We start from the raw sequence: 71477 nt of genomic DNA on the forward strand, positions 1-71477 counted from the left end.
TTATAATCTATATAATAGAAAGTGACAGCCCCAATGGGGTCACACATGCCGACAAAAATTTGGGGTCATGCCATTCAACAAAAAATATTAGGACAGAATTGCCCCTCAACCAAAAAAATCCAAAAGCATCCCAATATAACATATCAAATAATGTAGTGGTAATTTGGTCATCTTAAAATATAATATAAATATGGATAAATTACATTTTCATACCTCAGGTTTGGAACCTATTTCAATTCCTTACAACATCTTCAAAACATTTCACTTTCATACCTTAAATACTATTTTATTTCAAAATAATACCTCCGTTACATTTTCCATCCATTGATCCGTTAAGTGCTGACGTGGCTGCCACATATATGCCACGTGGCACAACCCCCAACCCAACTTGCAGATAAATTTTTAGGAGTGCCAGGTACACCAAAATTTTGGTGTACCCTCACTCATTAGAATTTGATTTTATTTATTTATTGAAAAATAAGTGAGGGTAGGATCCACCATTATGAGTGAGGGTACACCAAAATTGTTTGGTGTACCCGGCACTCCTAAAAATTTCTCCAACTTGCAACCCAGAAGAAGAAAAGGATAGGAAGAAAAGGAGAGGGGAAAGAAAAAAAAAAAAAACCATCTTTCATCTTCCTCCCCCTCCCATCTTCCTCGGGTCGGGGATCTCTCATCTTCCCTGCTTATTTCGCCCTGTGTTTTATGTCTTCTCCAATCTTCCTCAGTTTTCTTTTCCGTTAAACCGAATAAAAGTCTCCAATCCCAAACCCTACCAAATCCCTTTAACTCCCTCCACACTCCCCCCTCCCCAAACGACGCCGTCTTTCCTTATCCCATTACAGTGGGACCCATGAATCCCTCCACTCTCACTTCCCAGCGCTCCGCTCGCCGTTCCTCAACCCCATCTCTCTCCCCGCTGCAACCTCCGTACAATCCCGAAGACGCTGTTTCAGGGTCTCATTTCCCAGGAACTCTGCCGCCCCCTCGGAACAATCAGCAGACGCCGCCTCACGATTTCTTCGACGGAAAAAGATAGCTCACCGGCGTACAGCCCGTTGTCGAGAAGCTGTCGCCGCCTCTCCGGATAGTGACCTCGGCAATTGTGTTCCCCGGAGCTGTGGCTGCTGGGTACGGGTTGGGTCTCCAGTTGGGGAAATCCCAAAACGCAGCGTATGTGGTGCAGCGGTGCTCAAAGCCGCCGGTGGGGCAGTAGTCTACGCTTTAAACTCTTGCACTCCCGAGGTCACCGTCGTCGACTTGCACATTTACGTTGCTGGGTTGGATGACCCAAAGTTGTTAAGAAGGAGGACATCGAAGGCATTGGGGGAAAGTGAGAATCAATTAGTGAAATTTTCCGCAGCGGAGGTGGAGGATGGGTGTGAAGGTGGAGGTGGAGGATGATGAGGCTCTGACACCGCGCCGGAGGGGGGGAGGGTTGGGGTTTGACAAGATCTGGAGAGAAGGGTGTGCGAGATCTGGGTTTTCTTTTTTCTTTTTTTTTTTTCCAGTTGAAGGTGTGTGCGAGATCTGGGTTTTCTTTTTTCTTTTTTTTTTTTTCCAGTTGAAGGTTTACGTATGGGGGTGTTTCGGCAGGGGGGAGGGGGTGGGGCGATGGGATCTAGTTTTCTAACTTCTTCTCTTTTCTTTCTTTTTTTTTTTTTTTTTTTTTTCTGGGTTGTAGGGAAGAAGATAAAGATGGGGAGATGGGTTTGGGGGTTGCGGGGGGAAGGGATGAGGATGAGGATGAGGGGATAAGGTTTCAGTTTTTTTTTTTTTGTTTTTTTAATATATAGAAGATTTAGGTTTATTAAAAAAAATTAAAAATTTTTTTTTTTTTTTGCCACGTGGTAGACATTTGGCAGCCACGTCAGCACTTAACGGATCAATGGATGGAAAATGTAACGGATATATTATTTTGAAATAAAATAGTACTTAAGGTATGAAAGTGAAATGTTTTGAAGATGTTGTAAGGAATTGAAATAGGCCTCAAACCTGAGGTATGAAAATGTAATTTACCCTATAAATATAAGTAGGAAGAGAGAAGAATAAAAAAGATGAAAGGATAAGGGAAAGTTGATGGTGCCCAAGTGAAGGGGAAGAAAAATATAATAAAAAATAAGGAAAACGATGAACATTGTGTTCAAAACACCTTAAGAGGTGCATAGTGCTGATGATAAATTAGTAAAGTTTTTTTAAAAAAAAAATAAAATAAAATAGTACTTTACAATAAGTTAGCAATAATTTAATTCAATCAATTGTTTATTAAATATTATTTTCTTTATAAAAAAATGTCTTTTGCACGCAGATAATAATATGATTAAATTAATTGTCAAATGATTTTTTTTTTTTAACAAACAATATTATCTACACAGAGGAGGAGGTGGTGGGCTTAGCCTCACAATGGGCTAGCAATAATGTGATTCAATCAATTGTTTATTAAATATTATTTTCTCTATTCTTAATGTAAATTTTATTGAAACCGATTTTATTATGTGAATTCAACTGCTTTAATTGGTTTATAAGAGGTTTCTTCTAGCATAATCTAAAATTATTCATTTACTTCAAATAATTAACTTTCCTTTTGTCAATTTACGCATATAAATACATTTAAAACGTGTAAGTCGCATGAGCGCGTGTGTGAAGGCTAGTTACCTATAAGCACATAGGTCTCTTTCCTCAACTTTCAATTGATTTTGTATTATGAGACATTCTATTACAATCACATTTAAATGGGGGGCAACAAAAGAAGCGCCTGCTCCATACAATTACATTGAAATCGTGTGTTCGACATGCAGACCGATCGACCAGATTGTAACATGGGGTTTCGACTTTAAAGGTTCTTCAGCACTAAAGCAAAGTGGATGAGAGGCAGCAGGGATCTCACAAAGAGGCTCGCACTTAAACACATGTTTGGAATAGGTCCTTAAAGCAGTTCCGCTGTTGTTAGGCTCCCTGGACAATAGGCAACTCAAACCCTTTAAATGAACAACAACTGTCTGCAGTGAATAATAACTGTCCAAGTGCATCTTCACCTCTAAACTGAATAGCCCAAGCAAATGAAACCAACTGTAGCCTGCCAAATGAATCAGCCATTACTACGCAATGCTTCTCTTGATCATCGGTCACTCAAACTACATCCATAAACTTCAATGACCCAATAGACAGGTTTGCATGAAAAGGCTTTTGGACAATGGTAAGAGGATGGGAGTCGGATCACATTCGAAACGCTGTCGTTTGCGAGTGGTGGCTCGTGGCTGAGTAGGCCGAGCAGGGAGAGTTCTCAGAAGAGTGCGACTCACTCTGGTCATCGATGAGCTTCTCTCAGACTCCAGACCCTCACGTAGAAGAAAACGGCATGTTTATTTATCATTTTAGAGAATTTATTTGGAAGATTGGGTGAAAATCGAGATGAATTTACAAATCTCAATTGATGAACGGATTAAAATTAAAGTACAAAAGACATCGATCAAATGCTGACATATTGCTCACTCCAACATTGACGACATATTTGATCGAATGCTAAAAATGATCGTTTCCGCAATTGAGGTGGTAAGTTCATCATGTCATCCCATCTCAAAGCTGAGTGAAAGCCACCAAGTAAAAGAATAATCAACCTTAAATTTTTGTAACTACTGAAACATGAATTAGAATTTGGGTGCAAAAGAGGACGACAAAGTTCAGCTCGAGTAAAAAAATTCCTATGCGGCTACGATCATTCGTGTCAATTGCAGCACTTGCCGACGACCGCCAAAAGAGCGGGCATGCGCAACTGAACTTGGCACTCCTCAGTTTTGGAAAAGTTCAATGACTATTACAATCATAACCAATCAGGATTCTTACTCAGCAAATCACAACTCAGAACGTTTACATATAAATTATCATGGAAAATTATAACTACTGCAGTCAGAAGCTGCATGCTTAAATTTACAAGCCGACCCCCCCAATTGTCCAATTCTTCTTTTTCCGGTCGAAGTTTGCCCAATTCAGCGGACCTGAATATCACCTAATTGACCGGAACATAGTCCTAAATTAACTTTACCGGTTGACCACTGAACACAAAATTGACCTACTACCTTATATACAGCAGCCTACAAGAACTCCCTGGCAGAGCACATATGCCTTCGACTCAAAGATCGATTTACTGAGGATGACTATTTTTTGTTTGAGGAACCTGAGTGCTCACGTTGGCAATCAATGACTGTTGAGCGGCAACAAGATGTGGTGGAGCAGACAGATTTGACGGGGGTCTTGAAGCAGCAGGAGTTGGTTGGGTTGGCTGAATGATGAACTGGTTGAGAGCAGCAGAGTAAGCCCGACCTGACAGGCTTCCACGCATCCGACCTGTTGGTCGCCAGTTCTCTCCGGATGACAAGTCTGGTGATCCATCTGCCCCTGATACTGCTTGCATGGTTTCTACTACGTTTCTGCTCTGCTCCAGTGCAGCTGTCCTGAAACCTTCAGCATTTGCTGGCAAAATTGCCCTGTTTCTTGGAGATTGATTTTGAACTGGCGTCGATGGAGACTGCCTGGCCATCATAGCAACTCGCTGCTGCTGACCAATCACAAACCTTTGTTGGTTGTCTAAAGAACTAGACGTTTGACCAGTCTCAACTCGTACACTTCCTTGCTGAATATGGGCCCGCGAGAGATGTGAAGATGATCGATTGGCGCTTGAAAGCTGACCTACAGTCTGGGGACTCCGTGGATTAAAAGCTTGCTGCAGATGTGCATTTTGGAACTCCATAAGCCCAAGAGATGTTCGGTTAGCACTCTGCAGTTGACTCGGAGCTGGAAGGCCAACAACCTGTTGGGCAGATTGGCCATGACGATCCCAGTTCTGCAAGATTAATGAAATGCAACTCATTAGCATGACAAAATGGACACCAAGAAAATTTCATTTAGATTGGAATTCCGTAAATTAGCAATGAAAAAGTCTCTACAATGCTTTGGCCAACAACCAATCAAACTGAAAAGTGCTGATTAAAAGTGAAGAATTTGAGGAACCAATCAAACTGAAAATTGTTGATTAAAAATGAAGAATTTGAGGAGCCAATCAAACTGAAAAGTGTTGATTAAAAATCAAGAATTTGAGGCCCAGGGTTCCCAACTTGTATTTATAATGGTCACCACCAGCAAACAAAATGAACTTCAAGAAAAGAAGGGAGCATTAACCTGTGTTGTTTGTGAGGGCGGTTGCATTGACGATGGAGCAATATTTGACACTTGAGGCGGATTCATTCGGGGCCTAGAAAAGTGTTGCTGTCTTTCCACATCACTACATACTGCAGGGACACCATTTGCTGTGGGTGTGATAGACTGGCCAACCTGAGAACTAAGAGAGGCACTAGGGGGAGTATTGAAACTAGTTCTAGATCTTTGCTGCAATCCTGACGTCTGGGCAGGAAGGGCCTGAACTGCTGTTGGTGTCCTAGGTAATACTGTGTTAGCAAGTCTCCCATACTCATTGCTAACAGTAGCATTTGAACTTGCAAACTGCGGCTGTTGTAACTGCAAATTATTGGAAGAATATTGAGTATGCATTGCAGATGCCACAAGATCAGTGTTCACACGACTCTCAGTTCCTCGATCAAGCGCAGGAGAAACGGCATCAGTCAACACAGGCAGGTGTAAATAATTTGCAGGACCAGAGTGAGAGATACCACCATCCATCTGGGTGTCTGACCTTATACCAGAAGTCAACGAGCCATTAGGTAAGAAAATGCCCGACCAAAAGTCGTCCTCTAGATGAGCAGGAACAGTTTGATTAACCCTGTTTGTGTTGCAAAGAGGTTTTACGTCTTCGGTTTCGCAAGCACTCAAAGTGTCCATCTCAGTATCATCCTCAGTAAGATCCAAAACAATAGGAAGTGCAGATGAGACACGGGTAGATTCTTCCTGTTCAGAAATTTCATTTTGAAAGGCCTTATCATGTGCTTGACCTAGATCATCATCATTCTCCAGTCCAGCTTTCCATGATCCATCCATAGAGATTATTACTTCAGCAACATTCTCTCCTACCTCTCTCAGGACCTAGGGGAGAAAAGCAACTGATTTTATAATATTGGGTAAAAAATAACACAAACAGACAGGAAGAATGCAAATAAATAGCCACTTGCCTTAACCATATTTTGATCAACGCGGAGGTCCAAATAGCAGACATACTGATTACAGTGGGGGCAGCGCCACGAAGGTCGTCTTAAATTTATATTGACGTAATTACTGAAGTCGAAACACTATAGCTCATATAAGCGACAGAAAATTATATTAGAAGACAGTATTGACTATATTTACAAGAAAATATATTACCATGTACAACTACAATCACAGAATAACTTCAAATTTCACCAATTACCCAAAGCTCGAAACCGAAAAAATCAACGCAGGACATAAAGAACAACAAATCCAATTCCAAATTCTCAACTTCCCCTCCAAACCTCAACAACTAACAAGAGAACATTTTGGTGGGACAAAGCAAAAACTTTCATCCAGCCTTTTCTATCCTCCTTACAACCCCTATAGCACAAACAAAGAAAATTTTACTTTTTGTCTTCTTTCTGCTCCCAAAGAATGCAAAAAAAAATCATAAAATATTTTTAAGATACTAAATCTGAACCCGAACTCATAAGAAATATCTCCAACGTATAAATTGGAAACCATGTGACCTCGAAGCAGCACATTAAATCACTTGCACATATAATGGAGGTGGAAAGCATCAATGTAATTAGAATACACCTCTAGTACATAATTTAAAAAACAAAAAACTCTGGGGTCCAGTAGAATCAATCATGCAAGCAAGATGCATACAAATCGAGGAACAATGTTACAAGTCTCAAAAGCTTGTTACATAATGATTACAAAGGAAGTTGCAAACAAAAATTTAAAACCAAAGGCATCAATAGGAGAAAAGGATGCATGGAGCACTCACCTGAAGATGTTTGCACAAATGACCTTTGACAGGAGTTTTTATACGTGTATAACTGTTTTACAGATAAAAAGTAAAATGTAATAATCAGCATCATAGCAATGAAGTTTAATCATGGAAGGATTACCAAGCTACACATTTTTCATCTATTTTAACGTAGAGAAATAGACAACAAAAAAGTAGATAAGATACGAAACACACTTCAAACCTAACAAATTTATTCACTGAAACCAGGACACATGAACAAAATGCTATTTTGATTGTTGAACTCAACACTTGACAATATAGAAGCAGCCGGCGTAACTGATGAAAAACACACGCAAAAAAAAAAAAAAAAAATGATGTTCCAATATTTCAGCGAAAAACATAAATGTTTCTTCAATGAGAGATTCAGAAGTTCAGAATATATGGGATGAGAAGGATCACATTAATAGGCATCAACATTTAACCTATGATATCTTCATATGAAGCAACTCAACCTCTCCCGATCAGAATCGATTGAAAATTAGCAGATATCCCATAAAGTTTCTAGCATTAACATTTCTACTTTAAGTAAATCCTGATAATACGTTTCAAATCAAATGTCCCAGGAATACATATCTCTGACGTAAAAGGTTATAAATAAACGAATAAAATTCAAAAACAAATGTAGTAAGAAAATTATAGCAACATTAAAGCTACAAGCAATAAATATCAAGGCATACCTTATGGGACAATTGAGAGAAATTCTTGATGGCCCCTCAATTAAATCAGGATCTAATGATTAAAAGAAGACAATTAAACAAACTACACCATTGTAAAAAGCCTAATGCTTTGCAAATTCCTGATACTACAAGATAAAATAAAGTGTCTTTTGACGTTTCCTATGGAGAATACCTGAATCTGACGGAGACACAGTGAACTGCGAATAATCTTTCAGTACTGGAGTGTCAGGTGATGGTGTGATACTCATAAAGGCAACCACTATGGTATAATGACCTAAAAATAGTTCAATGTGTCAGAGCTGGATGAATATAGTACGAGAAAACTACAATAATTAGAACGTAACTCACCATTGAATTGGCCCACAGCTTGCAGAAGATTTGATCCAAACTTGAGCATTCCAGTCACAACTGAAGGCAACTGGGGTCCAGTATCCTGTTAAAGAAAATGAAAGGCACAGGGTGTTACAAAATGAATACTATGTTACAATCCAAATTCTGTCAAATTTAGTTATCCAGTAAGCGGAACCACACATACCATTGTAACATTGATCCTTTTATCTACTCCCTTTCCATTTAGCAGAAAGCTACAGAATTGAAAAAAAAAATGTTGTTAGAATAAATAGGAAACACCTCTAACTAAACTAAAAGGTTGAGAGGAAAATCAGCCGTACTTCACTTGTGGTGGACTTATAATACATGCAGATGTCTCTATATTATCTGTTTGTGCTACAAGTAATCGCTTGAGGCAAACAGAAAGGGTGAGGTCCAGAATAAGTTCTACAAATCATAATTCCAATTTCATGTATAAAAGGAAAACAGTATAACGTAAACAATTAGAACAAAGAGAGATACCACCACGAGTTTATAACCGAATAATAAAGTTATGATGACACAAATTATATGTATAGTTATTCTCTAATAAGATAAATATAGACATACTTCTTTGTTGTTAGATAGACATGGACAGCTAGGATGCACAGAGGATAAGAACTCAGCCATCCATATCAAATCTAACAACTGCTAAAGACCTAAATGAAGGACTTGCACCCTAAATGTTAGATTAGATATGGAAGATTAAGATGCATCTCACTCATGTTGGGTTTTGTCTAGCCCATGATAAGTTGTCCTAAGTCTATAAGGAATTATAGTCTTAGAGGATTAAATTGTTTTCCCAATTGGAGTTGTTTTCCCAATTGGAGTTAGTTTCTCAATTAAAGAAGGATTCCTAACTAGATTCCAATTAGGATTAGTAATCCTTATTGAAGAAGACCTTTATTATGTCTATATAAAGGAGCTATTGTACTAGTTTTGAGGAGGGAGCAAAACAATAAATTGTATACCACTCTAGGGATTAGAGTGAGAGAATATTGTAAAGTGTGTGCGAGAGAAAAGAAAAGAGATAGGGTATTTCTTGTTCTTGTTCTTTTAGGTTTTTCGTCAAGTCCTAGTTCTAGAGATTTGGCAAGATTATTGGTTGTACTCATTATTGATATAGTGAAAGATTGTTGTTGATGTCCCGTGGACGTAAGCACATACTGCCGAACCACGTAAATTCTTGGTGTTATTTATCTTGGTTATTTGTTTTTCGATTTCCGGAGTTTGTTCTTGTTTTTCCCATTCTTAAAACGTGATATTCTCAACAAGTGGTATCAGAGCCTGGTTTGGCTGATATCCGTTTAGAATGGAGGGTGCAATTATGATGAAACTCACTCGTTCCAACTGGGTTACGTGGAAATCAAGAATGGAGGACATGCTTTATTGTAAAGATCTCCATGAGCCAATTGAAGGTATTAATAGCAAGCCAGAAAATATGTCTGCTGCCAATTGGACCAAGATGAATCGTAAAACTATTGGTACGATTAGACAATGGGTGGATGAGAGCATCTATCACCATGTGTCTAAAGAAACTGATGCGCAAGCTCTTTGGAAGAAGTTAGAATCCCTCTTCGAGAAGAAGACCGCTGCCAAGAAAGCATTCCTTATCAAAGAGCTTGTCAACATGAAGTATGCGGAAGACGTTAGTGTAACCGAGCACTTGAACAACTTTCAGAACATGATCAATCAGGTAGCCACTATAGGTTTGAATATTGAAGAAGAGCTGCTAGCACTTTTATTGCTAGGATCCTTGCCAGATAGTTGGGAAACTTTCATCGTAACTATAAGCAATTCGGCTTCTAATGGCGTATTGTCTATGGATGCTGTTAAGGATAGCATGTTTAATGAAGAAACAAGGAGAAAAGCTTCAGGTGCAGGCGCTGGAGCTGGACAACTCTTTGTCATAGAGAAAAGAGGCAACAATTCTGGTGAGACAAGATTCAATGGCAACTGCCACTATTGTGGGAAAAAGGGTCACATGAAGAAGCATTGTCGTAAATGGAAAAAGGAACAAAAGGATGGGAACAATACTGCAGGTGTTGTGACTTACGATGAAGAGCTTCTTTAATGTAGATGATTGATGGTTTTCTGGCAAAGAAGTCTATAATTGCCTTTGCCAATGACGATGGGTATTGCGATCAGGGGGAGCCTGGTTAAGAGAAGTCTAATCAAGAGGATCTTGGTTAATGAGTAGTTCGATCAAGGGGAGCTTGATTATGGGTAGTTCGATCAGGGGGAGTCTGGTCATGAAAAGTTCGATCAATGGGAGTTTGGTCAAGAGGAGCAATCCTATTTCGGTATACCTTCCTCATGGTCTGGAGGGGGAGATTGTTGGGTTTTGTCTAGCCCATGATAAGTTGTCCTAAGTCTATAAGGAATTATAGTCTTAGAGGATTAAATTGTTTTCCCAATTGGAGTTGTTTTCCCAATTGGAGTTAGTTTCTCAATTAAAGAAGGATTCCTAACTAGATTCCAATTAGGATTAGTAATCCTTATTGAAGAAGACCTTTATTATGTCTATATAAAGGAGCTATTGTACTAGTTTTGAGGAGGGAGCAAAACAATAAATTGTATACCACTCTAGGGATTAGAGTGAGAGAATATTGTAAAGTGTGTGCGAGAGAAAAGAAAAGAGATAGGGTATTTCTTGTTCTTGTTCTTTTAGGTTTTTCGTCAAGTCCTAGTTCTAGAGATTTGGCAAGATTATTGGTTGTACTCATTATTGATATAGTGAAAGATTGTTGTTGATGTCCCGTGGACGTAAGCACATACTGCCGAACCACGTAAATTCTTGGTGTTATTTATCTTGGTTATTTGTTTTTCGATTTCCGGAGTTTGTTCTTGTTTTTCCCATTCTTAAAACGTGATATTCTCAACAACTCACTACTATTTGAAATGAACAATAAGCATCTAGAAGGAGACATAAGCCTTCCACTGGACCAGATATGACCATTCGGTCAGCCTTCATGACTGATGTGTTTGCTTGTGTTAGGATTTTGGCTCGTCAAAGTTAGTGTCCTATTTTGTTTAGGATTGTATGCACCGATTCTTCTCCAAAAAGGACTAGGAAAGAATCAAAGTTTCCTTGTACAATTAGATTAGGAATCCAAGAAGTCTAATTTGGAAATGGAAAAAAGTGTACTTTCCTATTCCATATAAAATAGGAAACTTAATCAGAAAATAGGCATGTAAACCACACCCTATACTTATAAACAGGGTGTGGCAAGGCTAGGGAATGTGTGAGAACAGCCAGAGACAGCTAAGAGGGATAAAGGGTGAATAGTTCTAGGATTTTACAAAAGTACTATAACTCTATTATTAATCAAAGAAGTCGTGGTTTTCTACCCAGGGAAATCACAAGTGGATGTAGGCAAAAGTTCTGACAAACCAGCATAAATCTTGTGTGTTTCTAGTTATTCTCTAATTTGCTAAGTTTAGTCTATTGCCGGATACATCAAAGAGCAAGATCCAGAGGGAGTCAACATTATAATAACTTGTGTATGATGTATGACATTCATGCATACATGTTTAAATAAACTAAAAGACTCAAGAACTTACAACCACTCCAACATTCAAACAAAAATGCATCTAACTTTATAAGATGCTTACAATTTTTTCTTGAGGGGAATAATGTGTACTCTTCGAAATATGGAAATCAAGCACATGCGCCCCATATCCAGACTACAACATGATAAGACATACGTCAAAACGAACCCAAAAAAAGGGATAGGAAAAAAAGTTGAAAAAGGGAATGAAGAGCCACCTTGACTTCTAGAGAGGCAAGTATCTGGCCCATCTTCATCATTGGATAAAACCTACACCACACACAAAAGGAGATCTTTCTAAATCATTTGCAACCTCAGCAAAGGACACCCGTTGATACTTGATACCAAAAGCATGATTATTAGGATGAGCAAAGAAAGAATATTTTGAACCTTAGAAGCTAAAGAAGTCATTGTAATAAAAAATTTCTACCCATTTCTAGTTAAACTCTAAATTCTAAATTCTAATATGAACATGGTGCAGGATCATTAGGCTAACATGATATCCTTTAAAAGGAAACATCAAATGAAATCTATATTATACGCGTGTATACACATGTATGTTGTAACAAAATGTACAAAATTAAAGCACGATACAAGTTCCCACCTTTCCATAATTGTGTCTATAACAGAAAGAGAACAGCTAGCTCCAGTTTTAACATCCCCCAAGCTGCAGAAGCTACTCCCTATCTATAATTGCACAAGAAGATCATCAGCAACATCAACCTAAGACAGATTTGAGCAATAATAAACAAATTAACAGCATACCTCGTTAGCTAGAAAAAAGAGCTCTTCAGTCTCCTTATCCGAAAACCATCCGGTCCTACAAGCATTCTGCCAAGTAAAATACAAAGTCAGCTCAACACTCATGATTACGTTCAAAGTTGGATACAAAACAAAAACCAAACAAAGCATCAAGCAAAAAGGGGATAACAAAAACATGAACATGGGCAAGCAGGATATGCTACTTGGATAAATGGTTAGCATCCATTTTCGCATTTATTACATAAAATGAACCACATTCGGGTTTATACCTTAACAGAAATCATCAGCACCATGATAGCAGCTTCCAAAACCTTATCACTCTTGCGTTGGCATATCTACACAAAACAAGAGTTAAAGTACAAATCTTTCCCTCAAAATAAAGGGGAAAACAAACTGAAACCGGGAATTCACGAACTAGAAGAAGAAAACTTCAGTACCTGCTTCAACAACCCAGGTAAATCTTGAGCAATCGCCGGAACCTCATTGTTTGCAACGGCATAGTCAATGCCTCTGCATTTTGCCAAAGCAATTTCATAAAAAGGAAGGAAAATTGAGGAATTCAATCACTATGTTTGAACGAAGAAAATAAACTTGAAATTTGGATAAAAGTCACAATTTATAAATTCACATGCATCAATTCCTTTGTTTGTATTCATAAACATAAACATACAAATTTAGAATTTCTGCGTGAAAAAAAAACTTGGAATTTGGAACCTCCAATTTTCATGTTTAAATTCCACGTAAATATGTGTTATTTCCTAATTTTTATAATTGAGAGTATTAAAATAACAAATTACTTATTCAATTCCACTGTTTTTTTAGATTAACAAAACAAAAAATTTTACAAATTCTAGAAAATAAAATCTCGTCATTTCAAATACCATCATTTTAAAATACTTAGTAATCTTAAATTTCTTCGTTGAAAGCATAAGGGATTTAAGAAAAATGGGGGAAGGGTTTTTACCTGGAAAGGGAAAGGCAGAGATTGAAGAACTCCATGGCCTCGCCGCGATAGCCAGATTTGACGTGAGCTGCCAAGCGCTCAGCGACGGCGGCAACTCGGTAGGAGTTAACGAGGGAAGCGGAGAGTTGCTGCTGCCCAACGCCTTTCAGACTGACAAAGTTGCCGACCGCCTGCGGTGTTAGCGTTGTTCCACTCATTAGCTCGCACAGACACGCCCACCACACCCACACCTACACGCGCCCCTCTCTCTCTCTCTCTTCCTTTCTCTCTCTCTCTCTCTCTCTCTCTCTATAGGCGTTTCAAATGTTACAAAAATTGCAGGAGAAATTAGACAAAGGGTTCTGGAAAGCTACGCGGGACCCATGACACAGTACTCGTAATTTCCAACTGTGCAGGCATTTTACAACAAAAAATAAATAAATAAAGTCTAGGTAATTTTTATTTTTTTATTTTTGGTAAACTAAGGGGGTAGATCATCCCACAAACTAGCGAAGAGTTATTACAAATAATTCAAGTGCTAGGACCCCATTATATCATTAAATAATCGAGCTTCAATCCTCAAAATAATAGTGTTAAGATTCATATTATAGCTTCAATTGGTAATGCTCTCAGCCATCATATTCTTCTCCTGATAGATATGCACTAACTCACATTCTGTTATACGTGTTATAAGTTGTCTATACTGATAAATGATGTTGACATGAGAATAAAAGCTGGTATCAATCATATTATTGATTAACCACAAGAGCCGAATTCATCTCCACATATAATCTTGAAATATTCTTGTCAATTCTAAGTTTCAATCCAAAATATAGCCCCCAAATTTCAGCATCAACCACCTGACCTTTGCCCGAGTTGACAGAGAATCCATTAAGCCGCCAATGTTGACTCTAAGAACTCCTCTTGCACCAATATTTCCAGTAGCATTGATCCGAGAACAGTCCACATTAAGCTTCACCTTCTTTCAGGTACGTATTTTTTTCTTTAACGAAGACAATGTATTAAGAAACTCAATCCAAGCTCCAACACATCTTGCGCCTATGGACGGAGCCAATGAAGGTTCACTGGAGGCAGATGCCCCCATTCAAGTAATTTGTTTGTTTAGTTGCAAACTACAATTATATAATATATACGGGTTATCTTTGAAGAAAATATATGTATCTAATATCTAACATACATTCATTCTACTTATACATCATATCAAATATTATATGAGTGATAGTACTCTTGTTCTATCATTCAAACCGAAAAAACCTTCTCCCGTCTATCATGTACTTACATTTTTCTCATCACTTTGTCACTTTCTACTACTATATTAAAATTTTTGTGACATTGGAATTATAATACATCGTCATTTGAAACAATCTTTAATATCATATTGCGTATAACCATACTATAATAAGGTTTTTTTAGTTGTTTTCGGTTGCCCCAACTAGAAAAAAATTCTGGCTCCGTCCCTGCTTCTGCGAGGAGATCCTGAACAAGAGCAAGTGTTTCCTTAATTCAAACCATGTCGTTTCCAATTGACAAAGCAAACTTAGTCAACCTATGGACAACCCCATCGCAACTCCAAGGACATACAAGAATAATTTAGACAGGAATGACTGTATCACATCCTCCGCAATCAAACCCATGACCGTGAAGTCCTTTCTAGCTCCATCGCCATTGATCTTTACCCATCATTCCCTAGAAGCAGTCCACCGGAGCTACATCTACTGTCTGGACGCTGTCGGCCTGAAATTGGTCGACTAGAAATCTTGAAACCAAGCAATGGCTCGCTGAACAACTTCCACAGGGTACCCTTCCACACTCTTGAGTTTCTTGCTTGCCAAACAGCCAATCGAATCATACAAAATAAATCAAAGTCAAAAGCATGTTGTTCCACCAGAGTTAGTAACCATTCCTTCGTAGGGATACTGTGATTGATCACCGAACGCAAGCCAAAATGTAATGGGCCATTCCCAATTTTACGATTTTTATAAGGGTTAATTACACTAACATCCTCTGAGGTTTATCATGTTTTCACAAAACCCCCACACATTTGAAACATAACACTAACATCCCTTGAGGTTCTAATTCACTTTCACATAACCCCTTTAGGGCTAACATCACCTTAAAATAATTTGTTAAAGATAATTTTGCCCTAATTATTAATTACTTTATGAAAAATCCTTTATAAATAAATAGAATAAAAATTAAAATTAAAATCTTACATTAAACAATAAAAGGAAATAAAAGAAAATTGAAGAAATCATGTTACCTTCTTCCTCTACGCTGTTAATTCGTATCTCAATCCTTTTTTTCTTAATTGGAAAAACCCTAGCAGAACAAATCTTTCTCCTGTTAAATCCTTTGGGAGTTTCAGAGTATGAATGTGGTCGGGTAATTTCTTCCAAGAAGCCAAATCAGGTACTCTTCTCCATGTTTAAAATCAAGGTTTTCTTCCATATCGTTTTCTTGTCGAAATTGGTTTCAGTTTGGGTAAACAAGGAATGAAGGAGGTTGACGAAGAGATTGAGGTGCCGATTTGAGGACAAGAACAAAAAGAAAAAAAAAATTAAAAGAAAGATCCAAAGATGCATAGGTGGCTTTCTATTTTCATTTTTTTTTTAATTGTTAATGTATGTTTTTGAAGTCCAACAAAAAAAAAATCTATTTTCTTTATATTGGTTATTATTATATGTATTTTTAAAAAGCCTTTCTTATTTTTAAAAGTAATTAATAATGGGGCAAATTTGTCTTTAAGAAATTATTTTAAAGTGATGTCAGCCCTGAAGGGGTTTGTGAAAGTGAATTAGAACCTCAAGGGGTGTTAGTGTTATGTTTCAAACATGAGGGGGCTTTTTGAAAACACGATAAACCTCAGGGGATGTTAGTGTAATTAATCCATTTTTATAATTTGAAAGCGTGAATTTACAAAAATGCCCTTCGAGGCGAAATCATTGACTTTTGTTGACTCTCGTATTGTGAGACGTATAACCCAATCTGTTAGCGTATCCTTGTAGTTCTTGCCACTACGAACGCGTGGACACAAGAGAAATTAATTTTGAAGCTAGAACGAAGATTTTACGAAATTCGAAACATCAGGGCATTTTGGTAATTCTCTAATTTGAAAGATATTTTTCCCCTTTTTTTTTTCTTTCCCTTGTTTGGTGAGCCAGTGGGGCCTACCCTTGCCTTGTTGTCTCCTAGCTCTCTCTCTTTTTCCCTTTTCTTCTCTTTCTCGTAACCCTTTCACTCTCTTTTCTCTCATCTCCCTATCTCTCTATGAACCACCCTCCCCGAGGGCACAACACAAACAAACAAAGAACAACAACAACAATAGTGCCACCTCCATCACCATGAATCTAGAAACAATGGAGAACACCCCCCCCCCCAAAACAAACCCCTTCCTCCACCACTGCACAGTGTTCTTCAACATACAACCCTTTCTTTGGTGAGTTCTCGCCGTTTTCGATGAAGGTAAGTCCCTAGAACCTTGTGGATCGTGCTCTAGTATTATATTAGGGTAGTTTTAGGCATTAATCATGTGTGGATGCAAGGGAAAACTCGAAGGAATGTACTGTACACTTTATGGAAAAACCTAAACTATGGCCGTTTGGCCACTTTCTAATCACTTTTTCGGCAAACTCTGACCTCCGTTAATCTCAAAAGGGTATGAATCTCTTTTCCACATTTCTAGCTTTACATAGGATCTTAAATCACTTGATTTGGAGTTGTATCGAGCTCGGAATGAGCTCTGGAAATTGGAAGAAAATCTGGAGATTTTCCAGAAATTGGGGAAGGCGAGTACAACGTACTTGCGGGTGCATAGGGTTGCGTGTGGTGCTGCAGTGCCTAGCACGTGGAGCACACGCGCTTCCACTAGAGGTACTATGCTTCGCCACCATCCACGACGGTAATCACGGTGGCACCGGCAACTTTTCGACGACCCAAATTAGTGTGTGGCAATGCGTGCTGTAGCGCATGGCCTTTTGACAGCATTCTCGTAGTGGCGCTTGCAGCGGCGTGTGGGGGAGCCCGAGATCCCTCCTTAGGTTTTTCGACGTCTCGAATCTGAATTTGACGTCCGTTTTCCCAAATTCAATCGTCTTAGTAAGGTTTTACTAATTAGTCCTTTTATGTGCTTAGGTGCAGCTGTTGGTGGCGATTCCGTCTTTTCTTGCCCAAACGACTCTTTGGCGACAGAGTATCAGTGAGTGGTCCCCTTTTTAAATTGCATGATTTTGATTAAATGCTAGGCTTGCATTCATGAAAAGTATGATTTCATGATTTTACATTTCATGATTTATTTACGATTTATTGAATTTACGTTTACGAAAGATTTACGAACCCTGGCTTTTTACGCTTTACGGTACATGATGGATTTATTATGATTTCGGATGATAAGGTTTTGGTATTCTACACTTGGTATGAGATTTTGGTTACGTTTTTTGGTGCTTATCTAGTGGGTAATCATACAACACATACACGCAACCTGAGTATGTATACGTTTATGGCCATAGGACACAATTGAGGAGCAATGAGATATTTATGACATACTCTCAGCTTTACTGGCGAAACTAGTGTCAGATAGTTTCACTAGCCACAGCTAGTGTCAGTGTGTTATGTTATATTTCTTCTCTGGCGTAACCCAGAGTCATACGGCTTCACCTTCGGGTGATGGAACCTACCATATTTCTTCACTGACGTAACCCAGGGTCGTATAGCTTCACCCTCGGGTGATGGATATGCCTTTGAGCGACTATGATACCCTTAGTTGAGTACTTTATTATTTTGGGTTTACGAAGGTTTTATGGATTTGCCTTCGGGCGACTATGTTATCATTAGTGAGCACTATTTTATACTTACACGTTTAGATGTTTTCATCGCACGTTAGGGTTTTTAGAAAAACCTAGTATGTAGTATTATATATATGTGTGCTTTCAAAACAGGGGGTTAATATGTTCAAAAGAAAATTGGTTTTACTTAGTATTATTATTATAAACTTTGGTCCACTCACCCTTTTGTTTTGCACCCCCTTCAGGACTTAGAATCAAGGCGTACGATCCGGGTGTTGAGGCATTCCCGTATCGGTACCTTCGAGTCCTCTCGGTGTAGGACCCCCTTTCTTTGTAATCTCATTGTTATATAATAATCTTGTCGTAGTATTCTTGATTAATTGTATGCTCTGAACATGTTTCTGCATTGGCATATTTCATTATATTTAAATTTACTTATTTTATTTACGGTTGCTCTTTCTTCTTAACTTGCATGCATGTTAAAATGACTTCATCACCCTCGGGTGTTGCCCAGCACGTGCCCATCCTGATGTTTGGAGGATATCAGGATCACAAAAGGAGACGCAAACCAGACAGTTCGCGCAAACCCAAAGTCTTTTGATAAATGTTCATCGGTTTTCTGGCGCTCCATTGCACACCCTGCATGCCATATCCAACTTGACTCCATTTGGATAGTCTTGCCACCAAGGAATCAGAATGGTGGAGTAGCCGTCACCCTTGCTTAGCCATCATTGCCAAGTTAAAGGCATAAAGGTCTCGACATCCCAAACCACCCTCCGCCTTTAGTTTACATAAGGTCCCATGACCACCGCTGGATTTTACGCGCCTCCAGATCACTTCCTCACCAAAACATCGTTATTAACTGATGTAATTCATCGCAAAAAGTTTTGAATAATGAAAACAGCTCATTGCATAAGATGGTAAAGTTTGAGCCACCACCTTTATAAGGAGTGCTCTGCTAGCATTACCAAGCACCTTTCTTTTCCATCCTCTAAGCCCTTTGGCAACCCTTTCTTTAATGAAAGAAAGAGGTTTGTTTCTTGTTCTTTCCCACACCCTCAAAGGTAGGTAGCACCAAGTATCTATCATGTGATCCACCAACTGAACCCCCAGAAAATTGGCCAGTGACCGTTGCTCATTGTCCTGCACATTAGCACTAAAAGCCACACTACTTTTACTGAAGTTCCCTGCTTAACCCGACCCGATGATTTGGAATATAAGTCCAAGACATTTCGGATGACAACGCATTCATCCACGTTGGCCTTACCAAATAGAAAGCTATCGTCGGCGAAGAGCAAATGATGAATACTTGGTGCCCCGTCACAAACGTGTATACAACTCAAAACTCCTGTTTGTTACTTCTTTGCAATGAGCCGATAGACCTTCAACACAGATGAGGAAAAGATATGGGGTCCCCTTGCCGTAGTCCCCTGGTCGGTACCACGTAACCTTGCGACTCTCCATTAATTAAAAAAGAATATGAGACTGATTTCACGCAAGTCATGATCGCCTTAGTCCATTTCCCATCAAATCCCGTCTTAAACATCATTGTTTCCAAAAACGCCCATTCCACTTTGTCATAGGCCTTACTGAGGTCCAGTTTCAGAGCTAGAGAACCATCTCTCTCCGCACGCTAATTGATTTGAGCCAATTGGCTAACACCTTAGCTCTTATCTTGTAGATGACATTGCATAAACTAATGAGCCGTAACTGTGACATATCTTGAGGCTCGTTAACTTTGGGCGCCAAAGCAACATGAGTGAAGTTAGCCTCCCTCAAAAGTCTTCCCGAATTAAGAAAGCAGCGAACAGCCTCCACCACATCATGCCCAAAAATATGCCAAAAACGTTGGTAAAATAGCAGGGATACCCCATGCCGAATAAAGTGTAGGCATTGACGAGAGGGATTTTGGTTAAACCATATTTAATTCGTGATCTGAGATCTATTGAGTGAAGTGAACACTAAACCGTAGTAGAGATTTAGAGTCGTCTAGCAACTATTACTATCTCTTCAATGATTTCTTGCATTGATCATGTTCTTTGTAACGTGAAGCTTCAATCTATGCCATGTACGCATCAAACCAATTGCGTATCGAAAAAATATCCCTCTAAAGTTAGCTTCTTAAATCTAGAAATTTTCTCAAAGGGTAATGTTAGATAGACTAAATTTGTAAACTAAATTTAATGATGTGTCACCAATAAGAAATAAACATGTTAATCTATACTTGAGTAATAATCCAATCAACTTATGTGTCATTTAGTTTACAAAATTTTGTTTACCAATTTAATCTCTCTAGCATTACTCTTTCTCGAATGCACCCGTCGAAGGGGAGTTGAAAGGAAGCAATTTTCGCACTTCTATTTTTCTATTCTCTTGTTTTTTTTCTTTTTTTCTTTTTTGTCAAACATTATAAAATCTATTAATAAAGAATGCTAGTTCAAGAGAAGGAAAGCCCAAAACAAACAAGTAAAAGCACAATCCAACATAATGGAAACTACAAAAAAGACCACAAACAAGAGAAAACTCCAACTGAAACCCTAGATTTGAAAAAAAAGTCCTCCAACCTTGTTGCAGCACCTTCACAATGCCAACATCATCAATAAGACAAACCAAGGAACCACAAATGGATGGAAGAAAAATGAAGGTGGCCAAGCTACCCGTGCAATGAGCGCTCCCATAGTCCTACCAGATAGTGCAAAAAGCACTTTAAAAGCCACCGTACGCCAGAGCACACCTCCAAAGGAACAACTTGGAAGAGCTCAAAATAAAATGAGACAAAAGCTCAGAGCACAGCACCAAAGGATATCAGTGCTAATGCAGATGAGGGAAAGAAAAGAAAACCAGAGGGAAAGCAGAAAAAAAAACAGGAGAGGGAGAGACCAGGACGGAGGGAAAGAAAGGATTTGAGGGAGGGGTTAGAGGGCTAGAGGGGAGAAATAAATCAAAAACCCACCCAAACTTCACATTCATTCATTTACAATTCATTGCATACGAAAACCTCTGCAACACATCGAACAAACGATTTTCTCATCCTTCAATGAGGCTACGCAACAAGTAGAAATCTGATTAATGACATCATGATTTTCGATAACCACACTTCTACTGTAAAGGTTCACTGCCACGCAATGTTTTAAAAGACGCGCCTTGGAGGCGGGGCGGGAGTGATAATGCCTCTGCCCAGTGGGAGTGGGCGAAAACTCACCAAGGCGTTGTCGAGGCGAGACTAGGCGGCTAAGTCGCGCCTAAAGGCGGTTGGTAGGCGTTCCCAAATCCATCCGCGACCTAAATCGAAGTCAACTGCTCTGTTTTCAAGCTCTGCCATCTGAGTTTAGGGTTGCAGGCTGTGCGGCGTCTTCATGAGGAAGACGACCGCGAAGAAGAAGAGGGATTTTTTGTTTTTTTTTTAAGACTTGGTCCAAAACGACGTTGTTTTGGTCAAGTCTTTAATTTTTTTTAAATGACTTGGCCCAAAACGACGTCGTTTTGGCCAAGTCTGTTTTTCTTTTATTTTTAAAACCCCAAGAGTCTGTTTCCTCTGTTTTTCTCACCTGTTTCCTCTGTTTTTTTCAGCAATCCTCTATTATTTAAGGTCCCGTAAGGCTTCGCCTCACGCCTCACACCTAGGCTGGGCTATGCCTCGGACGCCTCGCCCACGCCTCACGCTTTTACTACATTGCTGCCACGTAACGTCCCAATCCAATAATGCAGTACGAATATTACAGAGCGTCACAATGATGGTAAACCCGTTTCATGTGTGTCCTGCCAAAAGACAGCAACATAAACACTCCCTGCTGAGATGCCAGGCAATGGTGGAGTTCCAATTGGGGCATAAAGTCAATTGCAAGCAACAGAAGATTTAGGTTTTTCCATGAAACAAAAACTTCTAAAATTCCACAATGGAGTCGAAATTTCAATTACACAGTTAAATTTCACTTTTCTTTCTTTTTTTCCGGAAACAAAAAGTCGCACTAATTCTGATACGCTAATGGCTATTTTGCCACTGTAGAAGTAACTTTTCAGCTTCATCTTCTGTACGACACAAAAGAAGGCAGAGGTGAATAATCAAACCTTGCAGCCGAGAGAAAGCCGAGCAGCACAAGATGATACAGAAGGTGTTCTCAGAAGTTACAATTAAAGCTTCCGCAACCGATCAGCCCTTACCCTGCGAGAGAGAAAAGTATGCAGCTAAACATCATTGGGTTCAGAGAAATCACAGTTGATAAAAATTGGATAAAATTCAAGGCCACTGAACAATGAATTAACATAGAGATTTCCCATAACAGCTAATTCCTACCGCCAATTACTTTAGGCTTCCATTCAGTACTATTTGGCCTACTGTAATCATGTTCGTTGTTTCCGTTTGATTTATTCAATCCGAAGGCCAGAAATAAAGACAGGCATGTATGAAAAGAAAAATGGTGTGGCTATTCCAACACTCGTAGCAGTTTTTCACCTATTGCTTTTCGGAAGTAATTCCTATGTCTAAATCTCTGTACCTTGTGAGGAGGAGTTCCTGGTCTTAACATGTTGTTGCTTATCCCAAGCTTTCCCTTCTTCTCAGATGCTTTCAAAATCTGGAAGGAACATGTCAATGTATCATCTACACTCATCATGGCACCAGCATTATCGAACTCCCCACAGTAATTTGGTGCTGAAAATATGGTTACCAGCTTTCTTTTTCCAAAAAACTCATATCCATCTTCCACAACCTGATAAACGAAACCCAATAAATTTAATAAGAAATGGACAAACATTGAGAGAATCTGATAAAATACAATTTGCATCTCGGACCAAGCAAAAACATGTGTTCACAAATACTCATATAAATAATTTCACTCCAGCATCAATTGAAAGAGGTGAAACACAAGAAGTCCTGCTGTCGAATAAATATTTTCAAGTGTACAACTACTTATTGAAAAATTTATACCCGAGCCTAGAATCTCAACACAGCACATAGCATACTAGCATTCAATACCAATACCCCAGGATAACAACCCAATGGACATGCCACAATGACAAAGTTGACGATGAGTAGTGGTATGACTATGACAATGAATATGACAAAAAAGGGAAATCAACTCAGAAAAACAGATAAATCATGCAAACACACACACAATCTCAAGTGTGGTTTTACATGTTCACCAAAATATGAAAGACTAAATTTTAAAAAAAGTTACGTCAAAATTATCATCCATATTACTGTCATGACAAGTTTAACTGTACAAGAAAAGTGATTATTTGAAGATGCATCTCATGTGGTCAAATCTTTAAGTCCCCAGACATTGTGTATACATGATGATGCAGGTCCAGTTCAGTCACAAACGAAAAAACAAAAAGAAAGAAAACAACTACATAGCACCTGATGAGCACGACAAATGAGATCAAGGCCATGTTTCTGGAGAAATTCGGCAACCTTGTCAGCCCCAAATGTATATGACACGCCACGATCATTCTCTCCCCAACCTTCAACATCTTTATCAGGATCAGCCCATAATAGATCACAGAGAAGGCCCTGATCTGGCACGTCCACCGGCCGTGCAATATTCCTAATCTGATCTAAGTGTTTCAAATCAGGAGACAGACCGCCATGCATGCAAAGGATCTTCTCATCAATAAGAGCAGCAACAGGAAGACAGTTGAAGCAGTCAGTAAATGTCTTCCAAATACGAACATTAAATCTTCTCTTGCACTCATCATAGAATCCATAGATGCGGTTGATGGAAGCGCATTCATGGTTGCCTCTAAGGAGAAAGAAGTTCTCCTTGTATTTGATCTTGTATGCAAGGAGAAGGCATATTGTCTCTATGCTTTGCTTACCACGATCAACATAGTCTCCTAGGAATAAATAGTTGGCTTCAGGTGGGTACCCACCATACTCAAACAGTCGCAAAAGATCTGAATACTGACCGTGAACATCTCCTGAGAAACAAAGAGGGAAGATGAGCATTGTCATCTTAGTAATCAACAGCAATTTCACATGTTTTCAATTTAGGAAACAAATATGAAAACGGTTCTTAATTAATCGTTTGAATTAATACACATCTACATTGTAGATTCAACTAGAAATAGGTCTTTAATTGTTATTGAAATGATATAAGATCTACCGTTATCAACAGAAATGGATTTGCATCCATTTTAAAAAACTAAGGTGAACATGAGAATGCAAACCAAATAATGGCTGACAGTCATGAATATAAAATTACTTAACTGAAATTCCTTAACAAGGCACGGTGCTAAATGGTGGAAAGTGAAACGATGCTAAAAGTGTAGTCCACTGTGTTTTCCCTCCGCATCAAATAACTAGAAGCTATACGTGCGATTTTGCACCCTATAACAATTTGATTGACATGTAACACTACTGGATTGGCCAACTTACAAAAACACACAATTTGACTGACTTTCAACTGTATGTGCGAATGTAATAAATGAAGATAGAATATAAAGCCTATTACTTGGTAGTATCAACTTTTGACATTTCCCCAATAGGGGGGAAACATCAAATTTTGACTACATTCAAGAGTCAATCTCCACCCCAAGAAAAGGGTACTCTCATTCGTCAGAATGACGAACTTCAAAGACTATCTACCAAAATCCAACTTCAAAGAATGCCTGCCTACACAAAGCACACATGGAACTAGTGACGGAGAAATTGATGCCTGTCTAATCTAAAAGTAGAAAATAAGCACAATACAGCCACATCATAGACACTAATTCCGGATGACCTAAGAACTACTTTTCAGACTAAGAAGCCTATCTAACACAGCAACAGGCAACCACGCCAAAACAAGAGTCAAGGGACAAGCTAACGAATTACTGAAAGGCCTCATATGGAACCTCAATCTGACTAGAACCTTGCAACCCTTTAGCAATGCTCAAAAGTTTTGTTACATAACCCTGCCAAAGTCGCAAATTTTTCTAATGAAATGCTACATTAAATCCTCTGACCATCAACTTTACTTCGTAAGATAAATCCAGTAATAATCCAGAATGTGCTAAATCATACCTTCCACTTTGCAATATATATGAAATTCACCAATATGGGTAACAGATTAATACATATGGTAACCCTTTTACTGGTAATTGCCCTTTCTGCTCTAATCAAATGAACCATTACCCAAAAAAATAAATTCATTACCTTTCCAACAAATTACACAAACCACAGTAACAAAATTCCAATTTCCAACCATCAAACCCTTTTAACATGCTGCGAATTACCCATACTACTCTTTCACACAATCAAGTCCAAATTCAACACATAAGCATGCAAACAAAGTCAAAGAAGCAACTTTTCAATTCATCTGAAGCAAAAAAACCAAAACTTTCAATCCACAAATCATTTAAAAACCCTAATTCTTTACCACAGATCTTTATCGGAGCTTCAAGCTCCAGAAGATTCGGCTGACTGAGAAAGATTTCCTTGGAGGCGGAGCAAAGCTGCCGTATTTCAGCCTCCGTGAGTTGCACCTGTTTGGTGGTCCTGCCATTCTTCGCTGCCACAAGCTTCCGTATAAGATCGTCGACAATACTCTCATCCATCATAGCAAATCACCCAGAAAAAGAAAAAAAAATACCCACTAGAGCAAACGAACCCAGAATACCAAAACCCTAGCACTCTTGGTCGAGGTGAAAAGTGAGAGGATAAAAGATGCGATTAACGCGTAGAAACCCGAGAGAAAGAGAGAATCAGAATAACAATAAGAGCGTCGAAATCAAAAGGAGAGATTTTGGGATATAATATTTAGGGATTTATGGGTTGGAGAGGATGTGGTGGAGGTGTGCGTGGCGGCCATTTTCGGCTGGTGACATGACAGAGAGAGGAGCGATAAAGGAAGGACGGAGAGTTGAAAAATGAGTCACAGTTGGGGTTTTAGAGGGGGGACCTCTTTCTTTCGGCTTGGCTGTGTTGGGAGTGCTTGCCAACCCTATCTGGAAACTTTTGGCAGCACGTGACTCGCACGTGTATGGAGTGTACAGGGACACAATTTTTGTTTTGTTAGTGCAATGATGGGACCCTTAATCAGACTCCTAAAAGTTGAACTCCAACAACCTCAATTAAACTCCATAAAACTGTTCGTCTGTCCACGTGTTTCTAACGCTCGGGTCGGGTGGCCCCTTGTTCATCTTGGTCGAGTCGAGCGCTCAAGACTTGTGCTAGTTTTATAAAAGTTTTGATTGAGTTATGTATAATTTATCAGTTTTAATGAGATGTTTTACTTTATTACTAGTCATTAGAAAGAAGTTTTCTTTCTCACATATCACATAATTATTTGTTTACATAGTATTTAATTAACAATTCTTTAATTCATACATGTATTATGGTTTCATTTGATATTCTCTGAAGTTTTATTTTAAATTTTTACGTTTTTGAGTAAATTTTTATCATTTTTATCGAAGACAACCGATAACGAATGAAATATATCTATTGATATTTCCATAAATTTGCATATGAATATTTCCATCAATATTGATACTTCAAACACTATGATTGGTTGATGATGATCATGAATCCATGTTGAAAATCATGAAATTTTGATGCCCTCCAAACCATTCAAATATATGTTATTTGAAATTATTTATGTGTTCTTTTTGAAGTGGAGGTGGAAATCATCATGTTGGAAAATGTAATATTATTGTTATATTAAGTTTATTAATTGAATGAAAATTAAAAATAATCTCTTTTGGTGGAAATATGTGTTTGCCTTAATAAAGAGTTGCAATTTTTTTGCTTTTCATGAAAGATCACATGTTTTTCAAAGAGTTATCTCAAATTCTATAAATAGGAAGCCCCTATAATCATTTAATAACTTTTCTATTCATATATTCAAACATATAATGCACTATTGTTAGAGAGTTTTGTAGTGTCCCATTGAGTCCATAAAAAAGAGTATTAAACACGTTCGTGGTTCATTGGAGCTTTGTGATTTAGAGTGTTGCAACTATTACAAGGATTTGGTCATTGTATCCTAGAAGACAAACGCCTATCAACCATAAGTATCATAGTAGGGTGTAAACTTGTCGTAAGGATAGATGTCCAATATTTGCCTCGACCATATATTCGGGTTTTTCTAATCTAGTATGTCATGTTCATTTAACAATGGTTACTCATGTGCACGCATTACTTTGATATATAATTGCACAAATTATTTCTTAAATTTCTACGTGATTTAATATAGCAATTAGACGCTAAAATTTTCCAACGGATCACAACGTGGCTAACATTCTTTTCTCACTTTCTTCTTTTGGAAATGACTTTTGTATGCAAGATTTTGCAACAAGCGTGTCTTTGATTTGAAACAAGGTCACTTTAGAACTCTTAAAACCAACAGAGGAAAAGTAGAGATTTGAGGCATCTAATTTTGAAATATTAAAACGGAGGGAGAATGGGATAATTGTATTCATAGAAAAAACATAGGTGCAAACGTTTACAATGTATAAATGTTTTAACTTTGAACGTATAAAATGTCAATTGTTAGGTCATCTCCAATCGAACGGGCTATATTTAGCCCATGTCCAGATTATAACTCTGTAAGAAATTATTTTTTATTAAACAGTGATAGATTATATTTATATACCATCTCCAACCAAAAGGGACTATTTTTAGCTTCCTCAATAATTTATTATTTTAAATTTGTTCTTTAATTTTATTGGTTAATTGAATTAAACTATCATATTAAAATAAGGTTTCTGGATATATTTTGAGTGTCACTTGTTACTAAATGAATAAACCTTCGGGTTTCTTATCTTTATATAATCTTAATGATTTTTTGGATATAATTTCCAGTGACACGTGTCGCTAAAGTGAGTAACTCTCCATATTATTGAAGGGTGACAATAATGTGAGAAATGGTTTAGGTATTTATAGAAGAAAAAAAATAGATTTTTAATATATTTTTTTAAATTTTATCCTTTTAAAAAAAAATTCAAATTCAACGGCTACATGACGTCATGCAACCGTTGGCTGCTGTCTGGCTGGCTTCAATTCCCTAGCTCGATGGCCATGGGTTGGAGTTTGGCCTAGTCCCGTTTTTCCTTTGGCCTGACCTTTATTGGAGATGGATTTTTCCTCATTGTGGACTATAAAAGAGCCCATAGCCCTATAACCTAATCCATTGAAGATGGTCTTAGCTATTGTGATAGGTATGTGGTCGGTTGGAATATTACTGAACTGAATTGTTGATTAACGTGTTTATTTTTATTAGTGACACATTACATGATTTACAAATTTAGTCTACCTACCAAGAAGGATGTGGGTTAAGTAATATTTAACTCGTGATCTGAGATCTATTATTTACGAGTGAAGTAAAATACTACTAAACTGTATATAGTCATCGCGTGACCTTTTCTTTTAATTCAAACAAAAAAAATAAAATAAAAGAACATTGGTAATTTGGTAGGAACCTAAGAGCTTGTTTCTTCAATGATTTCTTGCGTTGATCAAGATACTACGAAACTATATGTAGTCATCTCGTGACCTTTTCTTTTAATTCAAACATAAAAATAAAAGAAAATTGGTAGGAACCTAAGATCTTGTTTCTTTTGATCATGTTCTTTGTAACGTTAACCTTCAATCTTCTAATGTACGCATCAAACCGATTGCATATCGGCAACATCGCTCTGTAAAGTTGGCTTCTTCAAAATCTAGAAAATCTGAAGTTTCTGGAGCTAGAGGGCAAATACGACATTTTCTCGAACGCACCTGTTGAAGGGCAGTTGAAAGGATGCGATTTTTGCCCTTCTATTTTTCTATCCTCTATAGTTTGAATAAATAAAACAACCCATCCAAACTTCACATTCTTTCATTCACAATTCATTGCATAAGAAAACCTTTGCAACACATTGATTGAACAAACGTTTCTCATTCTTCATTGAGGTTACACGAAAAACCGAACAAGAAGTCCAAATCTGATCAACGACTTCATGATTTTCAATAACCACACTCCTATTGTAAAGGTGCGTTTGTTGCACCAGACTATGTCAGAATAACCACACTTCTACTATAATAAAGGTTCACTGCCATGAGGCGTCCCAATCAAATAATGCAATGTCATGTACTGAGAAACTTACACAGAGCATCAAAATGATGGTAAAGGAGAGCAACACACTCCTGGCTGAACTACCGGGAAATGGTAAAAGTCAATTGCAAGCAACAGAAAATTTAGGTTTTGCCATGAAACAATAACTTCTACAATTCAACACAATGGAACCGAAATTTCAATTATACAGATGGTTTCACTTCTCTTTTTTTTTTGGGAAAAAAAAAGTTGCACTCATTCAGATACACTAATGGCTCTTTTGCTACTGTAGAAGTGAATTTTCAGCTTCATACTTCCGTACGGCACAAAAGAAGGCAGAGGTGAATAATTAAACCTTGCAGTCGAGAGAAGGCCAAACAGCACAGGATGATCCAGAAGGAGTTCTCAGAAGTTACAAGTAAAGCTTCTGCAATCGTTCATCCCTTACCCTGCGAGAGAGAAGTATGCAGTTAAACATCGTTGGTTTCAGAGAAAACACAGTTGATAAACTTGGATAAACTCCAAGGTCACCGATCGATGAATTAACTTACAGATTTCCCCGTAACAACTAATTCACATCGCCAATTACTTTAGGCTTCCATTCAGTACTATTTGACCTACTGTAAGTATCCAAGGATGCCAGGTAAGATACTTCTTACATTTGATTCATCAAAGCTTCGTAACTATTAATACAATCATGATTAACTCTCCACGAAACGTTAAAAACTTAGGAAATGATAACCACACACCCTTTTTCTTCCCCTACATACCCCCGTCTAATTCTGTCCATTGCTTCTGTTTAATTTATTAAATCCGTAGGCCAGAAACAAAGAGAGGCACGTAGGAGGAGAAAAATGGTGTGGCTATTCCCAAAACTTATTGCAATTTTTCCCCTATTGCTTTTTGGAAGTAATTCCTATTTCTAAATTTCTGTACCTTGTGAGGAGGAGTTCCTGGTCTTAACATGTTTATCCCAAGCTTTCCCTTCTTCTCAGAGGCTTTCAAAATCTGGAAGGAACATGTCAATGTATCATCTACACTCATCATGGCACCAGCATTATCAAACTCCCCACAGTAATTTGGAGCTGAAAATATGGTTACCAGCTTCCTTTTTCCAAAAAACTCATATCCATCTTCCACAACCTGATAAATGAAACCCAAGAAATTTTATAAGAAATGGACAAACATTGAGAGACTCTACTAATAAAATTCAGTTTGCATCTCAGACCAGGCAAAAACATGTTCACAACTAATCATATAAAGAATTTCACTCCAGCATCAATTGAAAGAGAGTATCCAATCAATTAAATGAGTACGTGACGGAACAGGTGAAACACAAGAAGTCCTCCTGTGAATAAATTTTTCAAGTGTGCAGCTATTTATTGAAAAATTTATACCTGCGCCCAGAATCTCAACACGGCGCATGGCATACTAGCATTCGATACCAATACACCATTAGGGTAACAACCCCATGGACATGCCACAATGACAATGTAGATGATGAGTAGTGGAATGAATATGACAAGGAGTGGAAATCGACCCATAAAAACAGATAAATCATGCAAACACGCACATAATCTCTAATTATAACTTACTCCGTGTGCTTTTACATGTTCACCAAATTCGAAAGATGAAATTTTAAATAAAGTTACTTCAAAATTATCATCCATGTTACTGTCATGACAAGTTTAACTGTACAATAAAAGTGATTATTTGAAGATGCATCACATGAGGCCAAATTTTTAAGTTCCCAGACTTTGTGTATACTTGAGCAGTATAAAAAAGAAAAAAGAAAAAGAGAGAAAATAACTTCATAGCACCTGATGAGCACGACAAATAAGATCTAGGTCATGTTTCTGGAGAAATTCAGCAACCTTGTCAGCCCCAAATGTATATGACACGCCACGATCATTCTCTCCCCAACCTTCAACATCTTTATCAGGATCAGCCCATAATAGATCACAGAGAAGGCCCTGATCTGGCACATCCGCTGGCCTTGCAATATTCCTAATCTGATCTAAGTGTTTCAAATCAGGAGATAGACCGCCATGCATGCAAAGGATCTTCTCATCAATAAGAGCAGCAACAGGAAGACAGTTGAAGCAGTCAGTAAATGTCTTCCATATACGAACATTAAATCTTCTCTTGCACTCATCATAGAATCCATAGATGCGGTTGATGGAAGCGCATTCATGGTTGCCTCTGAGGAGAAAGAAGTTCTCCTTGTATTTGATCTTGTATGCAAGGAGAAGGCATATTGTCTCTATGCTCTGCTTACCACGATCAACATAGTCTCCTAGGAATAAATAATTGGCTTCCGGTGGGTACCCACCATACTCAAACAGTCGCAAAAGATCTGAAAACTGACCGTGAACATCTCCTGTGAAACAAAGAGGGAAGATGAGAATTGTCATCTTAGTAATCAACAGAAATTTCACATGTTTTTAATTTAGGAAACCATTATAAAAATATAAAATAAAAACTAATATACATCTACATTGTAGATTCAATTCGAAATCGGTCTTTGATAGTTATTTAAAACAAGATCCTTTCACCGTGATCGACAGAAACGGATTTGCTTCCATTTCATAAAGACAAGAGTGAAGATGAGAATGCAAACCAAATAAAGGTTGGTGGTCATGAGTATAAAATTACTTAACAACTGAAATTCCTTAGATGTCACGGCGCTAAATGGTGGAAAGTGAAAGGAACCTAATAAACAAAAAAGTGGAGTCCAAAAGCTATGCCTGCCCTCCGCATCGAATAAATAGAAGCTATATGTGCTATTTTGTGCGCTATAACAATTCGAGTGAGATGTAACACTACAAGACTGGCATACTACAAAAACACAAGAAAATTTAGCCGACATTCAAGTTGTATATGCCAGTGTAATAAATGAGGATCAAATATAACGGCTAATGCATGGTAACATCAACTTTCGACATTTACACGTGGGGTTGGGGGAGGGGGGGGGGGGGGGGCATCAAATTTTGACTACATTCATGGGTCAATCTCCACCTCAAAAAAGGGTACTCTCATTCGTCACAATGACGAACTTCAATGGCTTTCCACCAAATCCAACTTCAGAGAATGCCTACTTACACAAAGCACACATGGAACTAGAGACGCAAAAATTGATGCCTGTCTAATGTAAAAGTAGAAAAAAAGCACAATACAGCCACATCATAGACACTAGTCCTGGATGACCTAAGAACTATTCTTCAGAGTAAGAAGCCTATTTAACACACCAACAGGCAACCACGCCAAAACAAAAGACAAAGGACAAGCTAATGAATTACTGAAAGGCTCATACGAAACCTCATACTGCAATGCTCAAACGTTGTCACATAACCCTGCCAAAGTCGCAAAAATTTCTAATGAAAAGCTACATTAAATCCTCTGACCATAAACTTTACTTCACAAGAATAAACCAGTAATAATCCAAAATGTGCTAAATCACTTTCCACTTTGCAATATATATATATATATATATATATATATATATATAGATATAACATATATATGTATATATGAAATTTCACCCATACAGCTAACAGATTAATACATATGGATATAGTAAACCTTTTACTGGTAATTGCCCCTTCTGCTCTAATCAAATGAACCATAACCTGAAAAAATAAACTCATTTTCTTTCCAACAAATCACACAAACCAGACATACAAAATTCCAATTTCCAACCATCAAACCCTTTTTATATTTGCAAATTACCCACATTACTCTTTCACACAACTTTTCAATTCATCCGAAACGAAAAACCAAAACTTTCAATCCACAAATCAATTAAAAACCCTAGTCCTTTACCACAAATCTTAATTGGAGCTTCAAGCTCCAGAAGATTCGGCTGACTAAGAAAGATTTCCTTGGAGGCAGAGCAAAGCTGCCGTATTTCAGCTTCCGTCAGTTGCACCTGTTTGGTGGTCCGGCCATTCTTCGCAGCCACAAGCCTTCGTATAAGATCGTCGACAATACTCTCGTCCATCACAGCAAGTCTTCTCTACCCACCCACAAATAAACCCAATAAAGCAAACGAACCCAGAATACCAAAACCCTAGCTCTCGGGTGAGGTGAAAAATGAGAGGAGATCCGAGAGAGAGAGAATCAGAAGAACAAGAAGAGTGTCGAAATCACAAGGAGAGATATTGGGAAATAATATCTAGGGATTTACATGTTGGAGAAGATGTGGTGGAGGTGTGCGTGGCGGCCATTTTCGGCTGGTAAAATGACGCAGAGAGGTGAGAGAGAGAGGAGAGAGTTGAGAAGTGAGTCCGAGTTGGGGTTTGGGGGAGGACATGGCGGGTATTTTATTATTATTTTATTTTTGCTTTGTTTGGTGGGTTTTTGAAATCATACAACTATTTTTTTATTTTATTTTATTTTATTAAACGATATATTTTGTTGGATTAAATTAGACGTTAAATTAGTCATTGACGAGATTCAAACTCACACCGTTATATAAGAACTCAACTGTTTTCCACTACTATGATAAATGCCACTTGCCTATTTTTTTTCTTTCATACCAGTGATATTTGAGAAGGGTCTAAAAATTTTGACCATTAGATTCCTATTCATTGCATCCTTAAAACCGCAAATTTAATGATCTGTGAGTACCATTGCGAGTCATAAAGAAATCAAAATTCCAGAATGTGGTGTGTTATGATAAGTATTTTTAACCACTTCTAATGTGATGCCATAAATTATATAGAAAGATTATTATCTTTATGAATTGTGATTTGGTTACAATTACGAGACTCGAATTCGTAATGCCAAGAATTTTTTGTTTCCTATATTTCGATCTTATTTGAATTTTCTTGCTAATTATGATCTAGAGAATTAACTCAACAAAGTGGTATATTCGATTTTTCACCCGCTATATATGCAATTTTCGTAAATATTTACACTACTAAATATGTGAAGAAATATGTCACATGGCTGGAATTAGGGCTGGTTTGGTATTGCTGTGCTTTGAAAAAAAGCTGCTTCTGCTGTGCTATGAGAATAAACAGCTGTGAAATAAAGTAGCAGAGTGTTTGGTAAACTTTTTTGTAAAAGTGCTTTTGAAAAAAAAACAGTATTATAGTGTTTGGTAAACTTTTATGTAAAACAAATGTGAAAAAAAACCAGTTTTTCAAAGCTGAGTTTTGCAGCTTCTTGTTTTTGGCTTTTTTTCACTCAAAACTGTGAAAAAAAAGCTGAAGCTAAATGTTTACCAAACACAAAAACAGCTCCCAGCTTTTTTTGATACCAACTTTTTTCAGAATCACCTCAGTACCAAACCAGGTCTTAGTAAGACATTCGATTTCCGATTACATTATCCTCCTATTTGTGTGACATGCTAATGTAATTTCCTTTTACAAAATGATGCATGCACATTGAATAATAATGACTCGTATTTCAAATCTTAAAATTCCAACTAATGTGACAACATGTTTTTTTGTTTATATTTTGCTTGCTCAATGATTGACTTTCCTTTTCCTTTTGCATAGTTGCTTCATTATCTATTTTAAAGTTTGAGAAGAGTGTGGTTGTAGCTTAACTACAGTCTCAACCCGACGAGTGAACATCATAAGGAAGATAGAAGTAGAAAACAATGAATAAGATGAAAATAGAGTTTTGCCAGAGTGTTGGATGTCACACCAGAGTGATAGTTAAGGTGAATTTTATTTTTCGTTAATGTATAATGTTAGTGAGTATTAGTGAGGGAGGAATGGGGGGGGGGTTTACATGTGCTTCTTTTATTGGTTGTCAAATTTTTAATAGTAAATTTGTTCATTCATGCCACGTAAAAAAAATTAACAGATTTAATGATAAAGTTTCAAAAAATAAAAAATAAAATGAAAATTGAGTTTCAAAAATTAAAATAGCACAATTTGAATAAGAAAAGAAGAAAATAAGCTTAAAATGGAATTTCATCAGACTTTTTGCTTTTCCTTTTCCATTTTCCACTTGACTTGACTTACCACCAACACCACACATGCTCCTCTCTCATTGGTGCTCCCTTTGGATATGCCACCGCAAGCAATCTCCAATTTTCTCATGTAATTTGGATTGGATAATGCCACGTCATAAAAATAACCCCATACCCAACCAAAAAACATGTGTTTTGTGTTTTAGTAAATCGATATTTTTATAATAGGAGAAAGGGAAACAAAAGACAGATGTTTTGAATCACCATCGTTATGTGTGCATTTTTTCTCATCACTTATATCCATCATATACCTCATTATCTGATACGTGTTCTTTTAATTAACTACTAGCATATGGGCACACATAAAGTGTGTGAGAAATTATTTTATTTTTGTTTTTGAAATAGAAGGAGAGAGGAAGAGAGTGATAGAGAATGTAGGAGTGGAAAGTGTGTTTTATTTTTTTTATTTTTATTTTTTTTATATGTTAGGATTACTTGTAGATGAGGTTTAAAAAAAAAAAAGGCAAAATTTGGTTATGTGAAATTACATTTATGCCCCATATTTCTTATTCATGTTATGTTTTAATTAGAGAGGTAAATTGATAATTTATAAAATTATGGTTGAAGTGTTTTATTAATTAGTAGAGATATTTAATTTTTTTTATCAAAATTAGAAAATAAATATTTAAAATTAAAATTAATCATAGTTAATTGAAGACGTATAATAAACATAAATCATAATTATGGTAATGAGCAAAAGTGGTTGCCCGACGCTAGCCTAACCGGAATATTCCCCATTCAGTTGCCGTTACCAAACACACCTCACCCTTTCCCGAAAACTATAAATACTTCTCTTTCTTCACTCTTTCCTGTTCTTGCCCTAGACTGGAAACCCCCATTTCGCCGCAACGTCCCCAATTTTCTCTCTCTTTCTCTCACTTTCTCGCACCAAATCCACAATTTCCTGCACATTTTCCCGAGAAAATTCGCCCAAATGGTCCTTCCCAGATCACTTTAGCTGATTCCTCCTCCTTATGGATCGCAGGGCGGTGTTCGGCGACTCCTGCTGTGAATCTATCGGCTGAGTGTTGTAAATTTATCGGTTGAGTGTTTAGGCGATGGAAGCGGTGGACTTGAGTTTTCCCGTGGATGTAGCCACTGTGCCGAAGTTTTTGGGTGTGGAGGCGCTTGTGAGAGCTGGGGTTACAGTCCAGGAGCTAGAACCTTGTGATTCGGACCGCGTTTCGGTTCGAGTTACCTCATACACCGAGGCTTGCAGCTCATCGTTGAGGGATAAAGGTGGTTTCTTGGGCTATTTTCTTAGTTTTATTTGACATTTGAATTGTGGGTTTTATGTTTCTATCTTGCTTATAGTTGTATATTCACAAATTAAAGTTTTGAGGTTTTCTGTGATTGTTAGTTTTCGGAATCGCAGCTCATTATATTTCCCAATTTAAGCATTTCCTTTGATTTTCCTTGTTTATTTGTTACTTGTCTCCAATATTTGTAGTTTTAGTTTTAGTCTAGTTTTCTTTCCAGGATTTCTTCATTTGGTTATGTATATCGTTTTGTTACTGAAAAGTTTCATAATTTTATGTACTGGGGAATGGTTATGTTCTCAGAGGTAATGAATGCGGTTAGTACTTCAGAGAATGAACCAATTAAGCTCGGTGATATGATGTGCCGGGGCAGCTATCAGGGTGAAGAATTGTCCAGGCATCTACATGGCAGGGGAAAAAATGGTTTTTATTGGATACTGGTGCTGATAGTGTACAGTTAGAACGGAAACCAGGAAAGTTGTCAAAATTGGGCAGTTTATCTAAGAGACCACGTGTTGCTCGATTTGAAGATCCAACGAGCCTTGTTGAAGTTGACGGGATAAAGGATATGTCATATAAGCTTGGATCTTTACTTATAAAGTGTGGTTCATCAGGTAATATATGTTTCTTTTGGAGCTGTGAATTAGTTATTTGACGTAAATGCTTGGACCCGGGAAAGTCTTTTAAGATGGCAGATGCCATCTGTGTTCTCTTAACATGTGAAATTTTAATTGGTCTGTATTTATTAGTCACTTAAATGTTAGATTAGTAATTTTTCGCCTATTGTGTTTTTTATTTTCTCTGGAGTTGTTTAATGCGGCGAATGTAAAATTTTCTTGGCTGGAAAGTCCACTTTATTGTCACAGTTCTTGATGTTGGGGAAAATTAACGTTCCCGGACAGCTCTTACTGCTGTCGGCCACTTCAACATCATCTAGCTATTGTCAGTCTGTTGCTTAACATCAGAGTATTATGGCAAGGTAAATATTTTTCTTAGTGAAGCATAAGTAACGGAGATTTCGGAATGAAAATATTGCATGAGGATAATATTCCAATACTAAAACTGTCCAAACCCACTCAAAATATTTACAGTCAACAATATATATATTATTAACCAAACCTTTTGTCAATTTCCCATGTAAGCTCGTAGGTGTGTGATATTTTGATAACCAATTATATACAAGCTCTGGATGTAGAGGCATTTTTTCCTATTTAAATATATTGTTAAACATTGGCGGTTATACAGCACATGGATCATTTTGACGTTTGTTCAATAGCTGAACTGAAACGTTTTTAACTTCTGAACCTTCGCAATGGAACTTTAAAAGGTACTCGAAGGAATAGAAATTACGATATTTCCTTCCGATGACTGAGGATGCAATATTGTCTGAGACTTTTTCAAGCAAATTAGAATGCTGTGGAATTACATCTTCTGGGTCCATAATCTTCTTTCTGCATATTCTTTTATTCCTTAAAGTTTAATTGATGTACTAGTTCTCATTCTTTGAGAGTAAAAAATTTATGCCCAGCTAGTTTCTTTAGGCCTCATTTAGTCACTAGCTTTGGATTGCGATGGACAACCCAATATATTCATGGTACGTTGAAGGAACAAATGAAATAAGTTTCCTTCGTGTCAGATCTCCTTCTAATCCTCCCAAATGTGGCCTTTGGGTGCTAGTTCTACGTATCCATTGTATCTTGCAGGACTTTTCTTCTTTTATATTAAGTTAACTGTTAATTTTATTTGAGTGGTTCGAAATTTTAAACATTAACTTGCAAGTGCTGTCTCCAAAATGCATGCTTTGATTTTCTATGGCCATAATGCTATACTTAACCACACTGCGTGTCCCATTAAATGTGTTGGATTTTCCTTTTCATGGATTTTAAGTGTTTCTGCTGAGAGCTATTCTGTTCCTTTCTGTGTTATACATTCCAGATAAGACTCAGTTGGTGAAACAAAAGAACAACTCTACAAGCAAGCGAGGTGAAAAGAGAAATCTCAAACTTCCTGCAAAGACTAAACACGATTCCTTCTCTGTAAAGCCTGGTTTGGCAAGCTTCAGTTCAGCTGCTGGTGGAAACAACTTTTATGGTATGACATTCCACAAAAGCCAAATTCCTTCCTTCAATGTATCATGACCTCCTTAAAGGAGTGTATTTGTTCCATTATTACCGGACTATCAATGTGCATACTGTGCAAAAATTAAATTGTAATTTAAATGAATGTCAGGAGTACATGGCCTTAAGTCAGATAATCACGATGTTACACAGCTGGTAGACGATGTGCCACTGAATGAGCTCCTTGATGGGACACACAAGTGTCCTAGCTTAGGCAGGGGAAAAGGGAAGAGACCAGCAAATGTAAATGATAGTTTTCTGCATGCAGTTAAAAAGGCTTGTTCTACCCTTCAGCAACCGAGGTCTGTTCAGCCCCAACTTAATGCTGAAGTAGACAGCAATCCCGACAAGATAATGTCGCCATGGCCGTTATGCACAACTTCTGTTGTAGCTTCTGGTGTCGATAGTGATAAAGGAGAGCCATTCATCACAGGTTTGTCTTCATGTAATGAGGTCAGTGATCAGTGGTAATGGAAGATTTATTAGCCCTGGAGAAAACTTTCATTTTTTTAACCTGTTTGATTAAACTAGAAGTTTAAGGATTACGTGGCAAATCATGCAAAAGGTATTCTTCAGGGTAATGATTATTTGGATTGGTCTTGTGAATCCAGCATAGACATGCTGCTGGACCTAACTGGAGTTTGGGTTCCTTGTGTGAGCATTTGCACATTTTAGTTATTAGTCTTAGGCTCCACTCACAAGGATTTTAATTCTGTTGTCCAGCTGCTAGAGTTTATTTCAATCATATTATTAGTGATGAAACTACTAATGATTGATGATGTACGTTTCTTTTTTGTAGGTACAGGATTCACATAGAAAGCCTGACGCTCCTGCTAATCCCCTTGATTTGCCATTGTGTCAACCTAAGTATGTCTTGGAACGCTTGGCCCTTCCTCCACCCAAGGATTTGGAATCTTTGCTTTTGGATGCTGCAAAACCTGCTTCATCTTCAAGAAATACTCCTGATCCATGTTCAGGCAGACAAATATCTCGCCGAGCAAGCTTGCCTCCTTTTTCATGGTCACATACTTCTAATGGGCACTGTAGAACCAGTTCCGATGCGGCCAAACAGTCCACAAGCAGGGGTACATGCCAAGGCCGATGGCTAAGAATAGAGAGGAATATTCTTAGTTCATTGTGGGTTGCCACTAGTAATTTGACAGACTTGGAGTCACTCAGCTATAATCAAAGTCTAGTTCCTTCTGCAAGGCTAAAAGTGGCTGGTTCCCACGATAAAGTTTGCCCATCCATATCTGTTAGTCTTCCTCAGTGTCAACAAGATTCGTTATCTAACGCAACATGTCCCAAAGATTCCTACATTCCGCAAGGTAATTTATTTACATTTGGTTTCTCTAAGGGGAATGCCGGCATGAGTTTGAGTTATATACTAAAACTTCAATAAGTTACATTGGTTGCTGGAAATATTTACCATCTCTATCAGTCCTACTTGGGACATTGCCTTTTATAAGTTTTGGAAATGTTATCAGTCCCACTACTTGGGACATTGCCTTTAATAAATTTTTGTTCTGTTGGAAATGCAGAATCTGGAGGCAAGCTGAAGCAGACGGGAGATTGTAACGGTACAGCTTCCTCTTTGTACCTCTCTTTATGCTTCTTGTATGTATGGTGTAATGCATGTGTTTGGGGCTTGGGTTGGTGGAGTGATATGCATAAAGGAGGTATCGAGGAAGATGACAAAGAATGACAATTGAATATTGGCACTAAAACTCATTCCCAAGAGGCCTACGTTGGGTTACACAAAGTCACAGGAGCAAACTGAGTAGATATCTCATCCTTGTAGTATTACGCGATCTAGCTGAGGCGTAGATTAGCTCTTTGGCTGATATATTCCCAATTAATTGTCATGAGATGTGCCAAACAATGCATAATATATGCTTGAAATGGAAAAGTAAATAAATCTGATAGGCTATAGCCTCGTTAGGAAATAGGAACTGAATGTCAGGCCCATCAATTGCACAATTATGTATTTTATCATTCTTGGCTTAAAAAAGAATTTAGCCGTATCCTACTCTGTGTGCACTTCATTTCTATTTTCTGCTTCTGCAGCTTTGCTTTTGTGCTTTTCTTAGTGAGATGCTTTTTGTTTGTTCAGATGAGCATTGTCCAAAAGTATTAAGTGCTGCTCGAACACTTTGTGACATGGCAACTCGTCCCTCAAGGAAAAATCCAGATGGAATCATAAGGTGGCCAAAGAAGCCTTCACAAAAAGCCATGAAAGCTCGGAAGTTGAAATCAATTGAGAAACCTGAAGAAGCATATGGAACATCAGTTGCAGTTTCTGGGTCCGACAATCCTGGGAGAAGCGTGGATCGGATGCTGCCCCCAAAGAAGCCCAAGCTCTCCTTGAATGATGATAAACAGGATTTCGATAATTTTAGTTCTGTAAGGAAAGGACCAATAAATTGGTCTACGCCCAGATCAAGTAGGTCATCACCTAGCAGATCAATTAAGGGGTCAATTGTGGATATTAGACATTCAACAGAGGATGTAGTAAAGCATTCCTATATGATGCCACCACCAGGTCGGGTTCCAGAAAAGACTTCAAACAGACAAGCGAAGCAAAGAAAGTTATTGGTAACGGAATGGAACCGAGGAAGGGACCGGCTAGACTGATGAGTATCGGTCTCAGTCGGGTTTAAGATTTATTCCTACTGACAAGGTTCGTCATTTAACCTGATGTCTCTGGGGATTTATTGGAAATAGTTGATTTGTACATATCATGCCCTAGGGGGAATAGGGAAGGGTTGCAAGGGTTTAGTTTTAGGAGGAGGATGAATAGGAATTTTATGTTGTAACAAAGAATACCACTAGACTGTTGTACTAAGTCGCAAGTTTTAATTCGATGTTAGATATTGTGACAACGGAGAAAAACATGTGTGGGGCTCGGCTTGCCACTGGATTATGCTGAGCGACATTACAATCCATTCAAAACTTGTCATTTGTTAGATTAAAAGTTTTAGAATGTTAACATAAAAACCTAGCTAAAAAGATTATTCAAAACGAAAACAAAAAATAGAAAAATAAACGCATACCCTATCACCAGCACATGTCCACGGCAATCCAACTACCAATCCATCGGAATCGTACCTGTATTGTTCTTATTTTTTGCTCACTCGCCATTCATTTGTGGTCTTCCTTCAATTCGTAGAAGGCTTCTATTGACCTGTACACTCCTTGAAGAAAAAAAAAAATGGACTTCTTTAATAATGGGGCAAGAGTTCTCTGAATCTATCTTTTAATCCCCTCTTTTTCTTCAGCCACTATGTATTGCTTGCTTCCCATGATCTGCAGTTGCAGACAACCCATGAAATATATATATATATATATATATATATATATATATATATATAGAGAGAGAGAGGAAACTTTTACTTCCCATTTTTTAGAAAAAAATGGGAACATTATCTCGACCGTTAGATTTGATTTTAATGAAATCATGTGGTTGAGATTCTATGGTATGTGATTTAATCTCAATCACATAATTTCATTAAAGTCAAATTTAACGGTCAAGAGGGGTATTTCCATTTTTTTTTTTGAAAAATAGGAATCCCTTCTCTTAAAAGGTCTGTATAAATAAATAAATAAATAAATAAATAAATATATATATATATATATATATATATATATATATATATATATATATATATATATATATATATATATATATATATATATATATATATATAAGAGAAGGGATCTCAATTTTTGTTCGCCCACATACATAGAAATATATATTTCTAGGTATGTGGGCATTAATGGATTTAAATGATGGGGTAGGTTGGTGAGGACGAGGGGAGGGATGAGGTGCACTTGAAAAGTTTTTTTACTTTTGGTTTTCCATTTTAATTAACTAATCAATTACATAATAATTTTTTTAATTTCTCAAGAAAAAAAATAAACTTAATAAGGAGAGTCCTTCGTCGGTTTGGTTTAACACATAGCAAGTTTTAAATGAATAATAGTGTCATTCAACATGATCTAGTGACAAGTTGAGTCCTACACAAATATTTCTCTTTTGACAAGTTGAGTCCTACGTAAATATTTCTCTTTAGTTTTTGGTTAGAGGGCCCCATGAAACTAGAATCAGTATCATTTTTAGTTCCTTATCTGATGTGCAAAATTTCTCCAAATGGGAAAAGTGTGTTTCTCAATCTACATTTGCATTTTCATTTAAAATTTGTATTTATCTTTAACAAAGTTGTTTGCTTGCAATCAAGGACATGAATGGGCGCGGGTGGTCGGGTCCATATTTGGTGGACTCGGACTCGAACTTGTTTTTTTATAAACGAGTCCGAGCCGGTTTCGGGTTTATTTATTTTATTGGTGGAATTGGTGCATTTGGATCCATTTGATAAGGTCCAATTCTTATGGGTCAAACAGATTCGTTTTTAATTATATGTCGTATAACAAAACAAAAATATAAGGGTTAATCTCAGTTTACTACCCTCAAATTTCGTGGTTTTCAACATTTGGAACATGAAGTTTTTTTCTGTCCCAGAGTTATACCTAAAGTGTTAATTTTGGGACAGTCTCATACATCTGTTAGTCTGACTGTTAAGTCTCCCGTTAACTGATGACGTGGTGCCCATGTGGATTGGGCGCCACATGATATTAAAAAAATTTAAAAAGTAAACCTTCTTCTTCGACTACCCCTTTCTATCTCCACCATACCTCTCCTAACCCCCACCCTTCTCTTCCTCCTCCTTATCTTGCACCCCAACCCACCATGTCCTCACCCATCGAACCCAAATCCCCAAAGTTCCCACTACCCTCAACGCCAAATTGGACCTAGGCACCAATTCTCGATCCAGTTGAAGTTTTTGCTCCAGACCTTGGACCAGCGAACTTTCCACCACTATGAAAACATGAAAGTTGTAGGTGCAGCGTGACTGGGTTTTGTTTTGGCGTCGTGACAAGGATCTCTGACAGCCGATCTTTGATATGAGATGCAAGCAGCGGCCTTGGATCTTCGACAGCCATGACCTTGAAAGGGTGGTAGTCGGCGTTTGTTGCAGTTGGGGTAATAGTCGGCGTCGCATCCTCTTTCTCTCCGCCAGTGACCTCCCCGACTCCATCGTTGCAATCTGCTACCGATTCGCCTTCTCATTGGCTTGGCTGCTTTGCAGCGTGGGCTGCAGATTGGGTCGTGCACCAAGTGGACGAGGCTTGGGCCTGCACTGTTGTGGTAGCGGCTTGGGCTGCTTCTAGCGCCTGGCCTTATTGCTGCAAAGTGGCTTGGGCTTAGGCTTGTGGCTACCTCGCTACTCGCTGCTCACCGTGGGCTTGTTGTCATGGAGCTAGCCCACTCCCCATTGCCACGGTGGTCCCTATGGCTGCCATGGTGGTGGTGCTCTGTGATGGCAAAGTTGATCATCTTGCCATCGCTTTGAGCCTCGTGGATCGTCGTGGTGGGGCTAGGTTTCGTCCTCCTCATTTAATCTGGATCTTTGGAACGTAGGAAGTTTCGTTCGTCGTGGTTTCCGAATTTTCCGTCATTGTATTTTTTCCTCACCTCTATTCAAAGAATTAAAAAAAAAATCTAGGAAAAAGAAAGTATGAAAAATTTACGAACAAACAAGAAACGAGAAACTTTGAATGCGAGAGTCTTCTAAGAACGTGTGAATTAAACTCTCAATGAAAACACTAATAAGGACAAGAGCCTCATGCGCCCACAATGAATGTGGGGAGGGGCTTTAGCTGAAGAACCTCCGATGTCAAAGTTAGAATTTTGAGAGAAAAGTGTTTGGAGAATTTTGAGAGTTTAGCAAGAGAATTGGAACTTGGTTTTGGAGAGAATGAGGTAGTATTTATAGGGGTGTGGCCGGCCCCTTTAGGAGGAGGACGACCGGCCACTTGATTGGTATTTTGGGAGAGATTCATGATTTGTAGCTAATTAGGAATAATTGAATAATAAATCAATTAAATAGCTAGTTAATAGAATAATTTCCTAATTGATTAGCTAATTAATATAATAAAAGAGGAATGATTTGGGAGTTACCTTGTGGAGAGGATTTGATGAGGATGGATGAAATATGTTTTGAATTATTACCTATTTTGGGCACTTTTGACTTGGTTGAGGATGATTGCCCATTGCTCGCACATAGGAATCTCGGTGTGCCTCGAGGGTAATTTTGTCATTTTCACTCAAAAATCCACATATTGCCTTGTGATTATTTTTGGCTCCACAACACCCAATAATTGTCTACATGGGCGCCACATCATTAGTTAACGGCAGACTTAACAGCCAGACTAACGGATGTATGAGACTGTCCCAAAATTAACACTTTAGGTATGACTCTAGGACGAAAAAAACTTCATGTACCAAATGTTGAAAACCACGAAACTTAAGAGTAGTAAACTGAGATTTACCCAAAATATAAACAATCTCTGTGTTTCGGTTGTAAATGAATTACGTCTAACAAAGTCAATGCCAACAAATTTTCCTAGGGAATTGAATGGACTCTTTAAGACTCTTTGTTTGAAGAAGTTTGATCGTAGTTTTACTTCTTAGGGTTTGATGGTTGTTTTACTTCTTCTTAGGGTTAGATATAGATGAAATTATAGATCATAAGCTTCATTGTGGACTATTAATAAAATAACAAGTGCTAAGACAACATTTAAACGATCAGGGCTAGGTCACCCAAAATAAAAATAAAAAAGTGGACTTAGTTTTGGACTCGTATTTACACAAGCCTAGCCGTTTTGGACTCGTATTTACACAAGCCTAGCCCAATTCAGACTATTTTGAAAATTAAAAGTAATAACTAGATAGTTTCATATCGGGTCGGTAATACGGTCTAGATCTACGAGTCCAAATACCCGTATACCCACCTCTAATCAGGATGACATGAAAAGAAAAAAAACAGATGACAACTTTTTAACTAGCCTCTGAATTGGGGTTTTGACTTTGTTTTTGGTAAGTAGTTGAGTGGCTCATCAAACATTCTTCTATAATGATGAGACCGGCTAACTTTGAAGTCTCTATTTATGGTTATTTTTGTAAAATATTAGTGAATTCGGAAATGATTGAGGCTTCTAATTGTGATAAAAAAAAAATGACAGTCAGTGTTCTAATAAAAATTGAAATTTCGTAACGAGAGTTAAATGGATGAATAGTTTTAATTGAAATGATTTTTTCTTAAACAACCTAAAACTATATATAATGACTAATGAGTGGTAAATTTTTTAAAACAAGTGATATTACTATTTTAATTATCTTCGAGGGAGGGGACGTTTTGAACACAAAACAATACGTTGAAGAAGATATCCTAACCAGCAGAAATATCCAACACTTACCTAATAAGTAATACATTCAATTTAATTCTATGTTTACATATATAAAAATTCTGGAAATGTATTTTAAAGATCATACATATTCAGGCTTGAGTTGGCAAACCATTAAAACAATATTTGTAATTTAACAACATAAAATTCTAATATGCATGGGGATATGGAAAATGGGTACCCAAAAAGTTTTACCATGCCAAATAGTAATTGTCGGTCGTTGATTCTTTTTCAGTGGTTGGTCCTATTCATATTTTGACAACATATATACCAGCTCATTATAAGAGATCATCTTACGATTAAACTATAATTTATTAGATTAAACTATAATTTATTAGATCATACTTGCACCCTCAGTGGTGGAATGCAAATATCACATCTCCTGTGAATTAATGTTCCCATTATAGATTTTATAATCGAAATTTTATTTAGTTTCTTAGTCTTCTTTCGAAGATCATATCTATAAAAAGATATGTTGGAATCGAAAATTGTTTTGTCATTCAAATGTATATTTGTTGACCCTAAAAGCTACCAAGCCTACGTGGCGTGCAGGCCAAGTAGCTAATGAGCTAACTACGTCATTCGGTTGATATGGGGTGTGCCAACTTGTCGGCAATGCTTGGCCGAGGAGTAAAATTTGTTGATGTTGCGTTGCTAACTTCTTGATTTTGTGACTGCAGCCGAGGAAGGAACATGTCTTGGCTATCGGGTTCTAGAGCCTGCAGACAAGGCTGCTAGTTTTGCGAAGTTCACGAATCGTTGACGCTGGGTTCGGTCATGGTGATTATATTCGTAAGAGTATAAGCACGTCGAACCGGCTTCAAATTATACGGACACAAGTACTCAAAAGAGATGTATGTCTTGATGGTAAATGTGGTTCGACCGTCAGAATGTCGAACTCTGATACTCACTTGTGAGTATCCAATCATAAAATCACTCCGCGTTCAATGTACCAAATGTGGTAACTTGTAACACCTCACTTCGCCGAGAAGACTAGTTAGATGACATCTGCCAATAAGGATTCGAAAACCCTTCTCGATCGAGACTTGGATAGGTAACCAATCAGCCTCGATGCAGTGCTGTTTATCCAAACTGAAGGTGCTTCTCGGTCGGCTGATTCTACGGCAACAGTGCTGTTTATCTAAACTGAAGATGTTCGCCGGTTGCCTTCACAGTGCTATTTATCCAAACTGAAGATGTGTTGGCGGAGAAAGAAAATAAAATAAAAAAATCTCGAAGTGTTTGAGAGGTTTGCGCAGAGCAATTTGTGTGTTGAATTGGAGGAGGCTTTGAATGGTGCACTCCGCTCTCTATTTATAGCAACAAATCCTCCTTACGATCAAGTTAAAACCATACTCGGATTCAGACTTCTTATTCTGATCCAACCTTATCTCGACCAATCCTGCTCCTATTAGGACTTTGAACTCAACCCCCTTTTCAGGCCGCATTCATTTATAGGCTTAAGTGCCCTCATCCGGCCAAGAATCTGCATTGCATTAGGACTCCTTATCATACTAGCACTTCGACCTATCCGCTCTTATCCAAATCACTTTTTCTTGCAATAGGACTCGACCGTCCTAACTGAGCGGCTTATGACCACCAGACAACCCATAGTACATTTGAAAAACTTTGGGCCGAACATAAACCTACGCTCGGCCCAATAATATTATTTTGGGTCCAAACAATATTTTAAATGAATGATTTATCATGAATATGTTGTACAACGTTGATTTGTTTCACACAAGTGATGGCTAAATAATCTTCGATTTCAAATGAATTTTTCTACATATGATCTTTACATGAAAATTAAAAAGCTAAACGAATCCGATTATAAAATTTATAAGATGAAAATATGTTACTCACGATGAGTGGGATATGTGCATTCCATATTATCCTTATTTGTTGAGATCTCTTCAGTAGTAATTGACATAAGGACTTGTATGGAAAACCATATTTCGTCCAACATAAATACATATCAATGAATTGATAGAAAATAAACCTAAGAAAACAACTGATCTAATACTAATACAAGAGCCATTGCAAGTCCAGAATCAAAGCCAGAATGCACAATTAAATGAAAAACATCTAATCCATAAGAAACACCTCTAATATTTGCTTCCTTTCTCTTGATCTCAGCTACCACATTCCTCGACTCATCTAATACCTTGCATGATCTGTGCGTGAAAGAACCTTCAATCATATATGTATGTCTTTTGTGGCCACATGCCTCTCGATACACATAAGCAAGTATACTCCTGGGATTGGTATTTAGCATGTTCTTGTTCTTCCTCACGTAAAACGTTGGCATACTTTTTGATGCTGCAAATGTTGATCTTATTGGGCAACAATTGCCAGCTTCCCCGTCGTGCACAAACCAAGTATCAATTAGATTAAGCTTCTGCAAGGCAAAATAGTTAGTTAAGAATCGAGATCAAGCACAATTGTTCTTTCACTACTCTGTTCTTATATATTTGTTTAATTTATGAGTATATACAAGCTCAAAAAATGTTTTTTTTTTTTTTTAACAGTCGGGCAACATATATTTCTATATCTTATGATATGCAAGACTCATGTTGAGTCACATGGCAATCAAGGAAATCATGGTCACACATGTACCCTTAGATTTGATATCAAGGGTGGGGAATATACAAATTGTGATTTTAGTGTTTGGTGACCTTGTATACTAAATCATCACACCAGCACCAAGTGACTAAGAGAACAGATGTAGACTAAGCTTCTGCCAAGCAAAACTGATGCCAAGATCAACCAAATTTTTTTTGTAACTCTCTTTTATTATAGATACTTGTTAATTTATGAGGTTATGCAAACTCGAAAAAATATTCTCTTTTTTCTAACAGTCGACAACATAAAATTCTGCATTTTATGTTGTGAGACTCCTTTTGAGTAATTGTTCAAGTTGAGTTTTATCTGAACCTCATGACTCTGATTTACTACATCTATGATCACATGAATTTAATATCAAGATAAAGAATAAAAAATGCGTTTTAATTTCAAACTTGATATGAAAAACGATTGAGGGTGACCATGTATACTTGGTCACCAGCCATCAGATGACTAAGAGACTGGTGTATATTTACACACTCACACACACACACACACAATTACGATACATACAATTGGAAATATATTTACCTTTCGGCGACGCATTGTGAGGACAGACTTTCCAGAGCCATCCATGAGAATGACTTCCTCAGGATGTCCGACGTAGTTGTCCACTCGATAAACAAGATCTCCATTTGTATCGATGACTGTGAACCCTTTACAGCTAATTAGAAGGGATTTTCTCCACACTGTTAATGATGTGCAAGCCCCAGAAGTACTGTTATCAGTAGCCTTGTATTCTTGGTGGTCATGTTGTTCTTGATGATTATGGACAGACCTGGTCCTAGACAAAGATTTCCACATACGAACAATCTTCATTATTGATCTCTCTCTCTCTCTCTCTACTAAATGGTAAACCTTAAGCAGGTTAAGGAAGCAGATACTTATAGCCTGAGAATGTTTGAGATATTAATGGTCTTACTAGAAGTAGAAAAATTCTGCGTTTTGTACAGAAAAGCTGTATGAACAATCCCCCTTGTAGTTAATCACGCAATATACATTCTGCGGTGGGGCATTTTAAATTCATAATTGTATTGTATACATCTATTGCATGAAACTTAACACTTTGTCGTATCATATTGGTCGTCACAAGCATGACACGTGTAGATCTGAATGAATGAGATCTGGGTTGTGCGTTTTTATAAAATATACTGTGAAAGAGACAACTTGCCAGAAAAGTCATTGCTGGTTTCCTAGAGATACTTTGATGGGATTAATTCATATACTAATTGGTAATTAGCATAATCAGCATCAGAAAGGTGACACGTATATGTTTTCTTAGGTGGTCTCCGATATTTCAACTTTTCTCTTTTGATTGTAGAGTTAGGTTTGTTTTTATTTAATCGGACATTCGTGGGCACGAGACAAAGATGGGAACCATAAAAGTTGGGGAGGGAACAGCTTGCATGGAGCCGTGAAACCGTGAAACCCAGGAACATTGTCGCTCAAGTTATTTCCGTGACCATTCATTCAAACTAATATTACCGTTTTTTTTTTTTTTTTTTTTTTTTTAAATTTTTTTTTTAAAATACATTAACTTAATATACAAACATTTACAAATTAACGACCTTTTAGATGATCCAATGATTTTTACTCTTTCTTCCTCACACACTATTGTTTATATTTTGTCTTCAAATTGAAAAAAATCAAATAAGAAAGATAACGGACAAAAATGAATATAAGCATGCAGAAAAAAAAAAATTATGTAGAAATCATTCCTTATATAGAATTTCTTTGTGCACACCATACCACACACAACCTCAAAGTGGAGTCCAGCACTCACTATGTCGAATATATCATTCAGTAGGCCATGATAATAGTATTTCCAAACCTTCGTATTTTAGAGAATGCAATGTAGAAATACCCATAGTTTATTGCTCATCTCATAAATTATGATCAAATGCGTTTTACTAATTGGCTATGAAAAATGTTTTGGGCTCGTTTAATAACATTTGTTTTTTAATTTGGTTTGGGTTGTTTTATACACACCCCACATTTTGTACCCTACATACTTAATACACTTCACGTTTACTTAGGGGAAAGAAGGAACAAAGAAGATGGATGAAAGATGGTGTGTGTGCTAAAAACCAAAAACCAAAAACCAAAAATTATTCTAAATTATTTTCGCTTTCAAGATTTTATTTTTATTTATTCTTTCTTACTTCTTCCTCCCTCATTTCTCCTATACAATTTTCTCTTTATCTCACAAAAAAAAAAAAAAGAGAAAAAAAAAAAAACCTAAAACTAAAATAAAAAAGTTTATCATAAGGGACTTTAGTCCTTAGTGTTGTTCACTATTTGTTGACCCCAAAGAAATGGTTCACTATTTATTTGTTTTTTCAAAAAGGGAGAGTAAGCTGCCGAAAGTTTGGGTCATAACCTCTTTCAAAGTACAGAATTATGCTAGCTGGTATCATTTTGTAGATTAAATAAAATTCATAGCAATAATAAAAGGAGTGATGGAAACAGTTTAAGGAAAAGGATCTTCTATTACCACTCACAAATCAATAAAAAAAGGATCTTCTATTTTCTACGTGGATTAATTCTTAAGCTTTTGGTGGGAAATTGCCAAGTGAAAAGAACGTTGATTCAAAGTTCAAAGTTGTGAGGTGAAAAGTGGATCGGTTATTCACCACCCCTTCTAATGACAACAAAAGGAAAACTAATGAAAATGATTTGAAAACTTTGAGTTTTAACAATAAGGACAAAATAAAGGGTAAAGTGAATAGTACTAGGTTTGACTTTTTAGTGTAAAAATATGATTTTTCATTAAAATGAATAATACCGCGGACTTTTCGTTAAAACTCCCTAAGACAAATTGAAGAAGCAACAAGAGTAGTGCTTTTTGCCAGCTAGTATATGTTCAATTTCCTCAGAATCAGGAAAATCTCTAATATTAGAAAGCTAGAAGCACAATTTGGTGTCTGAAGGTTTTACCAAAAAAAAATTGGACTGAAAAGCCCCTTAAACCAAAAAAAAAATAGAACTGACCGAATTTAATACACGAAAACACACAAGGGCAATTGTGTAAAAAAACATAAATCTAAAATTCATTTTATTAGATCAAACAAAAAATAAAAAAAATAAAAATGGGGAAGACGTGTATTAAATCTCACTAGAAAAGGGGGCCAATAACCCCACTCCTCCTCCTCCATTTTAGGAGAGAGATTATTATCCCATATAAATGTATAAAAATTTGTAAAAGTTTATTTTATTGGGAAAAAATGAAAAAAAAAAAAACAAATAAAAAAGGACGGATACTTCAAATAAAAAATAAAACGTGAAACTGAAAAATTGCACCCAACATTGAGCAAAAAGCAGAGTTTCTAATCAAACTGAACTACCAATATATTATTTTATTGAAAAAAAATTGATAAAAATTCGGCTAAAAAATACAAAAGAGACATGATAAATCCCTCAAATAAAAAATAGAACGTGGAAACTGAAAACTGCACCCACGTTGAGCAAAAAGCAGTTTGATAAATCCTTCCACAAATCTCATTTAAATTTAAGAATTAGAAAAGATAAACGTGTACAGAGTCTCCATCTTACGAAATTCCTAATTTCTTCTCAACTAGGTTCGCTACATATTATCTGATTACACAAATATATATATTTTTTTTATAGCAAATTGTTCTCCATTCATTGCAGAAATAAAGAAGAAGAAGAGAATGAGGGTGCGGCAGAGGATGAAATAGAGAGACAAATCGACAAAGAGCCTTCCTCGGTACGACTTCTCAACTCTCAATCTTTATCTTTTACTCTCAATTCTCAATCATTTCCTCCTATCAATCTTAATCTTAGTATTTTTAGTTTGTATCTCTTTAGATTAATTCAAAAGGTTGTTTATGTTCCTCCTGCCAATTAGCTTATTTTAATTAATTAGTAGAAATTTTCATTTTTATGTTCATTCTGTGACAGCCCGTGTTAAATTATTTGTACCGTAGGTGTGAAATGAAGATTTTGCCCTTGGTGGGTATTTGCCATTTTGGTGTGTTGTTTAGCTGTTTTTGGTGGTTGACTCTACAGGACACACACACACCCATTCCACACACTTTTGTGACTCTCTCTCTTTTCTCTCTCGGACTTCATTCCATTTTCCTTACAACTTGTACGGACGAGCTTCCATTCAACCATTTCTGGCATGGATCGTGACCATTGTTGGTGTTTTTGGACTCCCTTCGAGCTCAGGAGTCGATTGGTGGTGTTGGTTGGATGTGAAACCCTCGAAAACCCGAGAACCAGGGAACCCTTATTTTGTGCACTGTTCATGCACACGTGATCGTGGGGTTTTTAGAAGTTTCTAAGGTCATAGGAAGCTTTAGAATACTCTCGTGAAGCTTGGAGAAGCATTTTGGAAGAAATTAGACGTCGGGAAGGCTAGGAGTGGCGAGTTGTAGGTTTGGCCGGAATTTCGTGGTTCCTCCAGCGAGATTCCATGAATTTAAGGGCTTGAAAGTGGTAAGGTTTTTTTCTACTCGTTGTAAGCTTCATTTTGGTACAAAATTCATGGATTTTAGTTGAGTAATGAAGAAGATATGAAGTTTTGAGAATTTTCCAGTTTCCCGCTAGACATCGAGTTGCAGACGGCGGAGGACGGCGATGACTGGCGAGACTCATCGGAGAAGGCAAGGAATATTCCGTCAACTTTGACGGATTATACTAACGGCGTCAGGTATATTTAACGGTATATTTCATTTTTGTACGGAATATTCCCTAATGGCCGGCGCATGGCGGCATGTGGGAGGTCGGAAAATTATTTTAAAAATATGGGAATGTTCTTGAGGTTGAGTAGATCACGTTGGTATATCCAAACACCCCATTTGAGCATTGTATGAGAAGTTGTTACCTAGTTTTGGTTATGTGCTTTAAATTGACATTTTTATAGTTGTTTTGGATATAGGTGAGACCTATCCTGAGGATAAGCGCAATCACTCAAGGCTCGGGGGTTACGACCTTTCCACATACCAGTGAGTGGGTTTTTGGTTTTCCGTATACACCTATATACTAGTGATTTTTCCCAGAAAATGAAATTGAATGTTTATATGTTTTAAATGCCATGCATAGTCTTTGCCTATTTTAATTATGCATTAGTAGTTGCATATATTTATGATTGGTGCTACGGACACACAGGTAAGTGTCAGGTAAGTTTATAGTTTATGGTTGTGAACTAGTGGTTATGTGAGATGCATTGAGAGCTCATAAACCTGCACCCTAGTGTTAGTGCTCCCGCCTAGAGTAGGGCACAGTCCTTCACGTGATGTTCACCTCCCGTACCACATGCTCATCTTGGATCCAAGTGAGGTGCACAGTCTTATCGTACAGACCACTTTAGGTGGTTCCGACTCGTAAGTGACCTGTGATTATTCGCACAATTTTCTCGTGATCGTAGCACTTGAGCGTATTTATTTACACCTAGTCCTGTCGTATAGACCACTTTAGGTGGTTCCGACTCATGTGCAGGTGTAGTGATTGAGTTGTGGATTTAAGCTCTAGATTCAACCGTACAGGTCACGTTAGGTGACTCCGGCTAACATATATTCTGCATTGATTGACATTACCTGGGTTACTTACATTATATGCTGAGTTAGTTGACATGGCTTACATACATACATATTTGTGAATGTTGCTACTCTGAGCATGGTTGTGATATATTTATATATTCTATTTTCTGGGAAATTATACAGGTTTTACGGAAAGGGGTTAGAACTTTTGAGAATGAAATGATTTTGAAATGCTTTATTTTTGCCCACTCACTTTCTGTTTTGCGCCCTTCCAAGTTCTAGTTAGAAGTGTTTTGGTGGCTCACGAGGACTTGACGGTGGTTCTGACAGAACATCACAAATGTAGGATCACCTTTGGGTGTTGTGTAATTAGTATACGTTCTATTGGACTACACTTAGGCTTTCTGTGCTCTGATTATTGTTTATCACACTTAGTCTTACACTTGCGTATTACTTTAACTAGCTTTTTAGTAGTTTGGTTTTTATTTATTCGCACTTTTATTATTATTATTACTTCCGCACTGTGCACATAGCTATGTCACCCTCACGTGACGGCCAGCACGCCTTAATTTCAGTCGGGGTGTGTCACATTCTACCAATGAGTTTATTTTAATTAATTTAATAAAGTTTTCATTTTTGGTTTCTGGGTAAGTGAACGTTTGAAAATTTTTAATTTGTATAATCAGTTTTGAAGTTGGTTTGACAGGAAAAATACATAAGAAGTATATTTTGCACCATCTGAATATGAAAGGTTTCAGCCCCCTTCCATTTGTTTTATTGCAAGAAGTACGAAATTTCTGTTAACTTCATTATTATATACTAATTTATTAATTAAATAATGGTTACTCATTTTTGCAGAATTTACAGGGTGAGGGGCTTTTAGTTTCACTGTCCATGTTAATATGTTGGTTTCCAATTTATATTGATTACTTATGTAATGCAAGGTGGATGTACTCATTAATCTTGAGTGACGAAGATATTGCTATCAAGTTTTTAAGGTATATTAATGTGTATTTTTATCTTATTTTTTTCGTGATTTCACGAACCCCTAATTCTGTTGCACTATTATGTTAACAATTTATGGTTTAATTTTATTAATGTATTGTATTGGATACAGAATGACACTAATTCCATTTATATATCTCTACTATTAGAAAGCCAGAAGTGAAGTTTGGTGTCTTAAGGCTTCACAAAAAATAATTGGACCAAAATAACCCTGAAACAAAAAAAACTCATTAACTAAAAAGAAATGCAAAGAAATTATTACTAAGGGTCGTTTTGTAAGGAAAAAAAAAAACAATTAAAAGAGAGAAATAGGAAAAAAAAGAAAAGAAAAAAAGAAAAAAATTAAACGTGCAAAAAAGAAACCTGATCGTGGATGACTCAAACTAAACTGCTACAAACTGAGATAAAATAGAAAGAAAAAAAGAAAAGAAATTGAACGTGCAAAAAGGAAACCTGATCGTGGATGACTCTGAGAGTACTGACTGAGAAGATGAATAAATGCCCAAGAGCTCACAAATCCACATTCACATTCAGTAATTCACAAATCCAACATTAGAGAAGGGGAAGAAGCTTCATTGTTCCTGCTACTTCGAATGGTTTGAGTAAATTTTTGTTTTCAATTTCATTCTACGATGCTGCCAACAGTTACTAGAGTCCAGTAAAAACACAAATTGTGCATTGTGAAGCTCATCGTTCCTCTTCTATATTGATTGCATTCTATCAAGCACTTTTGAAGAAAACCATTTCATGACTCTTGGGAATTCAACTTTGTTTTGCAGGTTCACCCTTTTTTTGACTAAAAAAACATCATGGCCTCTTCCCATTTTTTGCTTCGCCTACTTTTTCATGATGTTCATGGCTACATTCTGCAATCTACATGGAGCACGTCCTGGTATTGCAACTCTCATTTCTGCTTAATTATACATACACATAAAGAATCTCTTTTGTAGAAGTTTTAATCTACAAACATGATAAAGCTTGCTATGCAAACGTATAAACGAAGGAGGGAAAATGCGAACATGTGAGAAAACTGCTTCGCAGAAGCGGAGAAATAAAATCGATTGCTCCATTGTGAAATTTGAAAGCACGCTTTTCTTCATTGATACCCAAAGGTTTTTATGTGAGTTTTAGTTTTGTTTAAGTTTGGTTTACTTAACCATCCTTTAGTTTGCTTAAGTTTGGTTTACTTAACCATTCTCCTTTGCTTATATTACTTGGTCTTCTGTCCTGTGTGAGAAGTGCCTAAAGGGATAAGCAAGAGATGTGGTTTAATTTGAAACAGAAATGAATGTGTTGCAGGAAGAATTCTTTGGCACAAGGAATTAGAAAGAATATAAAACGTGGTGAGAAAATTGTTGCGGCAAAAAGAAGAAATCAGGATCCAAATTCGATCAAAGTCGAATGTTTGAGTGAGTTGGTTCAATCAACATGTACAGGCTTGGGAGTTTGCAATCCTAATAATTTTGAAAATTTATCTTCTATTTTATAGGTTTTTAGAATGTTGGAAGATAAAAGTAGAATCATTTTATTCTCATTGGTAGTTTCTTGACTTGCTTACTAATTTGTATGGTACTTTATTTTAATTGGAGTATGCATGATTCCTCTGTCTCTTCACTTATTTCACATATAAAAACTCTTTATATTCTTTTGATAATTTATAATGTTCCCTTACTCTGGGTAAGGGATTGTGTAGTTTTACAAAATCAACTATTCATTTTGATACCGAACGGATGTGGCAGCCAAAAGTTCCAATTGTAGATACTTCGGACAACTATTTGCAGAAAATTACTGTTTTATATTCTGTTAAGTTACATTTTGCATTGTCTAGAATATAAAAGCCATGCAGGAATGGAGTTTATAGACTACTATAGTGGCCCCTATCAACTCTGCTGCTATGAAGTACACAAATTTCTTATTGGCAACAACCTCTGGGAAAGTTGGAGAGTTGATAGGCCCCAATCAAAATTAATTTTATCATATGGACATATAAAATCAATGCATGTAAAACATGTATGAAATGTTTCTAAAGCAAAGATGTTTTTATGCATGCACAAATGTGGAAAGGATAAAAACTCTATATGTTGCGTGTAGCACGTCATGATGTAAAAAAGCCTTTTGCACAGGCTAGTATTATTTTATTACAATTTCTTGGAACATTTATTTTGGTGATCATCACGTATATGTCTACTGTAGCTGCATCATCGGTCGTATCATAGTAAAACCGTCCTCTTGGCAGTTGGCAACTAATATACAAGGGCAGAGGAAGGTGGACTCTTGCTCTTGCAGTCCACTATTTGTAATGCCTGATGGCGACAAATGGGATGGGACGAAGTGTAGAACCCATCTATTGTCCATTTCCAAATTCCCATCTTTGCACATTGTTGAGTCTTTTTAATACTATATATTCTACTTTATTCTTAGTATGTTTTGGTGACATTTTGATATTTTGAGTTTATTTCCAATGTAGGATATGTGACTTCTTCTTGAGCAAAAAGTAATCAAACAGATGAACTTTGGAGTGATTCCAATTGGAGGGTGTTCGCAAGTTTTTCAACTTGTTCATATCAGATTATCAGATTTTTCTACCGAGTAGTTCATTTATAACGATGAAATAAAGGAACGGCGTGCAGTGTTGTCAAAGTCACATTTGGGCTTATTTGGGATTTTTGGCTTCCAAAATGGCCTTTTAGGACCTTTCTGCAAATATATTCAAAACATCCTAAGCTTTAATTCAACTTGTTTTTGGCCTGATTTGGAGCTGTGTGTTAGAGTATATAAATGAATAGTTAGGATTGTGACACTTGGCAATCTATAAGAGAGGAAATTAGTTAGTTTGTTAAGATTAGATAAGGATGCTGTTAGAAGATATGGTTGTAATAAGATCTCCCTATATATGTGGGATTGTATGGATTACTATTACTAAGAAATTATATACAAAGATTTCTGTTTCTCTCTCTAAGCTATAATATCGTCTTCTCTAAGTTTCCTTTCTCTACGAACTATGTTGTTCATTTCTGCACTATGGTTTACATGGTATCACTCGTCGAATTAGCTTAACTGCAAGCTTCTTTGATCTGGGTTTCTTACTTCCGCTACCTAATTTCTCTTCTTTGTGATTGTTTCTGTTTATTTGGGTTTTGTCTGACTACCCATTCCTCTCTTCTCTCTTTCTTCGAATTTCTGCATACCAAGTGTTTGTTGTTGGGTCTCAACAAAAGCTAACCAAGATGGTTACAGTGAGTCAATTGCAAATTTTACAATCCCCAATTACTGGGTTGATTTCATTGCTTTCTTCATCTGTTTCTATTAAGTTGGATGATACCAACTATCTTCAATGGCATTTTCAGATGAAATTGGTGCTCGATGGGTATGGCATTATGAATTTTGTGAATGGATCACGTCCTTGCCCCTCTCAGTTTACTTCTTCAAGTTCTGCAGATTCAAAGGTTCTATCCCTTAGTTCCACTTCCAGAGTTGAATTTGATGAGTTTAAGGTTTGGAAGATACATGATAGAGCACTAATGCAACTTATCACTGCTACTTTGTCTCTGCTTGCAATTTCTTGTGCAATTGGAAGCACCAGTGCAAGAGATTTATGGGTGCGTCTTCAGGAACAATTTTCTACAGTTACAAAGACTTCCATTTTCCAAATGAAGTCTGACTTACAAACTATCAAGAAAGGGGCTGATTCTGTGAGTCAATATCTTCAGCGCATCAAGGAGACTAGAGATTACCTTTCTGCAGCAGGGGTTACTTTTGTTGATGAGGATATTGTTATCTTGGCTTTAAATGGTCTTCTAGCTGAATATAACACGTTTCAGTGTGTTATTCGTGGTCGTGAAAATGTGATTTCCCTCAAGGAGTTTCGTGCTCAATTGCTTGCTGAGGAAGCAACTCTTGAGAGTAACTCTTTTGTTAATTTTCCCACTGCTTTGATGGCTCAGAATCAAAATTACAATGGCAATTCTGGGTTCCAAAATGGCAATAATGGTTTTACTAATGGGAATCACAATGGTAATTCTGGTCATCAAAGTGGGAATTCTGGGTAATCCAATTTCTTCAATGGTGGCAATTGTTCCAACTACAAAGGCAAAGGGAAATCGAATAACAAGCAGGGCAACATATATTCTAATAATCACGGCTAGTGGTCCTACCATTCTAAGCCTATTGTTCATGATTACGCTCCTGGTATTCTTGGAAATCCTTCTCAGTTCAATAATGTTGCCTCATCTTCCAGTGTTATTTGTCAATTGTGTTCTCAACAAGGTCATTCAGCTGTCAATTGTGCTTATAGAGATGTTGAACCTTTTGAGTCCTGTCAGATTTGTGATACAACCAATCACACTGCCAAGACATGTTTCTATAGAAATAAAGCCAAGACTTTTAGATCCCAAATGACTGCCATAAATGCAATTTATCCTGGTTCAATGCAATCTCCTTAGTTTATGCATACTATGCCTTCTATGATGAATAATATGCCGTCTATGATGAATATTGTTGGAAATGTGCCCTAAAACCAATCATATGATGATACTTTATGGACATTTCACATGTTAAACTAATCTAGTTTAATATTAAGGGCAAACATTATTGTTTGAGCCGTCTCATATAAATGTTATATGCTTAAACGATAAGTCCAAGGAATATGTGATTGGGAGAATGCGATCTAAAGAAGTTAGATTCATGAGACCATTCTTTCGTAGACACATCCTAAACGTTCCTGATCATAGGATTGCCAATTGGGCATTGACAGTCCGTTAAGATCAGTACATGCTGTGTCTTCTCTCAGGGAGAGTGACTAGTCTCGAGTCATTGGTGTGAGTGACACCAAGACAAGCATGTATGTGCTCAATAGAGAATGAGTTCACTGAACACGATCAACGAGGAGTTCTCATATTCATGTCACATGAGAACTCATGGTTGGGATAATGCAAAGTAGTCCTTTGACCTGAGGCATCACAGCTGTCTTGTGGTTAGGTACTTGATATTTGATTATGTCAAAAGTCACTCTATCAGGGTGTCCACGGCATCGTCGGGGTTAAGCCACTTAGCCATGGAGGCAAGTGAATGCGCAACAAGGGATCTCTAACCTTCAAACTGTTTGAGGGAGAATACTCTATGATATGATTTAGAATCTCTGGCCAGAGTATGAATGAGATTTAGGAATGTGTTCCAAATCACATTCAAGGTAATCATATAAGCACAAGACTCACATTGGATAGTAGACATGAATAAACTATCAAACCAAACAATGTGGTCAAGAGTATTGTATTAGAGAAAGACCGTATTGCATTTGTAATCCTAAAACTGAATAGGTTCTCCACCTCTTCTGATTAGCTTGGGTAACCATGACATGCTGCTAGGCGTCAACCATGGTTTGTGGAAGCCCTAAAAGTGTATTATCACTAACGGGAGAATTGAAAGTAAGTTTCAATTCACAATCGATTTGAAAGAGTTTGAATCGCCCACTGCCTCGCTAAAAGGAACCTAATGGATCGTACACCGTGTAAGGTAGAGATTGAAGATTCAACGAAGATGAGTAAGAATAATTAAATGGTTTAATTATTTATGGCAAGGATTAATTAATATGTTAATTAATCAAACGAATAAGTTCGTTAAAGACCTCGGGATAGTTTTGGACCTTAAGGCCCAATGGGCTTCGAACGTCAAGTCCATTGACTTAAGTTGCATGACAACTTAATGAATAATGATTCACAAAGGCCCAAATAGCCCAATAAATCCCAATAGGCCGGCCATTTAGAGGAGGGTAGTGAACTTGGCTTAATTGCAAGTTTGCCACTCCATTGTGAGATGGTATAAAGACATCTTTATAGCCATTTCATCCTAAGGGTTTTCTTAGGAGTAAAGATTGGAGAACACAAACCTCTCTTTGCTCTCAAAGAGGCTGGCCACCCTAGAGGAAAATAGCTAGCAATCTTACTTCCTCTAGGTCACTCATTTCTTCTACAATATGCCTTGGTGTGGAGACTTAGAGGTTCTCAATTTTGGGAACTTGGAGAAACCTTTTCATCCATCCAAATCCATGGATCTAAGATGCAAGGAATGAAGGCCCTCTCTTTGGGTGATTAGCCTTTGCTTATGCAAAGAGGAATCTACAAAGGTATTGATTTCTCAACTCACTTTGTTTTGAGTTGAGTCTTGGTTCACCTATCTACTAGGCTTTGAAGCTCATGGGTTAAGTTTTGTTTTTGAGTGCATATAAACATGATTCCGCCTTTTAATTGTTAATTGCATGTTGTTGATGTTGCTCAAATGAACTTGTTTTTCACAAATCTTCCTTCAAGTGGTATCAAGAGCCTAAGTCTAGTAGTTGGTGAATCCTTTTAGGTTTTGTGGTTCATAGTTTGTGATTTGAATGTTGTAATTGTTACAAGCTTTATTCTTGCTTCTTTGAATGTAAATTTTGTTAGAAAATTTGCCATCTCAAATGTTGTAGATGTAGTTCATATGAGCATGAATTTTGGAGCTAAGGTTTGGTGCCATGGTTTTGGGGAAATTCGGCCAAATCCAAAGGGTGGATTTTTGGGTTCTTGTTTGACTTGTTAAAAGTGTTTTAAAGTGACTTTTGGAACCCCTATATACCCTAGTATGGTTGTATGTTATTTCCCTTAAGTTTGAGTGGTTTTGGGATGTTTTTGGGTGAAGAATGTTCATGGAGCTCTTATGGGTTTTTCATGAATGTTCTTCATTGTTCTTGATATGTTCTTGCCAAGAACAAAAGGTTTGGTGTTTTGATTCAAAGTTTTGATTTATTTCATAAAGTTTTTGTTTTGAAATATTTCTTATGTTTAAATATATTAGATATTTATTTTGACAAATTAAAGAAATTTTAGTGGGTAGGTGTGTAATGATTTATTCCATTTCACACACCCCACTTACAAAAACTTTGAAATTTTTTTTTATTACTTTGCTTCAAAACCGGCCACCCTACTCAATTAGGGTCCTTGTGGGGCTTTTATGCAATTTCATAAAGTTTTGATACTTTTGTGTATTTGTACTTTGACCCAAAAGTTTATGTTTTTACGTAAAGGTCCAAAATCACTAAAAGGACAAATTGTTTTGCTCCTTTAATGAAGTTTTAGCTTTTGTGGAAACTTTTGGGTTCTAGTTGTAATTACATGAAGTAGTGGACTTTTGTGGTTTTACAAAGTGACCCCAAAAGTTTAAGTTTTTGCAAAATAGCCCAAAAGTTGAGGTTAATTGCACTATGGCCCAAACAAGTTGAGGTCATAGCATTTTGGCCCAAATTAGGTAGAGAACAAAATTGTTTTGTCTCTTTAAATGAGAATTGGATTTTCATTTCATTTAGCTCCATTTAAATCAATTCTATGGATACAAAAACCAAATGAAAATGTTGCATTCAAGTATAATTAGTTAAAGCGTTAATTAATTAAAGAAAGGGTGATTATGAACCTAAGCCTACTATAATTGAGTTATGTGAAAGGCCGTTTCAAATTTGTTTGAACCATGGGAATGTGTAGATTAAATTTTGGTTGTAATTTGATATGATCAATTGTTGTAAAAGAGCATAAGCTCTTCTTTACTTTAAAGTAATTTGATTTGATCAATTGTTGTAAAAGAGCATAAGCTCTTATTTACTTTGAAGTACTCCTTTCTTGTTTTATTCGATATGCATGAAATTGGAGTAGTTGGGTCCAACGCCCAATAAGACAACACGCCTTAATGTGATTAAACGCGTAACTAAAATCAATCACCATCCCTAGACCAAGATTCAACACTAGGCTCGTGTTGAATCGAATCAAAGGTTCATAGTCATCCTAAGGCCCTAAGGCAACTATATAGTCCATCAATGAATGCAAATCTTATGTTAGTAGTACCATATAGTCTTGCTTTAAAAACCGTTTTAAAAGCATAGTGGGAGTATTATATACTACTAAATCAATCATATGGACCAATAGTTGTAATAGGACCAAAATGTTTTAATTGGATTAAAATGTATATTTATGTGATGAGACCTAAAACCCTCAACCAAACCATTATTAAGTTGATAAGCGAGAGATGCTTTGAATATCTCTTCGTGGCCTTCCACCGTGGTAGGCTCCAATCGTTTGTGACTTGTACACCGGCTTCATCCTATCATGGGGGAGTACAAAGTGCATGCTTACACTCAGGAGGAGTCTATACGCATATGATGAGGTGAGTGTAGGCAACGAGGATGGCCAATATCATATCATTGTGAGGCTATTCTTGAACCCCTTCATGAACTAAGCATGGTGGGAATAACTTAACTAAGTGCAATGGCGCCGATATCATATCATTGTGAGGCAACATTCTCTAGAGGCCAAATAAGATGGGTACTTGCAAGAGATGCAAATGAGTAAGCGTACTCTCTCATTATTATTAATGTTAGCCGATATCGTATCATCGTGAGGTGGGCTTGGTAATAGTGAGCCTCCCATACCCTACTAAGAGTTTCCTCCAAAACTCTCGAATTCCGATGAGGGATATGGAATTTGCCAAAAAAAAATAGTGGGTGGTGCTATTTGATTTAAAGACCCGAATCAAATGGCTTAAAATCAATCAATTTATATTCGTTATGTATTTGTTTACCAATATATTTGCAAACGCTATCCAAAACTTGACAAAGAAAAGCCGAATGCTTTAATTTCCGGACTTAGTTCTACAATCCCATAGATTGTCTTTAATGGCTTGTAGATGTAACTAAGTAGTCTCATCCTCACAATCTTCCTATTGATAATGTATCATTGGAAGAATATGTTAGATATGTCTATCATAAAGAGGACAACACTTTTAATGTCATAATTCTTCAAATACAAATTGTTGTATGAAGAAATGAGAGTTGCCTTGAACAACTCTTGAAGGTTTGTAATTGTGTTTAGAACATAATGGTTGGTTGACAAAAATAGTCCATCAACATGGACTTATAATGATTTTGAATCATTGAGTGTTGAAGTGTTAAACCACTTAACGAGACGGAAACTAGGCAAGGACTTCACCTTTGTGTCCCTATCCTAATGGTTCACTAAGTTTATTGTAAACTATATAGTGAACAATAACCGCACGCTCTCCAAATCGTTTGATGTGTATAACACATTTGAAATAAGTTTCAAGAGAGATATTGGGAGTTTAGGGACCATGACTATTGTAGTCAAAAGGGAAGTCAAATGAAGAAAGCAAAAATAACTCCAAGGGAACAAACTTTCTTTATGAAAGGATGGACATTGGAAGGGGTATTTGCAAGAAATGTCTTGCAAGTGTCAAGAACACACCTTTCGAAGGTGTTGTAAAATGTTCTTGAATAATTCAAAACAGTTGGTTCTTCTACTTGAATACATGATTCTGTATTAGCAACTATGTTTTACAATCGTTGGTAAAAGTGTGGCTAATAAGAAGTAGAAGATAAATGAGAGAAGAGAAAGTACTTCACATTCGAAACGTGAATAAAATATAGATCTCTGCAAAAGCGGATTGTACTTACTTCCTCATATAAACTACCAAAGAAATTGGAAAAATACTAAAGATTGTCTTTACATTCCAATTTTAAGGAACTTAAATCCGTCACTATAGTAGAGATGGATGAATGTTTTGTTTGACAAAACATTGTTCTTTATTAATAAATAATTAGATTATTGTAATTTAATTGTTTGTCTATATAGTAGAGATGATATGGTAGTTTAACTGTTTAGAATACGATGATGCTTAAAACCCAAAAGGTTGCAAGGTAGTGACTAATCCCAACTGAGTTGTGATACCTCTAAAACATAAGTTACGAGTTGGTCATAGATGGATGCTTTGGATCGTTAGATCCGGATCCAATACCTTCTTGTTAAAATTGTATAGAGGCGAAATGTTCGAATCTTTATTCTTTTGGAAAGAAGAAAGAATCACAAAGTTGTTGAGGTTAATTCACTTAGATGTTAGTGGCACTTGTCCACAACATAATACTACTCATGTTGTATGACATTCACCGAAGATCACTCTCGGTTGGACTATAGTTTATTTTGAATAAACACAAGTCCGAATACTTTGCAAAAGGTTTCAAAGAATTCAAGAAATGTAAGTAGATGAGTAAGACGTCTAAAGTATTTACCTCCTTAGATTTGATCCAAGGAAAAAGTAACACATTAGATTAATTTCCTTGAAAGATATCAAGGAAGGTAGCATCGTAAGATAATGAATTTCTCCATTAGGAGAAGAACGAACATGAATAAGATTTAGTTCGTTGGACATTATCAATTACCCATATATATATGATATATACTTCTAAGACAACCTAGTTCCTATACCACAAGCTCCAAGGTAGTCCAGAAGGATTTATAAACCGTCTCAGTTGAATGGTTTGAACTTTATGACTATGTCATAGAGTTGCACCTCTTAATTCGAAAGAAATAAGAATGAAAATCCTTATGACTACATTGAGTGTATATACGATATATACTCAAGGAAATGGTAAAGTACCATTTAACCCGAAATAATGAAACCTTCACAGCTAATTGGTAGCTTAAGGTGACTACACTCAAAGAAAATGGTTGACTTTGAAGAAACCGTCTTTGACATAGTTTTAGTTTCAATTAATTCGAAGATTGCTAGAAACAATTAAATGGTGCTTCAATGTTTGGACATAATATGGGTTTCCGAAACCATTATCAAGATAGTCTTGATAATATATGTCTAAAACTAAGAATCACAAGACATATAAGTTGTAGAGATCCATCCATCATGAATCTCAGCAAGTTAGTGGGAGCTATAAGCATCTTATGAGAAAAAGGATCAAATCGTTTGATTTCTCATAAAGATGTAAATGAATCTTTTGTTTACTAGGTTTACAAAAGATTAGTGGGAGTTAATCATATTCCTAAATTTGAATATATATACATGATATATATTAATTTTGAAAATGAAAGGAATTCTTCATCGTTAAAGTTATGACTTTAAACATTCTATAATGATAGAATGTATATGGGAGACATAGTCTATATACATGGGATAGAAATCTATAATGATAGATTTCAAGATATAATTGGATTATATCAATCCCTAAAATAGACAAGAGATGCTAGGAAGTTTCTCATATGATGATAAACTTCAATTAGAATGACAATTCTAGTGAGACTAGGAAGTTGTTCTTCTCAAAGGGAATGTACCCTTTGACTCCCAAAGAAATAATGCGTAAATAGAATCCTTTATGCATACGCAGAAAGGTGATTTATGTATTTCATATTGTATGAAAACATTGATATAAGTTGTACCTAGAACGGTACAAGATGATATCAGTGCAAGCCCAGGATCAGAACCATGGCAACTGTCAAGTGAATCCTTAGGTATTTAAGAAATACTAAGGATGGATTCCTCAAGAATGAGGAAGAATTAGAGTAACGTAATGGAAGCGTAAATGTATTAGATTATGAATCTAATCCATCATAAAATATCTCTTCATTATGAATGAAGTGATAATGAGATATCTCTTATTATGAATAAAGAGATATTTGGGTGGAAACGTTAAAAGTAATGACTTTAATGTGTTCCATCATGTATGCAAAATATATTGCCATATAGAAGCTTACAACATTGTTGTTTGGATGGGAAAATTCATTTATGAACTCTCCATTCGGTTCCAACCAGAAAGTGTATGACACTAATGGGGCGATAGCTCAAGCCAGGGAATCAAGGTCTCATCAAGGTCCGAACTCAAATGAGAGACTGAATCACATGATTGAGAATCATGTATAATGGTGACGTCGTTATTCTCAAGGTTGCTTCTATGGATAACATATAGATATCCATTGTCTAGGCCTACTACTCAGCCATTTATGAAATGACTACAGAAGAGGTATCATCACTGATGACTAAGTTGATTGGCTCTAGTGCAAGTGGGAGATTGTTGGAAATGTGCCCTAAAACCAATCATATGATGATACTTTATGGACATTTCACATGTTAAACTAATCTAGTTTAATATTAAGGGCAAACATTATTGTTTGAGCCGTCTCATATAAATGTTATATGCTTAAACGATAAGTCCAAGGAATATGTGATTGGGAGAATGCGATCTAAAGAAGTTAGATTCATGAGACCATTCTTTCGTAGACACATCCTAAACGTTCCTGATCATAGGATTGCCAATTGGGCATTGACAGTTCGTTAAGATCAGTACGTGTTGTGTCTTCTCTCAGGGAGAGTGACTAGTCTCGAGTCATTGGTGTGAGTGACACCAAGACAAGCATGTAGGTGCTCAATAGAGAATGAGTTCACTGAACACGATCAACGAGGAGTTCTCATATTCATGTCACATGAGAACTCATGGTTGGGATAATGCAAAGTAGTCATTTGACCTGAGGCATCACAGCTGTCTTGTGGTTAGGTACTTGATCTTTGATTATGTCAAAAGTCACTCTATCAGGGTGTCCACGGCATCGTCGGGGTTAAGCCACTTAGCCATGGAGGCAAGTGAATGCGCAACAAGGGATCTCTAACCTTCAAACTGTTTGAGGGAGAATACTCTATGATATGATTTAGAATCTCTGGCCAGAGTATGAATGAGATTTAGGAATGTGTTCCAAATCACATTCAAGGTAATCATATAAGCACAAGACTCACATTGGATAGTAGACATGAATAAACTATCAAACCAAACAATGTGGTCAAGAGTATTGTATTAGAGAAAGACCGTATTGCATTTGTAATCCTAAAACTGAATAGGTTCTCCACCTCTTCTGATTAGCTTGGGTAACCATGACATGCTGCTAGGCGTCAACCATGGTTTGTGGAAGCCCTAAAAGTGTATTATCACTAACGGGAGAATTGAAAGTAAGTTTCAATTCACAATCGATTTGAAAGAGTTTGAATCGCCCACTGCCTCGCTAAAAGGAACCTAATGGATCGTACACCGTGTAAGGTAGAGATTGAAGATTCAACGAAGATGAGTAAGAATAATTAAATGGTTTAATTATTTATGGCAAGGATTAATTAATATGTTAATTAATCAAACGAATAAGTTCGTTAAAGACCTCGGGATAGTTTTGGACCTTAAGGCCCAATGGGCTTCGAACGTCAAGTCCATTGACTTAAGTTGCATGACAACTTAATGAATAATGATTCACAAAGGCCCAAATAGCCCAATAAATCCCAATAGGCCGGCCATTTAGAGGAGGGTAGTGAACTTGGCTTAATTGCAAGTTTGCCACTCCATTGTGAGATGGTATAAAGACATCTTTATAGCCATTTCATCCTAAGGGTTTTCTTAGGAGTAAAGATTGGAGAACACAAACCTCTCTTTGCTCTCAAAGAGGCCGGCCACCCTAGAGGAAAATAGCTAGCAATCTTACTTCCTCTAGGTCACTCATTTCTTCTACAATATGCCTTGGTGTGGAGACTTAGAGGTTCTCAATTTTGGGAACTTGGAGAAACCTTTTCATCCATCCAAATCCATGGATCTAAGATGCAAGGAATGAAGGCCCTCTCTTTGGGTGATTAGCCTTTGCTTATGCAAAGAGGAATCTACAAAGGTATTGATTTCTCAACTCACTTTGTTTTGAGTTGAGTCTTGGTTCACCTATCTACTAGGCTTTGAAGTTCATGGGTTAAGTTTTGTTTTTGAGTGCATATAAACATGATTCCGCCTTTTAATTGTTAATTGCATGTTGTTGATGTTGCTCAAATGAACTTGTTTTTCACAAATCTTCCTTCAAATATGACATCTTCTTAGTTGCCAGTTTCTATGAATGCCTTATCTTCTAATAATATGTCATCTATGCCATCATTTTCATCAAATTTAGCTTCACCACAAGTATGGTTGATAGATTCTGGTGCTATCAATCACTTGACAAATGATTTGCACAATTTATCCTTGGCTTCTCCATATCCTCAGAATGAGACAGTGCAAAACAGCAAATGGTGAAGGTTTATCAATCACTCATTTTGGGCATTCCATTCTCAAAACTCCTGTGCAGTCTATCAAATTAAATTCTATTCTTTATGTTCCCAGAATTACTCATAACTTCTTGTCAGTTCATCGAATTTGCTTGGACAATAATTGTTGTCTCATATTTGATGCATTTTGTTTTTGGATTCAGGACAAGGCCACAGGGAGACATATATATAAAGGACTATGCAATAACGGACTATACCCTATACCCTTCGTTCCTGTTCTTTCTCATGTGGCTAAAAAACAAGCTTATCCAACAATTGCATGCCTTGAACACACTGTCAAGACTACAATTTAGCAGTCGTTTAGGTCATCTTTCCAACTCTATAGTATCTCTTATGCTTAGTAAATCCAATGTTACTGTTGTAAAAGATGTGAACCGTATTGTTTGTCAAAGTTGTTTAGAGGGTAAGTTTAATAAACTTCCCTTTTGTCCTGTCTCCTTTAGGTTTGTTATACCTTTTGAAATTGTTCATAGTCATTTGTGGGGACCTGCACCATGTACATCAATTGATGGTTACAAATACTATGTCCTATTTGTTGATGATTGTACCAGATTTTCGTGGATTTTTCCCTTAATAAATAAATCAGGTATTTCTTTCATCTTTGTCTCATTTTACAATTCAGTGTTGACTTAGTTTTTTGCAAAAATCAAAATTTTGCAAAGTGATTTGTGGGAGGGGGGGAAGTATATTGGCAAATCATTACAGTCCTTTCTTGTTGCCCATGGTATATCTCATCATAAGTCCTGCCCTTATACACCTGAGCAAAACGGTTTGGCCAAAAGAAACATAAATATATTGTTGAAACTACAATTACCTTTTTGCAAAATGCTCATTTACCCTTAAAATTCTGGATCTTTTCTTGTAACACTGCCATTTACTTAATTAATATAATGCCCTCATCTGTCATCAGCAATAAGTCTCATTTTGAAATGCTATACTCTGCCATTCTAGAAATTCAACATCTTAGGGTCTTTGGGTGTGCTTGTTATCCATTTTTTGAAGCCTTACAACAGTAACAAATTACAACCTAAACCTGCTAAATGTGTGTTTTTAGGTTATGCCTCCAATTATAAAGGCTATATTTGCTATGAACTAAGTCATAAGAGGATTTATATCTCTAGGCATGTGATTTTTAATGAGAATGATTTTCCGTATGTTACCTTGGATACTAAACCTATATCTCATCCCAAACCTGATTCTCATACTTATCCCTCTGTGGTTCCAAGCCTTCAAAATATCCTAATAACACCTCCTACATCACTGCCTTTACTTCTAGATACTACATTATCCTCATCCTCACCTCAACCATCCCCTCACTCATCATTTCAGCCCTTATCTTAACCAACCTCCCAACCATTATCTCAGTCCATTGTTGCTCAAGGATCTCTAGTCTCTGTGGCACCTGAGTTTTGTCCTGAGACCTTACAAGTGGTTCTTACTATTCCACCACTGAATTTGCATCCTATGCAAACGAGGTCTAAGAGTGGTATTGTTAAAAAAAAGAGGTGTTTTTCACTTCTGTTGATACTGCAGCATCTGTGGATTTAACAAAGACTGAGCCTGCCAATTATAAATCTGCTTTAAAAGTTCCTGTGTGGTATAAGGCAATGCAGGAAGAGATTGATGCACTGTATTTGCAGAAGACTTGGAGTTTGGTTGATCTTCTAGCACATAAGAATTTGGTTGGGTGTAAATGGATGTTTAAAGTGAAAAGAAATGTTAATGGGACTATTGCTCGGCACAAAGCTCGATTGGTTGCCAAGGGGTATAGTCAAGAACAAAGGCTTGATTATGGTGAAACTTTTAGCCCTGTTGTGAAGCCCACAATTGTGAGATTAATTCCTTGCCTTAGCAGCTCATTTCAATTGGCCATTGAGACAATTGGATGTCAAGAATGCATTTCTTCATGGCATTTTGCAAGAAGAAGTCTACATGTCTCAACCTTCAGGTTTTGAGGATTCTAGGTATCCACACTTGGTTTGCCGGTTACATAAATCTCTTTATGGCCTGAAACAAGCCTCACAGGCCTAGAATGATCGGTTTACACAGTTTTTGCCTCAGTTGGGATTTAGTAATACTTACTCAGACTCTTCTCTCTTTGTTAAGCATGTTGATGGTTCAATTGTTGTATTGTTATTATATGTGGATGATATTATCATCACTGGGAGTGCAACGTAGCTATTCAACAGGTTATTACAGATCTTACCAAGGAATTTGATCTTAAAGATCTTAGTCCACTGCATTTTTTCTTGCGTATTCAAATTACTTGTACTTCACAGGGCTGTTCTTATCTCAAGAGCAGTATACCATGGATTTATTGAAGAAAACTGATATGTTGGATTGTAAAGCTGCTGCCACTCTTTGTTTGCCTTCCAATAGATTGCTTAAAGATGATGGTCAACCATTTAATAATCCAGGATTATACAAAAGCATAGTTGGTGCATTACAGTATCTTGTCTTCACTCGACCTGATATAGCTTTTTCCGATAATCAGGTTTGCCAGTTTATGCAAGCTCCTATGATTGCTCATTTTACTGCTGTGAAACGCATATTGCGATACTTAAAAGGTTCAGCTTTCTATGGTGTTACTTATAGCTCAAGAGATTTGATGATTAAAGCCTTTAGTGATGCTGATTGGGCTGGTGACCTTAATGACAGACGTTCTACTACCGGCTTGGT

At 37.0% G+C, this 71477-nt stretch overlaps 5 protein-coding genes across 7 annotated transcripts; 1 reads left to right on the plus strand and 4 right to left on the minus strand.

Annotated features, from left to right (window-relative positions):
- Positions 1-3814: 3814 nt before the first annotated feature.
- On the minus strand, positions 3815-13551 carry LOC137712569 (E4 SUMO-protein ligase PIAL2-like). Its single transcript, XM_068451660.1, has 16 exons — positions 13276-13551; positions 12749-12821; positions 12581-12646; positions 12315-12380; positions 12154-12236; positions 11768-11819; positions 11614-11685; positions 8301-8368; positions 8165-8213; positions 7978-8062; positions 7802-7903; positions 7630-7681; positions 6929-6980; positions 6120-6236; positions 5176-6033; positions 3815-4840 (listed from the first exon to the last, which is right to left on the minus strand). Exons 1-16 carry the CDS (start codon positions 13470-13472, stop codon positions 4142-4144), a joined length of 2691 nt encoding a protein of 896 aa, XP_068307761.1. The 5' UTR covers positions 13473-13551; the 3' UTR covers positions 3815-4141.
- An 8343-nt stretch (positions 13552-21894) lies between these two features.
- LOC137712570 (serine/threonine-protein phosphatase PP1-like) lies at positions 21895-25945 on the minus strand. Its single transcript, XM_068451661.1, has 4 exons — positions 25415-25945; positions 23416-23975; positions 22553-22765; positions 21895-22218 (listed from the first exon to the last, which is right to left on the minus strand). The coding sequence occupies exons 1-4, from the start codon at positions 25593-25595 to the stop codon at positions 22207-22209; spliced, it is 966 nt and encodes a 321-aa protein (XP_068307762.1). The 5' UTR covers positions 25596-25945; the 3' UTR covers positions 21895-22206.
- A 3134-nt stretch (positions 25946-29079) lies between these two features.
- LOC137712571 (serine/threonine-protein phosphatase PP1) lies at positions 29080-33367 on the minus strand. Of its 2 annotated transcripts, none has more exons than XM_068451662.1 (4): positions 32891-33366; positions 30889-31448; positions 30005-30211; positions 29080-29517 (listed from the first exon to the last, which is right to left on the minus strand). In XM_068451662.1, exons 1-4 carry the CDS (start codon positions 33066-33068, stop codon positions 29506-29508), a joined length of 957 nt encoding a protein of 318 aa, XP_068307763.1. In that variant the 5' UTR covers positions 33069-33366; the 3' UTR covers positions 29080-29505. The 2 variants fall into 2 exon arrangements, with proteins under 2 accessions (XP_068307763.1, XP_068307764.1); XM_068451663.1 differs by lacking the exon at positions 29080-29517 and adding an exon at positions 29609-29688 and having other exon boundaries at positions 32891-33367.
- A 2409-nt stretch (positions 33368-35776) lies between these two features.
- Positions 35777-41322, plus strand: LOC137712759 (uncharacterized). 2 transcript variants are annotated; one of them, XM_068451913.1, is made up of 7 exons: positions 35777-36293; positions 36617-36927; positions 38249-38404; positions 38543-38883; positions 39236-39758; positions 39972-40010; positions 40544-41322. In XM_068451913.1, exons 2-7 carry the CDS (start codon positions 36882-36884, stop codon positions 41062-41064), a joined length of 1626 nt encoding a protein of 541 aa, XP_068308014.1. In that variant the 5' UTR covers positions 35777-36293; positions 36617-36881; the 3' UTR covers positions 41065-41322. The 2 variants fall into 2 exon arrangements, with proteins under 2 accessions (XP_068308014.1, XP_068308013.1); XM_068451912.1 differs by having other exon boundaries at positions 35778-36293; positions 39230-39758.
- A 6233-nt stretch (positions 41323-47555) lies between these two features.
- Positions 47556-49195, minus strand: LOC137711950 (protein LURP-one-related 17-like). Its single transcript, XM_068451101.1, has 2 exons — positions 48889-49195; positions 47556-48133 (listed from the first exon to the last, which is right to left on the minus strand). The coding sequence occupies exons 1-2, from the start codon at positions 49174-49176 to the stop codon at positions 47735-47737; spliced, it is 687 nt and encodes a 228-aa protein (XP_068307202.1). The 5' UTR covers positions 49177-49195; the 3' UTR covers positions 47556-47734.
- Between the last annotated feature and the right edge of the window lie 22282 nt (positions 49196-71477).

The sequence above is a fragment of the Pyrus communis genome, chromosome 13 (genome assembly GCF_963583255.1).
Source record: "Pyrus communis chromosome 13, drPyrComm1.1, whole genome shotgun sequence".
Lineage (NCBI taxonomy): Eukaryota > Viridiplantae > Streptophyta > Magnoliopsida > Rosales > Rosaceae > Pyrus > Pyrus communis.

What these genes read in the sequence shown, in the direction of transcription:
- LOC137712569 (XM_068451660.1), bottom strand. Translation starts at nt 13,472, where the DNA reads ATGAGTGGAACAACGCTAACACCGCAGGCGGTCGGCAACTTTGTCAGT. An exon ending in ATTTGTGCAAACATCTTCAG is followed by an intron (nt 6,237 to 6,928) that starts GTGAGTGCTCCA and finishes TATGAGCTATAG; the next exon opens with TGTTTCGACTTCAGTAATTA. An exon ending in TTGATCAAAATATGGTTAAG is followed by an intron (nt 6,034 to 6,119) that starts GCAAGTGGCTAT and finishes TTTCTCCCCTAG; the next exon opens with GTCCTGAGAGAGGTAGGAGA.
- LOC137712570 (XM_068451661.1), bottom strand. Translation starts at nt 25,595, where the DNA reads ATGATGGATGAGAGTATTGTCGACGATCTTATACGGAAGCTTGTGGCA. An exon ending in AGCTCCGATAAAGATCTGTG is followed by an intron (nt 23,976 to 25,414) that starts GTAAAGAATTAG and finishes TTTGTTTCTCAG; the next exon opens with GAGATGTTCACGGTCAGTAT. An exon ending in TCATTTGTCGTGCTCATCAG is followed by an intron (nt 22,766 to 23,415) that starts GTGCTATGTAGT and finishes TTCGTTTATCAG; the next exon opens with GTTGTGGAAGATGGATATGA.
- LOC137712571 (XM_068451662.1), bottom strand. Translation starts at nt 33,068, where the DNA reads ATGGACGAGAGTATTGTCGACGATCTTATACGAAGGCTTGTGGCTGCG. An exon ending in AGCTCCAATTAAGATTTGTG is followed by an intron (nt 31,449 to 32,890) that starts GTAAAGGACTAG and finishes TTTGTTTCACAG; the next exon opens with GAGATGTTCACGGTCAGTTT. An exon ending in TTATTTGTCGTGCTCATCAG is followed by an intron (nt 30,212 to 30,888) that starts GTGCTATGAAGT and finishes TTCATTTATCAG; the next exon opens with GTTGTGGAAGATGGATATGA.
- LOC137712759 (XM_068451912.1), top strand. Translation starts at nt 36,882, where the DNA reads ATGTCATATAAGCTTGGATCTTTACTTATAAAGTGTGGTTCATCAG. An exon ending in GTTTGTCTTCATGTAATGAG is followed by an intron (nt 38,884 to 39,229) that starts GTCAGTGATCAG and finishes TCTTTTTTGTAG; the next exon opens with GTACAGGATTCACATAGAAA. An exon ending in AGATTCCTACATTCCGCAAG is followed by an intron (nt 39,759 to 39,971) that starts GTAATTTATTTA and finishes TTGGAAATGCAG; the next exon opens with AATCTGGAGGCAAGCTGAAG.
- LOC137711950 (XM_068451101.1), bottom strand. Translation starts at nt 49,176, where the DNA reads ATGAAGATTGTTCGTATGTGGAAATCTTTGTCTAGGACCAGGTCTGTC. An exon ending in TCACAATGCGTCGCCGAAAG is followed by an intron (nt 48,134 to 48,888) that starts GTAAATATATTT and finishes TTTGCCTTGCAG; the next exon opens with AAGCTTAATCTAATTGATAC.